At 41.6% G+C, this 71,912-nt stretch overlaps 1 protein-coding gene and 1 non-coding gene across 3 annotated transcripts; one reads left to right on the plus strand and one right to left on the minus strand.

Moving 5' to 3' along the window:
• The first annotated feature begins 416 nt into the window (after window positions 1–416).
• Window positions 417–58,736, plus strand: ACSL3 (acyl-CoA synthetase long chain family member 3). Of its 2 annotated transcripts, none has more exons than XM_024564269.4 (16): window positions 417–662; window positions 15,863–15,923; window positions 31,136–31,553; window positions 39,608–39,785; window positions 41,054–41,163; window positions 41,254–41,392; window positions 43,486–43,636; window positions 44,818–44,941; window positions 45,192–45,263; window positions 46,463–46,602; window positions 47,831–48,003; window positions 49,633–49,707; window positions 50,743–50,934; window positions 52,508–52,622; window positions 53,965–54,122; window positions 58,014–58,736. In XM_024564269.4, exons 3-16 carry the CDS (start codon window positions 31,176–31,178, stop codon window positions 58,169–58,171), a joined length of 2,163 nt encoding a protein of 720 aa, XP_024420037.1. In that variant the 5' UTR covers window positions 417–662; window positions 15,863–15,923; window positions 31,136–31,175; the 3' UTR covers window positions 58,172–58,736. The 2 variants fall into 2 exon arrangements, with proteins under 2 accessions (XP_024420037.1, XP_024420038.1); XM_024564270.4 differs by having other exon boundaries at window positions 417–604.
• On the minus strand, window positions 42,093–42,213 carry LOC112308136 (small nucleolar RNA SNORA68). Its single transcript, XR_002975135.1, has one exon. It is a non-coding gene; the product is annotated as a small nucleolar RNA SNORA68 (small nucleolar RNA).
• Window positions 58,737–71,912: the final 13,176 nt, after the last annotated feature.

Raw genomic sequence — 71,912 nt, forward strand, 5'->3', positions numbered from 1 at the left:
AGGCCCAGCCCCGCACGCGCCACCGCCCGCGGGCCAATGGGCGGCGGCCTCTTTGCATATGCAACGAGCGCCGACCCGGGAAGCGCGTCCCGGGCGGTTCGGCTCAACAGACGCTGGTGTGCCGGCGCCGCGTTGAGGTGCTGCAGTTGTCGCTGCGCCGGCACACCAGCGTCTGTTGAGCCGAACCGCCCGGGACGCGCTTCCCGGGTCGGCGCTCGTTGCATATGCAAAGAGGCCGCCGCCATTGGCCCGCGGGCGGTTCGGCTCAACAGACGCTGGTGTGCCGGCGCAGCGACAACTGCAGCACCTCAACGCGGCGCCGGCACACCAGCGTCTGTTGAGCCGAACCGCCCGGGACGCGCTTCCCGGGTCGGCGCTCGTTGCATATGCAACGAGCGCCGACCCGGGAAGCGCGTCCCGGGCGGTTCGGCTCAACAGACGCTGGTGTGCCGGCGCCGCGTTGAGGTGCTGCAGTTGTCGCTGCGCCCGGGACTGGGACGAGGCGGCGACTGCGGACGGGACAACCGACGGTCGCCCACTCGCTGTGCGGCCGCGGTGGCTGTGCCCCGGTCTCCAGCAGACGGCGCGGGACGTGAGTGCTCTGGTACGCAGCCAGGCCTGTGTGGGCCGGAGGCCGCAGGAACCGGAGCCCCGGCGCCGCGGTGAGTGCGGCGCCCATTGTGGAAACACCAGGGGCCGGTTGGCTGTGCGGCCTCCGTGTGCGACTGGGGTGGGCCCAAGGGCCTCCCCGGCGTAGGGGATGAACGTGGCCTACTTGGGGGCCCCGACTCCCCGGTGGAGCCGCCGAGCCCGGCCCCGGCGGTGTGCGTGCAGGCAGCCGCGGAGTCCCGAGCCGGCCCGCGGCGTGGGGACACGCTGCGGGCAGAGTGGGAGGCGCCGCGGTCGGGGCTGGGAAGTGGGTGACGTGGGGCCTCGGCCGAAGCGCCCACGTGAGCCGGGGAGGGGGGTGGGGGGAAACCGCGGCCGGAGGCGCGCCGCCGTCCCGGGGTGGGAGGATGCACGGGGTCTCCGGGCGCTTTGGGGGCGGGGCGGAGTGGGGTGGGTGCTGGCATCTCGGGTTTGCCGGGCTGTGACCCGGTCCTCGGGAGAAACTGAGTGCTACGGCTGGGAAAACCACGTCGGAGGGTTGGGTGGGGATGTCTTGCTGCGGGGTGCGAGAAGAAATTGGGTGTGTCCGGTGGGTCGACCTTGGTATTTTTTCGGCCGCGGTCTGTGGTGGTGCGACGGGGGTTAAGACTGATCGATGTTTTGGGGCTGAGAGAGAGTTGGTTTACTTTTCCCTAAATGCGTTTTAATTACATACCAGTAATAGAATGTGTAGCACGGAGGGCGTGCTTACTACCAGCAGTCCTGGGGGTAGGTATTATCAGGCCCGTTTCAGAGATGAGGAACCTGAGGCAGTGAGTCATTGAACTGGTTTGCCCAGTCCGGTTTTAAAAAATGTGCTCTCAGCTACCGCATATATGGCTCCTCAAAAAATAGAAAGGTTGGAACAGTGGCTTTAAAATTATATGTAAGCAAATGGTGATGGAAGGAGACTTGACTTGGGGGGTTGAACACAATACATTGTACACATGATGCATTGTGGAACTGTGCACCTGAAACCTGTATAATTTTGTTAACCAGTGTCACCCCAATGAATTCAATAAAAAAAAATTTATATGGAAGCTCGAGAGGGACTAGGCCTGGTGAAAGTGATTGCAACTGAGTAAAATGACAAGTAGTTGACATTTATTGAGCCTTTATTACATGCCAGGCACTGTACTAAGTAAGAGCTGTACGCATGGTGTCTTTATACTGTTAACAACCGTCTAGGGCAGAGAAACTGCAGTCTGGACACGGACACGTTAACTTGTCCCTGATCACGGCGAGTGAGAAGAGAAGGCGGGATTCAGAACATCTGTCTGAAAATCCAGAGCTCTCAGAGTATCTGCTGACTCTCCTTGGTGGCCGGCTGAATGGTTGCCCGAGCGGATTTTCGTGAGGGTGGCCAGCAGACCTGCGGTTGGGTGTGATGCAGCCTTTCGTGATCGCCACAACCTTGCGTTCCGCGCGATCAGTCCCCGGGGTTGAAGGGTGCCGCTGAGTTGCTCCTGCAGTGTTTCAGGTTGTTACTGGAAGAGGTGTTGGGAGTCTGTTGCACAGACTTTATTCTTTTGTTTCTGCATCTTCCTGTGCAGGTCTCACCCTTAGGGATGAGTAAGGCTTCTGTAGTCATTCTGGCCTTTTCTCATCAGACTTGTCCTGGTTTCTCTCTTCTACAAAAAGTTGATTCTATAGGATGGATTGTTAATGGATGTGGGGCAGAGAGGTCGAGGTGACAAGTCACCTAGTGTCTTTTGGTGTCAGTTACTGGATTTATAAGACATTTGGACTGGATAATTTAAAGCTGAGCTGTTCTGTGAGTCTAAAAATACCCTCCTTTCAGGAAAAAAGGATAGAAGAAATGAAGGGTGGACAAATTATGGTGAAAATCATGCTGTGCTGGATTTGGGGGAGTCAGATCTTAAAGCTCTTTCTCATTGCTTATGTGCTTTCCTGCTGTCTGGTTCTGCTTAAATGGTTAGTTCACCCCTCATTCAATTAAGTGCTCGGTTAGAGCCTTTTACCTCCTGTTGTGTGTCAGGCAACATGTAAGGTGCTGGGGTACAGCAGTGAACAGAACTGGTGTGATCCTTGACCTCACTGAAGAAACCACAAAACCAACATGAAGCAAATCATCATAAGAATAAATGTATAATTACAAGTTAGGATGTGCAGTGAAGGAAAAGAGAATGAAGATTATAATGAGGATTGTGATTTAGATGGAAATGTAGTCTAGGCAGTTTTTGAACTGATACGGTGAGATTTTACTAGAATGACAGTCATTTATTCTGAGGCTGTAATGAAATGTACCTAAGGGGTTTGAGAACTTTTGAGCAGTATTTCATTTCACAGTGTCTGTTCCTAATCAGAATATCACTCATATTGCAAGATACGAAAATGAGATAGGGAACTTTTTCAAGTAGTCATTCTGCCTACCTTCAGGGTACTTAAAGCTTAAACATTCCTGTAATGCTTACATTTTCCCCTCTCAAAATGCACCTTTGGGAAGCAAAAATCTTTATGCGATTCGGAATTGAGGCGGGGATTTGGATGTTTTCAGCAAAGCCAGGCCCCAAAAGGTGACAGGATTTTCTGACTTGAAATAAGAAGCATCATAATTATCAAAAGTACCCAGCACAGTTTACAGTTACAGAGTAATTCTCACTTCAAGGAGATAAAAATGATGATATGATTTGGGAAATATAATCTGTTAAATACATGAATATTTCAGTTGAATATGTATTAAACCAGTACAAACGATTCATTGCAATACATTTACTGAAGGCCATTTGCATACAAACAACTGTGCTAGGTGTCCCATGTGGAATAAACAAAAAAATGAACTTGAGGAAGTCCTTACTTACAAGGCTTCTATTTAAAAAATACTAATGCTCAGACTGTTTTTTCCCCTTTTTTCAGAGTACTATCATGTTAGCTTATTTGATACTCTTAATAGCCTTATATAATGAGCAAAAATATTGAGAAGATGGAGATTTGGAGATAAAATCTCAGACGTGGGGATTAATAGTATAGGGAAGGGAGAAGGAGATGTGATTACTACTTTGCCATTTTGGAGCCATCAGTGTGGAGGTGATGGTTGAAACTTGGTGTGGGTGAGATTGTCTATGGAAAGACTAGAAAAAGAACAGGAGGAGGCCTGTGATGGAGCTAGGGAAAGGAGGCTGAGTTTGCGAAGGAGCCCAGAGGAGTGTCCAGGGAAGTGAGCGGACAGCCAGCAGCAGGTGTCCCTGCAGCCAGGGGGGAAGTGGGTAGTACTGTGGAATGCTCCTGTGAGAGGCAAACTGAGTGTAGTCCATTGGATTTAGTGACTGGGAAGGTGTGAGTTGAGTGGGAGAGGTTGAATACAGATGAGAAAATGTTACTTGTTGATACCAAGTTCCTGAGAGGCTGGGAGGGGATGGGATCCAAAGCACAGCCTGGGGGGAGGGACACCTCTTCTGTAGTAACAGGAGACAGGCCTATCATTGAACTGATAGAAACCAGTACTGTTCTCATGGAGCCCTAAGCAGTTTCCAAAAAATTGCCAAGAATTGTTAAATTCTCAAGAAAATCAGCCCACTGTTAGTTCACTGAAGACAGTCTCTTTGAACACCTTTCTACAGAAGCAGTTCTCTTCTTCCTTCCTTTGTTCTTTCTCCTTTCTCTGTCCTTTAACTGATACATTAAAATCTGCACATATTTAATGTGTACAGTTTGATGAGTTTGGGCATGCATACACCTGTGCAGCCATTACTACCATCAAGGTAATAGACAGGGTCATCACCTCCAAGTTACCTTATACCTCTGTTTGTTTTGTTTTTTGTTTGTTTTGTTTTTCTCTGACCATCAGAAGTAGTGTTTTGGTGAGTAGTAAATTCTGAATTTGTTGTGTGAGTAAAGCCATTATATAAATAAAAGCATACATCACTTAAGGGAGACTAAGAAATATTAACCACTTAAGGACAAGTAGTGAAGCTGTGTGAAGATGCATACAAGATGTGTTTAATGTTGAGAGAGCAGTACAGAGGACAGAGTAGCCAGGGAATGGTCAGCTGAGCAAAATGAGACATAGGTTGGATTTCAAGAAAAAGTTGTGTTTGAGGAAGGTAGTCAAATGGGCAATTGGGGAAGAGCAAGATTGATGGGTAAAATTGAGGAATCAGCTGTATGGGGGGACCAGGGAAGCTGTGAGAATAAATCACATCCCAGGAGGGAAGTGGAACTCAAAGCTTGGATTGGAGGACACAGTTAAGTCCTGGTACAAATTCGTCTATTTATTGATTCCTTCAAGTCAGAAAAGTAACTGTTGAATGGATGAAAGGTCCTAGTCTGAGCAGCCAGCAAGTGAAGACAACCATGTAGGCTCTGAGTTGTTACAGAAAGGGCATAGGGGTCTGGCCCAAGTCTTTCTAATCCTGCTGCTGTGACGATCCTGTGGCCCCGCCGAGTGGCACTGTGCACAGCAGGCCTGGCAGTTGGCATTGTTTGGCTATTTAGCCTGTCTGGAGATCAGTTCCCTTGTCTGTAACACTTTTTTGCTCAAAAAAGCTATGGTCTGCTTCTCCATCAGTGTTTTTTTGTCTTTACCTCCCTTTAGCTCTCTCCATTTTACTTGGTTCAGGCTTTTTGTTTTTCTGTGCCACATTTCTGTCTTAGGTTTCTTTGAAATTTTATTTCCCCCTGTGTGTTCATTGATGTGTTTATTACTGGAATTCACTGGGGTACTTGAGTGCATTTTATTGGATACTAACTACCCTGCCACATAGATAGATAGTCTTAACCTTTTTAATATTATTTTAGTTCCAAATTGGTTTTGTAGGTATCTAACTTTTTCTGCATCACTGTTTCTGGGTTTTAAAATATTCACTATCATTTTGGCAAAAATTATAAAAAGTTCCTACTTTAACAACAAAAATTTGTTATTTTTACTTATTTTACTTTTATTGGGATTGCAGTGATTCTCATTGTGGACCTTGACTTTGGTTTTTTTACTGTAAGACTAAAACAACTGGAAACCTTGTCTTCCCCTTGGAGACCGACTTGATCTCTGGGCTTGATAACCTCTTGTTTGGAGGAAGGGTGGGGTAGTTACCTCTTTCTAAGGTGAAGCAAGGACTTTCTTTTAGTTCCATAGAAAACCAGAATGAATTAATCTTAGAACTTTACTTGACAATTTTAATGTAAACAGAATTAACACTAATTGAAACTATACCAGATGAAGCATAATACACGGACTCATTTTTTACATATTCTCAATTACTATTTTCCTAAGTCATTTTCCTTTTGTATTACAATTTTCCGTATTGCTTATGTGTTAGGGTCTAAAAATTTGTATTCATCATTTACTCTGAAACTTGGTTTGACTTGTAGGCTGATGCTTGCTTACACAGCATAGCACCTCCCTTAGAAATTCAAGATATTTAATCTGTATATCATTTTCCTTTTTTTTCCTGTTAATTAAAAAAATTTTTTTTGATTAGAGAAATCGATTTGTTCTTCCACTTACTTATGCATTCATTGATTGATTTTTGTATGCACCCTGACTTGGTATCATCAGGATGATGCCCTAACCAACTGAGCTACCTGGCCAGGGCCTGTATATCACTTTCTGAGGCACAGAAAGAACACCTGTTCTCTCCAACAGCATCCGAAGCTGGGTGGGTTGTGGGAGGCAGTGACTGGCAGGTAGTGAGGTCAGAGAGTCAGTATAAGGAGAGATTGTCGCGGTCCAGAGGAGTGACAGGGTTTGCACTTTGTGACCACACAGTTGCTTGAATCCCCAAATCACCTGGTTCTACCTCGTTCTAGTTTTGTGACCACAGCAAATCACATAACCTTGGAGCTTCAGTCTCTAGGATAAGGATGATGTCTGCTTATGGGGTACCTTTGCTCTGGAGTGTGCATTCAACCCATCCCTGGGTACTGGAAGAAAATGTTAGAACTTTTATTTCTTATTTTTAAAAATTTCTGTATTTTATGCACAGTATAGTAGAACAATAGTACGTATACTCAGTATCGAAGGCACACATGTTTGGAATGCCGACAGTTTTTGCCGACAGTTTTTACCAACAGGGTCTTGTGATCCTTTGCATTTTGAAAAGGTGAGCTAGCACATAAAAGCTAGGCCGGTGCTTGGAGGCTTATTAGTTTGGGGGCAGCTTTAGAGATGAACTGAGTTTGGGATGGGGTTGAAGGGCTTGGGTTACTTGGCTCTGGGAAATCAACTGAAGGGTGTTGGATTTAGGGAGTGTGTCTCTGCAAGTTCATTCGAAAAATGGTGGACCTAACTGGCATGTATAATGATTTGAATTATTTTGTGAAAGTCTTAAACTGTGTAATCTTGCGCTGTGTCATGTGTTGTCACATGGTAGAAGTTTGGATGGGATGTACCCCAGAAACATGAGTCAGTATTAGGGAATTGCTCTTGATGTATGGATAGTTTATCCACAGATAACTGAGAGCTGACTGTATGTATGAGTTAATGATGCTTATTTATATTGTATGATGCCAGAGGACCGGCATGTTAACTGGAGGTGATTAGTTTTGTGTTTCCTGTTGATTCTAAATAGCTTTATAAATTACTAATTGAGTTTGCTATTTTTCTTTTCAGGTAACTCTAAAACATGGCGTGTTTCTTTTGGGCTCGTCTGGGGAGAGTAGCTGGTGTAAGGTATCCCTCCACTGCAAAGGTGGCTCTGTGAGGACAGGGACTTCTGTGCTTTCGTCATGGGTGCCTACCCAGGGCCCAGCGCACAGAAGATGTGAATCAATCGTTGCATCTCTGCCACCTACGCCTAGCAGTGGATGTGAGATACTCAGTAACTGTTTGTTAAATTGAGTTGAAAAATATGTGCCTAATAGCAGAAGAGTTTGGGAAGGCCAACAACCTGATGTTAAAATGACCAGTATGTACTTACTAGTGGGGACTCAGGAATTCTCTCAGGGTGGACTTATGTTGATAAAATATGTATTTGAATAGCTGGCAGGTTGAGTAACATGTACAGATAAATTTAAAAATTATGTGATCACGAATGCAAAAAGAATGATGGATTGTCTCAGGCCAGACCAAATGCTTGTTGTACTTTCATGTCATACCCACTTGTCACCTTCTCTGTAGCCTCTGACACTCTTGACAATGTCGTCATCCACCCTTATGTCTGTCTTTGGCTTCTAGGACACTGCTCTTGGCTTCTTTACTTTTCTTAGCTGGCTTTTGTAGTTTGTCCTTAATCCTTTTATGTTGTGAGTGGGTATACAGTTGACTCTTGAACAACTTGGCAAGAACCCTCCTGCACAGTTGAAAAGCCTCGTAACTTTTGAGTCCCCCAAAACTTAACTATTAATAGCCTACCATTGACAAGAAGTCTTACCAATAACATAAACAGTTGATTAACACATATTTTATGTTATTATATATGGTATTCTTACAATGAGGTAAGCTAGAGAAGAGAAAACGTTATTAAGAAAGTCATAAGAAAGAGAAAATAAGTTTCCAGTACTATATGTATTTATTGAAAAAAATCCATGTGTAAGTGGTCCCACGCAGTTCACATCCTTGTTTTTGTGGGATCCTGTGGTTTTGACTTTAATATGGATAGAATCAGTGATGACTTTAAAATCTACATCTGTGGCTCTGGAGCCCAGTCCTGTATTTCTGGCAGTACCCTAACTACCTCTTCTGGCCATTCCTCACACTTCATAGCCAACCCTCTGCACCTGCTCCCTCATGTGTATCTGCTCTTTCTCCTGTTCCCTCATATCTATGTAAGAAATGTTGACATTAATCTTTGAAGATTACAGTTCACACCTCCCCATATCCTGTTGCTGGTCTTACCTCGGAAAAGTCTCTGCAGTTGGTCCTGCTGCTTCTCTAAGTACTGCCGTAAACTCTGGGCCTTCTCATTCTTCACTTGGGCTCTTGTAATAACTGCATACCCGGACTCCTTTCTGGTTTGTTTTCTGTGGTGACCCAAGTAATGATTCTGAAAAAACAAATTTGGTCAGATACCTTGCTTAAAAGCCTGTCTCATTCTATTTACAACATGTTTCTATATTCCATTTGCATTTCTAACTTCCCCCATATTTCCTGTGTTCCAACTATCTCAAGGTACTTGAGATTTCTCCTTCTGTGCTTTTTCGGTGGCGCTGTGTGTGAGGCAGGAGTGGAGGGAGGTATCAGAGCACACTGGGACCCTTTAGAGCTGTCTGTGGGACCAAGGAGGACTTCACATAGAGGCTTCAGCTGAATGTTGAAGTTTGCATTTACTTTGACAACCTTTGTAGCCTCTGGGCAAGTATGCACTAAGTATTCTCAAATTTTAGCTGATCTTTGGATGTCTTCTTCTAGGTAAACTTTGGGATTAATATATCAGGTAATCATACAAAATAAGTAACCAAATCCTAGTAGGATTTTGTGGTTGGGATTGTATTTGGTTTAGAGGTTAATTTTGGTGGGATTGTAATTATCCTTTCTACCCAGGAACTAGCCTGTCATTTCCATGTAGGCAGATCTTTTAATATCTTTTTGTAGCATTTTTATATGTATGTATTATATATACACATACATAATACATACGTATATGTCTACATATGTATTATATATACATATATAATACATATGTATATGTTTACATGTGTGTAATATATATATAATTTATATTACACATGTTTAAGGTGTATACATTAAGTGTTTTAAAGTTGCTTTCGCTAGTGTGACTAAGATCTTTTCCCTTTTCATATTCAACTGGTTATTATTAGTATATAGGAAAACTACCAATTTTGAATATGTACCTAATATTGAGATATCTTAGTGACTCTCCCTCTGGTTGGATAGTTTCAGGTGGTTCTTTTGGATTTTTCTTGTCAGCTAATTAACTGCCAACAGAGATGATTTTGTGTCTCCTTTTCCAGTATTCATACCCCTCATTTCTCTTTCTCATTGTTGCATTGGCTAGACTGTGGTGCTCTCCAAAAGAAATGCAGTGAGAACCACAAATGTGGGCCACATGTGTAAGTTTAAGTTTTTAGTAGGCATCGACAAGGAGAAAATTTTGAGGGGTCCTAAATTAAATTACAGTAGGCCAGAGGGTAGAAGGAAGAGGCAAGAAGGGGTTAATCAGTTAACAACTCTAAGGCAAACCCAACAAAAGACTGCTCACCTCCTGAGTGTCTGTTGGAATTTTAGATTAACTTCTAGGTGACTGTTTCCACAGTGAACTAAAAAGAGGGAGTAACCAGGCTCCGTGGAACCCCAGGAGCCTCCTGTTTACACCTGAGTGCACTGACTGCTGCATACAGCTAATGCAAACTTCCATATGCGCCCTGCTGCGCCAGAACTAGCCCCCCACCCACTGTTTCCCCCACCTGCTGCACCTGTCTCAGAACTACCCTGTTCCACTGTTTCCCATCTCTTTGTCAGTAGCTAACGTAAATTCTTTCAGAGCAGCCTGCATCTCTCTTCCCCTTCCTTAATGTATACGAAACACTCGCCAGCTCCAGGCGGGAAGACATGCTAGCCTTTCCCACCTAGCTGTGAAGCTGGTGCTTTAGACTTCATGTCCCAGAAACCTGTCTTTTTCTTACTAGCAGTGGCCTAATAAACCCTTCCCTTTTTAAAATTTTTTTTTATACATTTATAAAGATTAATATAGGCCTATATTTAACCAAATGGTTACATATGTAGTCATCATACCTACAGTGCGTTTTTATTGATAAACCCTTCCTTTTGAAAAGACTTTTAGCCATGGTAGTTAATAACAGCCTATTAAATAAAGTAAAAAGAAACAGTAATTTTAATATATTTTATTTAATTCAGTATATCCCAAATGTTATCATTTCAACGTATCAATACAAAAATTATTAATGAGATGTTTTACATTCTTTTTAGTTCATGCAGTCTTTGCAATTCTGTGTATATCTTATCAGGGGTATCCAAACTTTTGGTGTCGCTGGGCCACACTGGAAGAAGAGGAGTTTGCCTTGGGCCACACATTAAATACACAAACACTAATGAAAACAAAAAAATCTCAGTGTTTTAAGTAAATTTACAATTTTGTCCTGGGCCGAATTCATAGCCATCCTGGGCTACAGGTTGGACACCCCTGTTACATTCAGAACACATTGTAATTCGGACAAGCCACGTTAAGAAGTGTTCAGTAGCTACATGTGGCTAGTGGTTATAGGGTTGGAGTTTTCCTTATGGTCATAGCCAAATTGCTTATGTTGTTCCTGACTTTAAAGGAAATTACCTTTGAGTATGACGTTTGCTGTTGGCTTCTGGTAAATATGTATACTTTTATTAAGTTAAAGGTGTTTTTTTTTTCTTAGTAAGAAGATCCTTTTAAGTTGATTAATTTTTACAGTTTTTAAATACTTTAAAAAAAACTGACGTGATCACATTACACCTTTCCTTCCCACTTAAACTATTAAAATATAGAGAATGATAGCAATAGAGTGGATACCACAGGTGGTATTCAAAAATATGTTTTGTCACTGTCCCCATTTTGGAAACAGAGCTCCTAAATCATCTCAATGTCCTGATAGGATTGTCTTTAGTCAGATTGAAGGTGTCACCCCGCTTTCCCTCTGAATGTACCTGCAGGAAAGCGGGGTCTCTGTGGCTGCTGTCTGTGAACTGGACTCCTTAAATCATTCTTTTCTGTTAATACGTTGTCTTTGTGTGAGCTAAACAAACAAACAGAAGAACTCCTTTTGACCACATCTGAGTTTATGCTAATGAAGGAATGTAGGGTTGGGGTTCCTGAACAGCCTCAGGATGGGATGGTCACCTGAAAGACTGAGAGATGAGAGGGTTTGAACTTTTCGTTCCACCCACAGGCCTCTGTAAGGAGTGAAGAGGCTGGAGATGGAGCTCTACACGACTCTTACATGGTGAAAGTCAGTCAGCCACCGGGCTGGCAGGCAGGGCCGGGTGTGGGGAGGTGGGGTATCTGGAGAGGGTTGGAAGCTTAGCCGTGACCCCTCTTCCCTCCATCCCTTGCCTTATGCATCTCTTCCATTTGTGCCTAAGTTGTATTCTTTATAATAATTTGGTTAAAACGCTTAGGCCAAAATTCAAAATGTCAGTGTGAAGTGATCAAAGGTTTATTGATCGGGAAGAGGCAGACAGAGGAGATGGGAGACTTCCTGGTGCTTCAGATCCATCTTAAGAAAGTACAGAGTTCAGGCTTCTTTATGTCAAGGGCAGGGGAAGTGGGAGGGACTAGAGGTGATTGATTAACTGTAGATTATCAGGATGCCTGCATGGGTCCGAGAAAGATTGTACTATATGATGGGAGTTCAGTCCAAAGTTCCTGCAAATCTTTGATAAACAAGACATACTTTGCTTATCTCCTCAAGCTGCAAGCAGAATTCCTCTAACGTTTAGCATGTCTATATGCAGGACTAAGCAGAAGCTACTAACATGAAGGCCATGGGAACAAGAAGGCTTGAACAGGATGCAGAGAGGCCGAGCATTTCATTTCACCCTTTTCAGTAGAGTTGTAGGTTAAAATTCATTTCCGTCAGAACTTTAAAGACATTGTGGCCCTCTGGCTTCCAGTGTTGCTGAGACATCTGATGCCAGTATGGTTCTTATTCCTTCACAGAAAGGGTGACACTGTATCCTGGTTTTTATGGAACACCCCTAAATTAGGTCTTCCAGCATATGCTCTTAAAATGTATCATTATTTGTTGATGAGCTCCAGAATCACCGTATTTGTAGGTGACCTGGTTTTTGTGTTTTGGAAGCTTTTATGATATTCTTACACCTGGTGCTCTGAGAATTCACAGGGCCGGGTCTAGAGGGCAGTTACTGTTTTCTTTTCCCACTTTATCTGCTGGCACTCAGTTGGCCCTTTCATTCTGAAGTCCATCGGCTCTGGGATATTTTAGTGCAGAGTGCTTCAGGAATTTCTGCCTCTTCATTCTCTTGTTCTTTCTGGACCTTCTTTTAGTGGAACTAGGTCTTTTGGATTAATTTGACATCTTATTTTTAAAAATCTTTTTGACTCCTGCTTTCATTTTTTGCTTTCCTTTCTGGGAAAATATCCTCAACATCATTTACTAATACATTTGTTGGCTTTTTAATTTCAAGTGCTATTATTGATTTCCTAGAGCTTTTTCTTATTTTCAATCCTTCAGTATAGCATCCTTGTTTCATCCATATAATAGCCTCTTATATTTTGAGAATATTAATTTTATATATGTATGTTTAAAGTGTTGCTTCTATTTCCTACATTGTCTATTTCCATTGAGTTTTCTCCTTCCCCCTTTTTCTTTAAAATATTTTTTTGTTTAAATGTACTAGAGAGAGAGGAAGGGAGAGAGACATCAATTTGTTTTCCACTTACGCATTTATTGGTTTCTTGTATGTGCTGTGATGGGGGATTGAACCCACAACCTTGGTGAATCAGGACAACGCTCTAACCAACTGAGCTGTCTGGCCAGGACCTTCTCCCCTTTTTGTCTTTGTCATTTGGATGGGTTTTTCCTCAAATATCTGCTGATCTAGAGCTACATTTTCTGTCTGGATTTTTGGTTTGGGTATATCCTCCTGTTTCTAGTGTCTTTTTCCACTAATGAATTCCGGATATTGGCACTAGGTTTAACGTTGTGAAACAGATGGGGTTATGCCGTTCTCCTGTGTAAAAAACCTGAATGGTTCTTCAGAGACCTGGGTGATGTTTGAACCGCTCAGCACTTACTTAGCCTGGCGTGCAGGGCAGTGAGACACTGTGTTCGATTCCTAGAGCTGCTGTAACGCCATAGGTTTGGTGGCTTGAAACAATGGAAATTTACTATCACAATTAATGAAGGCCAAATGTCGAATCAGCATTAGTGGGCTGAAATTGAGGTATTGGCAGGGCTGCGGTCCGTCGAGGGGCTCTGGAGAGGAGCTGTTCTTGCCTCTTCAGCTTCCGTGAGGGCCGCATTGGTGCAGACCCAGTCTTCCATGCCAGCATCTTCAAGTCCCACTGCTCAGTCTTCACATCGCCTTCTCTGTGTGTGTCAGATCTCCCTTTGCCTGCCTCCTAGAAGGACACTGTGATGGCATTTTGGGCCTGCCAGATAATCCAGAATCGCCTACTCATCTCAGAATCATTAACTTAATCACTCCTGCGAAGACCCTTTTCCCAAATAAGGCAACCTTTATAGGTTCCAAGGATTGGGGCACTGATACCTTTGGATTCATTTATCAGCCTACTACAAGGACTTAGTGTTGTCATAAATGCCCTTTTCTTGGATAATATCTCTGTACTTTTACAGACACTGTTGCTACTGCCACTAGTTCTCTTACAAGATCGACTCCTTGGCCAAAATCATATGGATCCAGTCTACTCATCACAGTCACCCTTTTTGACTTTCTCTCCTCCTACACAGAGGACTGTGTTTACCTTTTTTAATACAGTCTATGCACTTCTCCAGTAGCTTTTGACATGTCAAAATCCCATCTGTCTCTACACTGGAGTAGGAACTTTTCGAGTACCCTGAAACGAGAATCATTAGGTATGGAGCCGAGTAGGGTATACATTTAGCAAATATTTGCTCAGGAGATGCAACATTTATTGAGGGCCAGTTAAATACTAGGGTCTCTCATGTTTTGTCACTGCCAAAGTTTCTCCAAGGCGCATTTCTCAGAAGGGATTTACTAGGTCATAGGAACTTACATTTTCAGCTTTTGGTAGATGCTGCCAACTTGCTCTTCAGAGTGGCTGCACTTTCCCAGTGATGGCAATAGCTGTCTTGTTTGAGTTATTTATTTTTTATTTACAGAAATTCTGCAAATGTTATAGATATGAATTTTTATGTATGTTGTCCTTATTTCTGTAATACCCCCCCCCCACCATGGACAAAATGATAGATGAACAAATGAATGAACTTGTGTAGAGTCGTAGCTACTAAGAAACATCAGGGATTAAGGCCTGTTTTTATTTTTTAAGTATATCTGGCTGCCTTCCAGGGAATGAGGAAATTAATTAACTCTGCTTACTAGCTCTGTCAGTTTAGGCTGATGTCAATACATTTTAAAAATAACTGTGTTGACAGCTAACTATTTCCCACCTGACTGAGAAAATCATTGAGATAACGTGTAAAAGTGTTGTGTACACAGCAAAATACTGTTTATAAATATTAGTAATTCTTTTTGACTGTCATCCTAATGAGTGAATAAACTTGATATACTTAAAAAGTTTTGGACATACATTAAAAAAAAAGACTTTTGAGAGCAGTTTCAGGTTCACAGTACAATGGAGAAGATAACAGATTTCCCATAAGCCCCCTGCTCTCACATATGCATGGCCTCCTCCATTATCAATGTCTTCCACCACAGTGTTAGATTTATTATAATCGATGAATCCACATTGAAATGACATAGATGGGTTTTTATCACCCAGAGTCCTTAGTTTACATTAGGGTTGACTCTTGGTATTATATATTCCGTGGATTTTGAGAAACATGTAATAACATATATCTACCATATGGAGTAGTTCCACTACCTTAAAAATCCTCTGTGCTCTACCTGTTTATTTGCTTCTCCTTAACCCATGGCAACCCTGTACTGTCTCCACATTGTCCATATTTCTAGAATGTCATATAGTTGGAATCATACAGTATGTGGCCTTTTCAGACTGACTTCTTTAACTTAGTAAAATGCATTTAAGGCTCTTCCATGTCTTTTCCTGACTTGATCGCTCGTTTCTTTTTGGCGCTGAATAGTATCCCGTCCTCTGTGTGTACTGCAGTGTGTCCAGTCACCCACTGAAGGACGTCCTGGTTAGTTTTATGTTTAGGCACTCATGATAGAGCTGCTGTAAACATTCGTGTGCGGTCTTTTCCGTAGATGTAAATTTTCAGCTCCTTTGGGTAAACATCAAGGAGCTCGATGGCTGGATCCTATGGTAAGGGTATGTTCAGTCTATTAAAGACTGCCAGCCTACTTCCAAAGTGGGTGCACCTTTTCCCATTTCCCCCAGTGATGAATGGGAGTTCCTTGTGCTCTGCCTTCTTGCCAACATTTGACGATGTTAGTGCTTTGTGTTTTGGCCATTCTAATAGGTCTGTATTGGCCCATAGTATGCTTTTTTGGTGAAAATTACACGGTAAAATGTCATTTGCTAGTATGATTTCCAGAAAAACTCAGCAGGAATTCTTCTGTGAGGTTCGGAAGTAGAAATGTCTCCAGGAAAAGGTGAATGTGTGACTCTGATTCACCAGACCACAAGTAGTGATGCTTGTCTCCGTGTGTTTGTTTTCACAGGTGTTGAAACAAAGGCGCCTATAGTGAAGACGCTACCAGTACCTCCTACCATTGTCAACTGGTAAAACGTTTTAATTACAAAATATCTCTGTTAGGCATAAAATAATATTAAGTTCAAGTGTGACTGAATTGAAAGTTAATTATTCCCATTTTGCGATTATAGAATTGTGAAGTTATGAGAAGGTAGCTTTCATACTAATTTTAACTCAGTACAACCCCATTGGAACATTAATCCATGTTATTCAGCAATATTGTTTACCTTCCTTTCCTCAGTTTGTTTCATTATGCATCTGTGTAAGAGTTTGAACTCAGTAGCCTCTTTATTTTGCAAAGTTTAGCACTCATTGGACTGGTATTGCTGATGCAACATATGATGGTCATTTTAAATTTGTGTGAGTGTTATTGTAAGTTTCTAACTGGATGTTTTAACAGAAGCAGGTTCAAGGCCAGGAAAAGTACAGTGGGCTTTTTGTTAATCTATAGCAGATTCTACATGTTAATTGTAGTTGTCATGGGGGTGAACTATAGCAGTTTTATTCTTTCCTTCTGAAGTGAATTAGAGCTTGTGAAATTTTGGGGCAAGAATTTAAGGATCAAGCAGCTTGAAAGATTTTTAGCATTCTGAAAAGCGAAAGTAAAATTGGATAGAACTGTTATAAGGAATAGTCCATGTTGGTAAAGTGCTTTGAAACTGTAAAACAATAAATGTAATTTCACCTACTTTTTATCTAATTTTATCTATTAGAATCAGGATTGTTGACATTTGTCTTGTTTCAGAAAATCTTTGCCCACGTTAGTTGAGTTTATTAATCCTTAAGTTTCTACTGATTCTAAAAAGAAATTACACTAGTATGTTTATTATTAAAAACTATAAACATTATCAGTGTATGTAAGCAAAAGGGAAACTTTCCTTTCCCCATGCTAGGTACTACCCCCTACCAATTTGGAGTGGGTCCTTCCGGTCCTTTTGTGTGCATATCCAAGATTACCATCTTTAAATGAAGCATGTGTAACCCTAACCTTGCCCATTGGTGTGCCATCACTTTCATTTATTTTAGACATTTCTTTCCTATGTCTTCTTGAGTGATATCCTTGGCCAAATGAAGAGTGCTTTGAAGTGACTGAGTAAATACATTGGAACACAGTACTTTCTCTATGAATTTATTTTGTGATTAGTGGGTTATGGGAAATCCCAAACTTTGAATTTCTAGGCCAAGAATGGATCAGCTGAGTTTAGATTTACATGAAACTGATACTGCAGATATAATTTACTGCATATTAAACAGTAGGTATGGCATTTATATAAATGACTACAATTACTATTACTTTATAGAGGGTCAGCTAGATTGGGGTAGATGGTGAAGTGGTTTTGGAGTTTAGTACATCTACTTAGGGGCCGGGAGGCAGTGCCTGGGAATAAAGTGACAGAGGTAACTTTCTCATAATTTTGCCTCTACTTCAGTAGGCAGCCAAAAAGGGAAAAGAAATTTGTGAGTTTTATATAGGTTAACTATATTATGAAGTAAAGTGAATTTCATGGACTGTTTGAGGAGCCCTGTGTTTTGAATTCTAAAATGTAGAACCCCTTCTCTTCACATCTGTGAACTGTCCATATTCCAAAGTCCTGTGACTAAAGAAGCAGTGTCTGCTCAGTTCCAAAAAAATGGAACTGATTCATGTGTGAGCATGTCCTTGGTGTAACTGTTAAAAGGGAGCCATTTAAATTCCTTAAAAATATGGAGAAGGGAATTTTGATACAGTTTGATTTTAATGCTCTTAGTTCATCTAAAAATGAAATGTAGAATTTGAAAGAGGACCTTAACAAATGGAATTGTGTATGAACAAATTTAAACCCAATATCATAGATATTATATAGTGTTTTAAGTCTCTTACAGATTCACAGCAAGTTCAATATTCTTTTTTTTTTTCTTAATTATTTTGACTAAAAAATGTATGTTCTGGTATCTGTTTCCCTGACTGGCTTATTTCCTTTAGCATAATAATCTCTAGGTCCCTCCATGCTGTTGCAAAGGGTAAGAGTTCCAATGCCATATGATCTCACATACATGTGGAATCTAATGAACAAAATAAACTGATGAACAAAATAGTAGACTGACAGCTGTCGGGGGTCGGGGGGGGGGCAGGGACCGAAAGAGATTAGCCAAAGAACGTCTGTGCGTAGCCCTTGGACCTAGACAACAGTGTGGTGAAGATGGTGGTGGGGGCAGGCTGCCTGGAGGAGGGCAAAGGAGGGGAAATTGGGGCCATCTGTAATAGTGCCAACAAGCTTTTAAAAAGTACATTCTGTCCAGGATACTGGTAATTCATATTTAAATATAAAGTTGACAAGATTTGATGGCCTCAGGACTTATATCACTCATCTCGATCCACATGCAGACGGAAGCAGAAAGTGTAACCTGTGCATATGGCCATGCAGTAGAGAGAAATTCTTCAGAGTGTTTTCATTTGTTTGTGAAATGATCTGTATTAGAAGTTTGGGAGGAGAGGGGACAGCAGCCTCTTTTTTTGGTTAACAGAAAAAGGTTTCTTAGAATTACACCAAGTATTCTCTTAACTCTTGAAGAAGGCTTTCTTCCTTTCTTTTTTTCTTTCTTTTTTTTTTTTTTTGTGCCTTATATTTTTAAACACAATCTAGTTTCTGAACACTTAATGGAAAAGCTGCAGAGGCTGGAAAACTGGGCGGCACATCGGAGAATGGAGGACAGGATAGAGAAGACAGCTTTTTATCGTAGTGGCTTTGACTCTGAAACCTCTTGCTTCAAAGAAGCTTTATTATTGGTAAAATAATTGTGAATTTGTGGGAAGAAGAAAATATTTTATGTAAAGAATTTAAATAAAATGAATAAGATTATATGAATAAAATATAGAAGACTAAGTATTGACTAAAGGGAACAATTGCAAGTTTAAACCTTACTCTTTTAACTGTTTAACATTTGGGTAGTACAAATAATATGTTAGTTTTGATGTAGGTGATTTATTTTATAGTGATGTATATTTCCACGATATACTTAAACTTCTAATTAGGTATGTATTTGCTTTTTTAAAGTTTGTTTTAACTGATAGAGCAAGATACAGATAAGATGGGCTTTTGGGGTGAGGTGATGAATAGAGAAAGAGATAAGGAAACATCTAAGGCCTCTTACTGAACAATGTATAAGTCCTTTGAATTGGAAGAAAAGGTATAGCCTTAGATTGGATAGTCTTAGATGGACTTAGACTGCAAAATTATCCTAAGCTCTTGTAGCTCTTGCTCATAAATGGAATAAGCATTTTTGAAGTTATGTTGAAAATTATAAATAAGATAATTTAATCTCTTTACATCCTCAAAAGCTAAATTTACCTGAAGAACTATTTTTTTCTCAAATACATATACGATGCTCTCATAGGCACATTTACTTTTTTTGACAATATTTTATATGTTTAAAACAATTATATTTAGCCTCTGGTTTTTGAATTTTCTTTTACTTTTATTTGAATCTGGGAAAGAAAATGGGTAAATTTGAAAGTAAAATTGTTAATTCAACTAAAACGACCTTCACTTAAAAACAACCTCGCCTAATTTTTAAGGAATAAACATTTTTGAATTCCCGTTCATTCTCCTAGGTATAGGTTCATGCTGTGTTAATTACAGGACTTGGCTGGACTGAGTTGGAATTACTAAGACCCTCAGTACCAACTAGCCAGGAGGATGTCATTGTGTAATCTAATAGTTCAATGTTCTGAAATGTTTATGTAGTTAGCTCTCATTAACCATTTGTAGGGGCTAATTGGAATACATAAATAGTACTAAAGGGGTAAGTAGTCCAGTTCACATTGTCTTAATACAGTCAAGCCATTCAGTGGTTGGCTAGTCAGTACGAACTGATACATATGTCAAACAGCTGCACTAAGTAGGGCTCCTGCTCCACCATTTGGATAACGTAATGGTGACTGAATTTGCCGTTCCTGTTCTCCTTCAGTGAATTAGTCCTGAATAAAAAGCTCAACTCTGTGGCTTGGGAAGGTAAGTAGAAAGCAGAGTAGCATTAGGTTTTTCCATAGATGAGGAAGCTGAGGCACAATGGCTCAGCACCCTGAACTCAGTGCTGGGGTGTGTGGCGGGGGAGCAGTTTGCCTGGGTAGGGGGTGGTTGGGGATATACCACATGACTATGTAGGTGAATGGACTACGGAGCCACCTCTGAGTGCTTCTCTGTGTGGTGCTAGGTCCTGGTGTGGGATTGTTAAGGGTGGACATAAGACTAAAAACGTTGAGGGTTAGGAAGCCTGATGAGGGTCATCTGTTTCACATGTGTGGAGTCTGTAAGTTGAATTGGTTAAATAGACTTGGTTCTGAGTTATGTTCCACACGTGTTCTCTACCTTTGGGACTGGAATGGGATTCGGAAAGTAGGGTTCAACAGTTCTGTGTCATAAACTCCCAGGACATGTAAATTTTACCCTGGGGTACTAGGCATGAGAAACAATATGTTTAGTATATGAATTTTCTTAAGAATAAATTTGGTATCATCTAACTGAAGCTTATGGAGAGATATCCACTAAACTGACTAGTTAAGTAATGATGCTAAATGGAACAGTACCAGTTTCAAATACAAGATGTGTTAAGTATCATTCTTAAATATTTTACTTACTGTTATTTTATGAGGGGCTTCATGGGTAGGTGTGTGATGTCAGCCTCATTTAGCCTCTGAAGTCGTAAATGTATTAGAGGTGAATAAGAATGGTTATGGGGAGGTTTGAGTGTTTATTATTATAAGGCAAGCATTACATTCTGTATTAACTGTTTAATCCTCTTAATATGGATATTATTCTCCACATTTTACAGTAAGGAAATTGATGTTAGAAAGGTAATTTGTCTAAGGTGACATTTAGTAAGCAGTAGAGCTAAGTGTTAAACTCAGTCTGTTTGGCTCTAGAGCCTGAGCTGTCAGTAAGAGTCCAGTTGAATTGACTTTGGTATCTATAAGCAGAATGTAAGAAATAAAAGAAAACAAAATATTAGTACACATAGTTTTGTATATACAACAAAATTTTAAGTACTATTAAAACATACATTGTGTTTATGTAGAGTGCTTTCACCTACTTTCCTTGTTCCTAATGGGAGTTTTATGAGGTACTCACTATTATCACCCCAGTGTTACAGTGAGCCCAAAGCTGGGGTGTTCAGGGACTTGTCCCACGTGACATGATGAGTAAATGGAGGGGGGCAGCGTCAAACCCAGAGCTTATTGCCGTAGTTCTGAAAGGAGCTAGTATACTGAAGATTTTTTTATATGCACTCAAACCAGTGTTGCAAATAAACAGGACCTTCAGTAGATCACATAAAGTACCTAAGTAAAATGAGTACCTTTCGGCTTTGAAACTGTGCATAAAATGGAACTTTACTCATGCCAACTATACTAACTCGCATTTATAATGCTTTTGCAGTTTTCCAAAGTCCTTTATATCAACTGCATTCCATTTTATCCTCACAGCAAATTTTGTTCATTAGATAAATGATGATAGATACATGGAAATAAAGTACAGGAATGCTATTTCAAAGGAAAAGATCAAACTTAACTACTGGTGGGGTGCAGGCTACAGTTTGTTTGCTTACTTCATGAGATTATTGATTGCAGGGTGACCAGGTTGTCCCAGTTTGGGGCTTTCCTGGTTTTTGTAGCGAAAGTTCTGTGTCCTGGGGAAATCTCTCAGTCCCAGGCAAATTGGAGTGGTTGTTCATTCTAATTACTTGCCACATGTGGTGATGGCCTGGGTGTGGGAGTAGGGTAACCATATGTCTAATACCATGCACTCATTTAAATCTGAATCCCAGTCAACATTGAATAATTTTTTGCTATTTGTCCCAAATACTGCTTAGGACATACATACTCTAAAATTTGTTCATTATTAGAAATTTACATTAAACTAAGCATCCTGTATTTTTATTTGTTAAATCTGGCAGCCCTAAGTAAGAGCAAAGGGAAATTCTGGTGTGTAAAAGTCCACCTAGCTGCTTTTTTGGTGAACCTTTTGGTGAACACATTTATCTCTTTAAGGAAGTCCACCTGCGGTTTACTTCTGTGGGGTGCGACTCTTGTCCTTTCAGCTGTGTGGGCAGGATAGATGTCTGAGGTCAGGATGAATATATGAAGCCAGATTTTGCCTAGTACATCAAAACTGATCTCTGAGTATATTGGTTTGAAGCTGTTCTCCTTTACTTGTCAGAAACTGAACCCAGATCTGAGCCCATTTCATCTTTGTTGGATCAGTCTGTCAAAAACCATCACATTCTCACAGACTACCCATCTGTCTTTAGATTGCATGTTAAAAAGTAATTTTGTTGTTGTTAAGAAAGTGCATTGGTGTGATTCAAAGTGAAAAGGAAGTAAAGGCTTTACCCATCCCGTTCTTGCACCCATTATTCATTTATCTTCTACGGAGACTATTTGGTCTGATTGGAAAAAGTTTCAATTTTTGAAATGGACCTTAGGAGTCTTCTCTTTGAATGCTTCCCCCCCCCCCCCACAAAAAAAGCAGGGGAACTTTTCCTACCTCCCTACCCCCTAAAAGTGATAGTGCGCGCGTGCGCGCGCGCGCGCGCGTGTGTGTGTGTGTGTGTGTGTGTGTGTGTGTGAGGGGAAAGTACCTTATATAGAAGAAAGAAGTGGGTTCTTTGGGTTATTTAAATCCTTATTCTTTGATGATTGTCACTACTCCTAAACTGATCTGGGAGTCCTAAGCGTTAGTAGAATAGATTTAGTTGAATTGCATCAACATTAATGGAGAGCAAATTAAAATGTAGTGACTTGGACAAGGTCTCATAGTAACTAGTGACGCAGCAGAGACTAATGTCTCTGTGTGCATGTGTTTCTGCATGTACATGTTAAATTTTTTTGTGTGTCAAGCTGAAAAGGATATAAATTTCGTTGTTTAATTTTCTGTTTGCTATTTGATTTTATGTCAAGACCTAGCATTTTTTGTGTGTGTGCTTTGTTTTGTCGTTTTAAGAACATCTGGCTTGGAAGTAGGCTTAAAAAAAAAATGTGTCTGGATCTGGGGAGTCTGGGAACCTTTTTCGTCGTTCAAGGAGAATACTCAAGAGTTCTTCTGTTACTTCAGCTATTATAATAAAAGGACTAAAAAAGGTTTAAAAATTACAATAGACAATTGAAGATTATAGAAAGTTATTTAGCTCTATTCAGTTGATTTTCAGTTTTTAATTGAAATATATTCATTTCAAGAACTTTCTGGCTTTTCTTCCTTTCTCCTCCATTTCTCTGTACCAATATATGTCCTTATAGCCCAAATTTTATTTTCTGAGGTTAGAATAAATACAAGCTTAATAGTTTCCTTAAAAAAAAAAAGACCAAACTTATTTTTCCTTCAGATTTTCTAGTAAAGTGAAAATTTATCTAATCCAGATGGTGCTATGACTCAATCCTCTAATAATGTCTTTAATAGATGTTCTGGTCCAGCATATCTGGACCTTTTTTATTTGTTGTATGAAGGAAGTACTTACATGGATTAATGGTCTTGATTTTCAGCTGTACACTCTAATTTTTATTCATAGAGAATTGACAGCTGTGCGATCATTGAAATCTTCAAGATTGTTATAGATTGTGTTAGTACTTAGGGTTTTAGAAAGGACCCTAAATTCTTTTTTTCTTTTTTTCAGTAAAAGGGAGCATGAGAACCACTGTATTACACAGTACTGAGTTCTTACTAAACTCAGGCAAATTGTAATGAAAATAAGAATATTCACTGAGAGTTTTCAAATTCTGGAGGGCTCAAGTGGGGAGAAAAAAGATAAGTGTTTCAATTGTGCTTACAAAGATTTATCAATAATTTACCAGATTGCTCTAAGTCATATATAGCTTAAGAGAAAATGTTTCCTAATATCTGGAAAATAAAAGATTAAAGAATGAATACTATTTCAAATAAAAAGTCATAAAATTATAATCATCCTTAAATTCAGTCTCGTTAAGTCTTATGATCTTAATCTTTTTGTTAGAAGTTTCATGAATCCAATTTCTTCTCAGAGTTCTGCAAATCCTCACCCAGTTTGAAGGTATGATCTTAAAATTTATTAGAAACCTGTTTTTAGCATATCAGAGAGAGTCCTTTTCATGACTCTGAAGATGAAACATATTTGCAAAAAAGTATGAGTAATATGATGACTCTCTGTAAGTGACAGGCTTAAAATGACATGGTTAAAGATCTCTGATTGTATTACTATTGACAAAAGAAATTTGCTTTTCCCTGCAACATGGCATTTGCAGATAACAACTAGAATTACAACTGAAAACATTATGTCAAGATATTGTAGAGTCTTAGAAATTTTATATAATTTCTGGAACACTCATTTTTAACAACAGTATATTCATACAAATAGTATATATATATTAGAGAGAGAGGGAGAGAAACATCAATGTGCCAGAGAAACATTGATGGGTTGCCTCTGGCACACCTCCTACTGGGGACCTGTCCTGCAACCCAGGCATGTGCCCTGATTGGGAATTGAACCAGCCACCCTTTGGTTTGCTGGCTGGCACTCGATCTACTGAGCCACACCAGCCAGGGCTAATTATTATTTGACAAAAATTTCCATGTAATTTTAGCATATCAAATAGGCCTAATTAATTTTATTTCCTCCTTTTATAAAAACAGAGATGTCCTTTGAAATTTATCAGGGATGTTTAAAAAATATTTTTATTTATTGATTTTAGAGAAGGGGAGAAGGTGGGGGAAACATTGACTGGTTGTTCCACCCATTTATGCGTTCATTGGTTGCTGCTTCTATGTGCCATGATGGGGTGATGGGGGAGTGAACCCAAAGTTTCCTGATGACGCTCTAACCGGCTGAGCTGCCTGGCCAGGGCCAGGGATCTTTCTGAAAATTTTCAGTTATTTTCAGGTTAAAAACAATTTATTTTTTTTATGGGAAGTTTGTCAAATATATCAGAAGTTTTAAAACGGTCAAATAGGATTGTAGGTCACTCACTGTGAGTATTTAGTTCTTAATCGTGGTGACAAAGACTTCACAATCAAACACAGAAAGTTAAATAGTTGTAAGTAAAATTTAGCTGTTTTAATATTAAGATGACTTGGTTGACCAAAGTAATCAAAGACCTGGTGATATATACAGCACAGGAAATCATTTTAATAAAAGACAAAATCTTTACTTTTCTTTATGATGTCTTAGTAAGAGCAAGCCAAACGGTAACTCAGCTTCTCTGCTGGACTCTCTCTGAAAAGGACAACCATTCAGCACTTGGCTGCTCGCCACAAGTCACCTGACCCAGCTCCAGTACTTCCGCTTGCTCTAAATGAGGAAAGTAACCCAAGACAGATAGGGCTGTGAATACCATCAGTATGCTGAGAATCCCCCAAATTACCTTTCACAAAGTTGAACTATTCTTTCCCCAAACCCGCTTCTCCTGCAGTCTTCCCTTTCTCTGTAAATGACAACTCTTTTTTTTTTTTCTTTCAATTTCTGAAGCCAGAAACCTCAGCTACTTTGACTCTTCTTTCTCTCTCACTGCACGTGAGGCTGCACTTTCAAAAAAGTCAGAATTGGGTCATTTCTCACTACTTCCTTCATACTTTCTCTGGTCTGAGCTGCTGTCACCTCCCTTCCAATTCCCTGCACAGGCTCCCAAACTGGTCTTGCTTCCTTAGCACCCAGAGGCACCCTTTTCATGGTAGGTCAGATGATTTCATCCCTGTCAGCACAGTTCTCATGGTGGTCTGCGGGGCCCTTCAGCATCTGGCCCCCTCTTCCCGTACACTCTCGGACCTCATCTCCTTTCTCTGTCCCGCATCCTCCCTGGGCTCCGCTAGAACGCTCTTACCCTAGGTGTCCATTCGGGCCTCTCACTGTCTGCTCCTAACGTCCAAGATGCCTTTGCCTAACCACCTGACAAAGCAGCAGCCCTCTCCTTCCCTGGTATTCATTCTCTTTAGCCTGCTTTGTTAGTGCGCATTACCTCAGGATATTTAGCTATTTGTTCGTGGTCTGGTTACCTCTCATGTTTGGGTCTCAGCTGTGACTCAGCTCTCTGGAAGAGTGCTTGGTGTGAAGTCTGTGTTCAGTGTTTGGGGAGTAAATGAATAGTTGAATCCTAGTTCATATGTGCTTAGTCCGTGCTTGCTTTTCTGCAGACTAGGATTCCGAACGTGGGATTGCAGAGTGTGTGTATTTTAAATACTGCCAGGGTGCTTCAGTGGACTCTGGGTATTGCAGTCTTTTACACGTCTGTGAAACTGTTGTATGGAAGTTGGCGTGGCTTCGGTTTAATCTAGATTGCAAGTTAAGGAGAACATATTGTCAGTATGTAGTAACCATCTGCATTTCATCTTTTTTGGCTTCTCTGTACACAATTCTTTTCCCAGTTTTCTGTTACTTTATTTTTTAATTTTTAGGAGCTTTTGTATATTTTGTTATGTTTTTTCCTGAATATTGTTTTCCTTTTGATATTTTAATTGTTTAATCACAGAAATGTTAAAGCTTCAAAATTAATGTGGAAGAATAAATCTTTAAGGATTGATAGGGAAATTTTGAAAAGTAAAGACAGTGAGGGTCTTACCAGATATTTAAGCAGTAAGTTCTTAAGCATTAGTGTACATATCACATGCATGCCGTTTAACAGCGAGCCTGCCACTTGAGTTTTCAATTTATAGGTATTGGGGAGGTGAGGAAGGGGATAAGACATGTCTGAGGGATCATCATTTTAAAGATTCTCTAATATAATTCTGATGCGATTGGTTCACAGTCACAGTTGAGAAACACTGCTGCAAATCTGCTGCATTTGGAATAGTGCGGTATTATTAGCACAACAGGAAACAAATAGATCCAAGAACCGAATAGCATCCAGAAAACGGATCCAAATGTGAGTGAGAACTTACTGGAGGTGACATTTTGGTTGAGAAAAGGGACACTTATTTAATAAACGGTTTTAGGCAGTTCCTCTGAAAGATGAACTTACACTATGTAGATAAATAAACTCTATATTGGTTAAAGATCTAAATTAAAAAATATGCAAAGCCTATGAAAAATATAGGTGACCATTAGTATAGCTTTTGATGGATGAGGCCTTCTTCACTGTGGGAACCTAGAAGCTCTGAGGGAAAAGATTAACAGATTTAATTGTCCGCCTTTACTTTTTGAAAGGTGATACTCATTCTCAGGAGTGGCAACATCATAAAGTGCCTATGACTGGTTTCCTCCTTCTCTAGATTTTCCATACTCACTCCAGCAAGTAGGATGCAAAGATTTATTTTACTTAGTTTATCTAAGACATTTTAGATGCACAGATGTCTTATGTGCGTGTGGCTGGTGCATCTAGGTTGCATTTGATGCCACTGAACACTTACTCCTTGGCTCTCCTCTCCTGTGGCTTTTGGAACACTTTCCTCTCCAGCTTCTTACTGTATTGTCTTTTCAGTGGGATTTGCCTCCTCTCAGTCTTGGCAGTGATTTCCCTTTAAAGTTTTCTTCTTTTTTTTTTTTGTCTTTTAATCAGTGTGGTAAGACTATTCACATTTATTTATCTATTTATTATTTTTATTCCTCACCCCAAAATATGTTTATTGATTTGAGAGAGGGAGGGAGATCAATCCGTTATCTTGTATACACGCCCTTACTGGGGATCAAACCGCAACCTACCTAGGTATGTGCCCTGACCAGGAATCAAACCCACAACTTTTTGGTGTACGAATCTATGCTCCAGTGAACTGAACCACCTAGCCAGGGCACCTTTAAAGTTTTCTGCCCTTGAACTTGATCTTGGAGATGTCCTACAGGTTCTCACTGGGCATTCTCATTTTCTATCTCATTGTGACTCCAATATGTGTGCTGCTAGCTCTGACCCTTTTTAAATTTCAATCTTTATGCATTTGAATGACTCACTGGCATCTTAAACCCATTATTTTCAAGGGTTATATTCATCTCCTTTCTACCAACCATCCAACCACTGACCAACCGTTCTGTTTTGGTTGAAGGCACCATAGTATTTTCCTGTCTTTCACTGCCACTGAGGTCATTCATGACTGGATTCCATTCAGGACTCTGATACATACAGAAGGCCCTCACTGTATTATGCAGGAAGATTCTAGTCATTGGGAAGGGCTGGAGGAACAGCTGACGCCGGTGTCCTGCTCTGGGCCATCAGGCACCGGGAGTCTCAGCTGCTGGCTCTGGGAGTCCCAGTTTCTGGCTCCATGCCTCACCACCCCAGCCTTCTAACTGCTCTAGGAGTAAAAGGTTATTTCAGTTTTTTAAAAATCGAATTTCCTTGCCTCCAGTTTCTGCTGCCTTCAGGTTAGTTATCCTCCATATACACTTATTTTCTAAAACTATGCATCTTTATATATTAGAATACAAATTAAGTTCCTTCCCTAGCCTTAGAGCCAAAGCAATTGGACCCTTTCAGTTTGGTACCTTAAACACTTGCCCTCATCTCCTCACCCCCACCCTGCTCTGCTGGGGTGGCTGAGGACTTCCTGAGCCCCTCCTGCTTCTGGTCTGGTTCAGACTGTGTGGTGTCATCTATTCAAAACCTCCGTTCTTCTCTCCTCCCTCCCCTCAGCCTTGAAGATCCTAAGTTGCCATTTGGTCTAAGAAGACTCAGAAAATTGTAGAACTAGGCTCCACCTTTCACTATACTCTTCCTCAAGTGCTGTTTACACTCAGTGATCAGTACCTAGTTTTATTAGTTTTATAGTTTTAGCTCTTACATGGTCCACTTTGAGTTAATTTTTTTGTGTGATATGAGAAAGGGGTCTGTTTTTGTTGTTTTACATCTGGATATCCAGTGTTCCAGTGCCATCTGTTGAAAATGCAAAGACCGTTCTTTGTTGAATTCTCGTGTCATGTTGCCGTAGACCCGGTGTCCGTAAGGCAAGGGCTTGCCTCTGGGCCCTCAGCTCCGTGGCACCGATCTGTACAAGTGCTGCCTGTTCTTTCGCCAGTGCCACACTGTCCTGAGTGCCACTGCTTTGTAGTACGTTTGCAATTCACCTTTGCTGCTTTTCAAGATGAAATTTTTAGCTGTTCTGGCTACTTAGAATTGTCATATGAATTTTAGGATTAGCTTACAGATTTCTATACAAAGGCCAGCAAAAATTTTGATAGGAATTGTGTTGAGTTTGTATATCAATTTGGGGAATGTTACCATTTTAACAGTATTGTCTTACAAGCCATAAACAGGATGCTTTTCTGTTTATTTACTACATCTTAGTATCTTTAAACAACTTTTTGTGGTTTTCACAATACAAATTTTGTACTTATTATTTTAGCTAATCTTAAGTGTGGTAAATGTTCTTTTCCTAACTTCATATTCTGAATATTCTTTGCTAGTGCACAGAAAAACTATTTTTGTACGCTCAGCTAACATCCTGCAGCCTTTGTTGAATTCTTTGTTGTATTAGTTTTTAGAGGGTTACTTAGGATTTTCTTTCTTTCTTTTTTTTAACGGGCATTTTAAAACCTTTTTTATCCTGAGGAAAATTAACCATACAGAAAAGTAGAGACAATAATACAATGAATCTGCACATACTTGCTCCAGAGGTTGAACAATTACTAATATTTTGCCATGGTTGATTTACATATTTTAACTGAAGTGTTGTGATATAAAATTATAGACATCATGATGTTTTACCCTGAAGTAGTTAAGTATGTATCTCTACTCTGCCATCTTGACCGGAGGGCCCCTGCAGTTTTCTATTTGTATAATCATACCACCTGTAGGTAAAGGTATGGTTTTTCTTTTTTAATCACAGTGTTGTTTTAAGATTCAGAACGCAACCACATGAAATTAAATTTCAGTGGGAGTACTTCGTGAGACGACATCATTCTCCTGGGTCATGAAGGTGCATCTGTTCTTGCAGCTCCGACTTCCTCGAGGTGGCAGGGCCTTTGTTTTCATTGTGCCCTTTTCCTCTACAGAGACCTTCAGTGGCTCCCCATGCCCTTCATGGCAGAAACCCAGATTCTCTAGACTCATTCTCCAGAGCACTACTCAACACACTGTCAGAAAGCAGCCTGGTGGAGAACAGAGCCCTGGGATCAGTTGGGAGTCTTGGCTTGTCACCAGCCGTGCATGGGCAGATTGGCAGGTGTTTTTATCTCATGAAACTACAGAGCTGGGCTTTTAATTTTTTAAAGCATTATTTTCTTTAGTTCTTTGAACATATTATAATAGCTGTTCTGATGTTTTGTCTGCTAACTTTGACAGTTGGGCCCTCTGCAGGATGATTTCTATTGCCTTCTTTCCCCAGGTATATATGGGTCAAACTTTCCTGTTTATTTGCCTGCCTGGTAATTATTTGGTTTAAGCTGGATATTTAGATGTTTTATAGCAATTTGGAATTCTGATTCTGAATTCTCATTCTCTCCTCCCCTTTTCCACAGCCTCCTGTCTTGCTGGTGTTTGCTTGTTTATTTGTTTAATAATTGTTGGCTGGCCTGTTGCCGTGAAGTTTATCTTTTCTGCTGCAGTGTGCATCCTCTGTTGCTCTGCAGAGGGCACAGCCTAGTCCGCATGCTATATACAGTGGATTTGTCTACCTCTCCCAATGACTGTAGGTTCATGAGGGAAAGGACTTAGACTTTTGTTCACTGTTAAATTCCTTGTGCTTCCAATTGTATCTGACACATAGTAGACTCTCAGAAAATCTGATAAATGCAGAGTATAAGATGACCAAAGTTTATTGCCTTCTTGCTTCACAGTTTAACGCCTTAAATTGAAGAATATCTAGAACCACTATGGGAAGTGAATTTCACATTGCCCACTCCAGTTGGCTTGTTGCTGCCTACAGTGAGGGAGTGGGGGCTTACTGGGGAAGAACGCAGAGATGAGCAGTAGCTGCTCCGGGCCACGAGAGAGGAGAGTGTGGTGGATATGCCCAGTGCTTGCCGTCCTTAATGTAAAGAGACTGAAGAACGGGAAATGGATACATTTTTGGTCTCCATTCTTTTGTAGGTCTTCCGGCTTGTTCCCTCGTCACCATAGGGAAGTGTTTGTGGATACTTGGGGTTAGTTTGGAAAAGCTATGTGTTTATAGAATTATGTGGAAACTTTTTTGTGGTAACTCCATTGTTAATAGGTATGGTACAAACGAGTGTCTTAAAAATATTAGGCATGGACAGACTTCACTGGCTGCTGTTTGATGGAAAAAAAGAAACTTCATTTGCCTATCTAATATGAAGAATTTTTCTTTAAAACTATTTAAAAGTGATTTTGAACTAATATCTTTTTTTCTCTTCCTTCTAGATTCTCATGGAAATCAGTTAATCCTACTTTTTGGGCACTTATGAATAACCACGTATCTTCAGCACCATCTGCCATGAAGCTAAAACAGACCATCAATCCCATTCTTTTATATTTCATACGTTTTATAATATTACTTTATACTATTATAACATACATTCCATATTATTTTTTGTCTGAGTCAAGACAAGAAAAATCAAACCAAATTAAAGCAAAGCCTGTAAATTCAAAACCTGGATCTGCATACAGATCTGTTAACAGTTTGAATGGCTTGGCCTCAGTATTATACCCTGGATGTGATACACTAGATAAAGTTTTTATGTATGCAAAAAACAAATTTAAGGACAAAAGACTCTTGGGAACCCGTGAAGTTTTAAATGAGGAAGATGAAGTACAACCAAATGGAAAAATTTTTAAAAAGGTAAGGTGATGTTTTGTTGCCTTGAATTGTCTCTGTATAAAACGTACTTTTAGAAGTGGTGGCAAGGGACAGGCCTGGCCTGCTTCTGTTGGACTGTGCTGGCGTGGCAGGAGAAACAGGGTGGGAAGGGGTTGACTGTGTTCTTAACCTCTTTTTGTACTTTCTGGCACTGGGTTGTCCTGAATTTTCACAAAGACATTGAGAACACCCCCTGGTGTGGAGCACTTCTGGCATGTCTCCCAGGGCTTGAACTAGAACTTCTAGGGCAGTTTTGGGTAAAACCCAAAACTCCTGGTAGTTCCAAGAGCACCTGTGTGTGCTGAGGTTGCTCTGGCTGTTAGGGTGGGTGGGAACCACTATTTCTGATTGTAAGTCTGATTGACTTACAATGTCTTGGTCCTTTGGTTGTGGCAGTTGAATGGGTTTTAAGAATGTCTTTTCACACACACAGAAGAACCTGCCCTTGTTGATCTGAAATCCGGTAAGACATCCTCAGAGGCACTGTGACACGGCGGGTAAGAGCCTGGACTCCACGGCCAGACTGCATATGAGTTTGCATTTCAGCTGGTTCACTTACTAGCTGTGTGACATAGTTAGATTGGCCTCAGTTTCTTGTAATATGGGGATAGTGATCATGGCTGATGTTGATTAGCATTTCTTCGCACCAGGCTGTTGTAAGAGCTTTGCATATATCAACTTAGTTAAGACTTACAAAAGCTAAATGAGTTAGTGGTATCATCCGTACTTTACAGATGACCACAGGGAGGCACAGGTAGGTTGGGTGACCTACCTAAGGTCATTACAGCTAGCAGGTGGCGAAGCTGGAAGTGGAACCCAGGCTGTCTCCCTCCATCCCCTTTAAACCAATCCCCGCTCTCACAGTGGTGGAGAGGATTAAGTGAATGTGTCACACATACTCACAGACACAGCATGCTTAGAACAGTTGGTGGCCTCTAGTGTTTATTACTATAGCTGGGATTTGGAAAAATTATGAGCGAATACAGATTAACATGATGGGGTAGTGCAGCACTATGAAGGGTAAGCATAGAAATGGCATGAAAATGCTGTTTTTGAACTTGGATACGTGACTTTGTTATAAGCAGTTCTTAAAGTCCCTGTAGGTAAAAACTGAAGATAAAACTTTTTTAGAGGCAGTAAGGTGATCTGTAGTTGGTTGATGATTTGGTCAGGTTATAGGTTTAATACCTGTTTGGCCAAGTTACCTTGTACCCTTTCCCGGAACTACATCCTGACTCCCGCTGCTATTTTAAGTCAGTCATGAAGGAGCTCTCAGGTCATGGAGGAAAGTCCAAGTAATCACACTAGGGAATAAAATACTCAGAGCTCTTCCTGTTACTGCAGGACCAAGGGGACATTGTTTAACCTAATTAATTAATGGTCCTTTAATTTTAGCATTTATCATATGAATTCCATAGTCCTTCTAAACATAAGAGGCGACAAGCAAGTCAACGTCAGTAACTCCTAGAAATTGCAAACATTAGTTTTAACTCTAGGCTGGAATCTGTAAATATTCCTCACCTTTAAATAGAATGTGATCTTTTTTCTTGCTCTGCTTGGAGCAGCCCTGGTTCCTGCTTGTTGTTCTGATGTTATTAGTTCCGCCTTACAGTCTCTGAAGTGGTTCGGATAATTTTGCGGTCAATCCACCTTTAAGGCATATTCCCTGTTTCTTTTACTGACTTAATTTTGACTCAGGTGAATTTATTCTACTAAATTAACCTAAGATCTAGCTGGAGTTTATAGCATATTTCTAGAAATTGAAGTCATGTGGTTAAGAATGTTTGATTATTCTGTAGCCTATAGGTTATAATTTGTAAAATATATTTTATCATGATGTTTGGTTTTTGTCATATTTAGTTACCCCTTTTTATGGTATATCAGCCTTGATTCTGTCTCTGAGAGATCTGGAAGTTATAAATGCTATTTGAATTCAAAGATTGGGTTCTTTATTTTTAGTCTAAGCATATTATAACAGAGGTCACATGAAGTAGGAAGCTTATTCCATACATTATAGGCATTTTATGAAGCTAGAACTATTTTTTAGTCATCATTCAATACTCAAAGCAACAAACTATTTTCCAAATTTGTAAAAAGGAGAAAAATAGAGTGAATATGAAATTTCTTCGTAGTTCAGGTATCAGTATCATTAGGACAAAATAAAATCCCAGTGCTGTCATAGTTGTTCTGTACAGGTGGACAGATAACACAGTGGACACAGAAAAGTCCTCTCCCCCATGTGGGTTTTGTTCGTCTTTGTGCCTGTGCACGTGACTCATTCCTGCTCCTGGTCCGGTGTCTTTGTAATCATCGTTTATTCGATGAAAAAGTATTTGAACTCAAGTAGGAAAGTTAAAAGGTGAGGAAAACTTTCTAGTCAGCAACATTTTCTGTCTGTACTGCATTACTCTCAGGTCTGGCTACCTACTGTTGACATTCGCCATCAGGTTCAGAAGTCAATATAAACTGATGTAGAAAACATAGTATGTTTTCCATGTTTGAAATTAGGCTCATCGGACGAGATCAGGCTGATTCAGAGTTATATGGCTATAGATGTGCATCGTTAGAGAGTAAATTAACGTTTAGGGTTCATGTGTTCAATGAGGTGGGTATTTTCTGTTAGCCTTCCTCAGTGAGAAAGGGTGCAGTCACCGGTCCACTGAGGCTGGTGTCCGTTGGTCTGCGTGGCAGCTGTGGGCAGGTCTGCAGACTGGACCATGGTATGTGTCTCTACTGTGTTAAACAGCTAGGCTTTTGTCTCCCTCTTGCTTTCTTATTTCCACCCATTGCGTTGCAGCCGTAACAGCCTCTGCTCCGACAGGCTAATGGAGAGGGGACCATTCACAGCTGATGTAAAAGGGGGGTCGCCTAGGTGGTGTGGCTTCTTCTGCCAGGGGTGCTTGCCATTGTGGAGCTCAGACGTATTTTTGACAAAATGTCTTCATTTCATAGCTTCTGTATTTGAAGACAGTCCTTAATTGGGAAAGAAAGCTAATGATGTAGCAATATCTCAGAGTTTCCACCCTGTTTTGAGGGGCTGAGCTTTGGGAATTAATCCTAGAATGTATCTGATATGGTTGAAGCAAAGTTACTCAAACCTTTATTTCCAATTAATAGAACTCTGAAGCTTTCTGTCCATCTTATTTTACAAGTCTATTTTGAGCTACCAGGGGAAGGAAAGCGGAAGAAAAAAGGCAGTGTGAGGATTCTTATCTTACCCATGTTAAAATGGCCACCAGCTTCACCAAGACGGGTCTCTCTCCAGGGGGCACAGATAAAAAGAAGGCAGAGAAGCAGCTGCTGCAGCGTTCTCAAGGCTCAGCAAGCTTTTTCAGGTCTATTGTCACATTATTTTGAGTGTCATCTGGTTTTGTAAGACAGTGCCAGGTGTGGCAACACCTGGACTGTGTGTCACTGCCTCCTGACTGCAGCGCCCCCAGCGGCAATTGCACTGTCCAGCGTTGGAATGAAGAGCAGGGACGTTGGCTTCCAGAGCAGCTCTCACTTACCTGTGCCCGAAATAGAAGAGAGTGGCAAAGAGTAAAATAACTTTACAGTGGAACAGAAAAGAGCACGAGGCTGGTTCAAACATTGTGTTCTAACTGCCAGCAGCACTGTACATTTTTTTCTTATATCTTACACATTAGATAGGAGAAAATAAGCAATTATGTAATCAGAGTGCTTAAAAAGAGATTTCACCCTGACATTCCTTCCAAATTGATCCAAAAAGGTAACAGAAATCCTTAATTCTTTGCTCCTTTCCTCCTTCTAAATGTCTGCTTTTGTGTCATTTCTTACTGCAGCATCACATTTCTTATCCTATTTGCATGTGTTTATTATGTTTATGTTCTGACTTATTAGGACACTGACATCATAATTAACGTATACAGTGGTAGGTCTCTTGGCTGGGGTTTGTGCAGTTATTACATTACTCTCCCCTCATTCTCCCCAGCTGGAACTGTGGGATTGTCTTTCCCTCCTTGTTCCTCTCTGTCAGCCCTCCTTGTTAGAGGCTCCATCTGTGCCAAATGGCTCAAATCAGATAATCAGGAGTCTGGTTTTTTTCCCCCTCTATAGCCACCCTCTCCCCCCACCTTTTAAAACAGGTCTTGTGCTTCCACTTTTGCCCTGTATTCCAACCTACACACACCAAGCAGCTAAAGCAGTCTGATATAGCCAGGCCACCGTCCCCCACTCAGTGACCTCCTAGCTCCTTTCCCTAGTGCAGGCAGAGCAGTGTGACTTAGTCCTTAGTTCCTGGAATGAGTCTGCCTGGGCTGTATTCTCAATGTGTCACTTGTAATAACTGTGTGATTTCAAGAAGTTTTCATACTTTTTCTGTGCCTTAGTATTCTCGTATGTAAAATAGGCATAATGATAGCGGCTGTCTCTTAGAGTTACTGTGAGAGTTGAGTGAGCCGATGCCTGCAGCACACGTAGCCCACAGCAAACGCTAGTACAGGCCACCTGCCTTCACTGTTGCCGTCACCTGACAATTACTAACCATCCAGGTTTCTTGAATATTTGCACTTCCTCTGCCTTCCTCACAATAATTTCATTGTAATGATCTTTATTTGCAGAGAGAAAGGTTAAATGAAGCCAGCTGTATTTTGCCGAAGAAGGCAGCAAAGTGTAGAATTTTGAACGATTTCTCAGGTTAGGCTCTCAGTTATTCAAAACTTGATCTTAATGGACTGTCTCATTCTTCAGGGTCCTGAATCGTTAACTTATTTGTGTGCTTTTATAGAATGTTCTGTACGTTATCTTTATCTATTTTTATAGTTTTCTTTTGAGATAACAGACTCATTATCAGCGTTATCAGATGTGTAATTTCACACATTCTCGAACAAAGTAAACTAAGTTCTCGTGTCCCAGGCAGTGATAGTCTGAGTGCTAACATCGGTGTTACACATGTGTGTGTTGCACCTGTCATGGAATGAAAATCCAGCCAGTTAAACATGAGAGAGGAAAGTGACCCCCCCTTAAGTTTACAGACAAGGAAACAGCTCAGAGACTCCGCACCTGGCATTCATTTTCCTGACTCTCAGGAAAATCCAACATACTTATGTCTTACATAGGTCATGGGTGAGAATATTTGAGAGGTCGTAGGCAAAGGAAGTGTGTGACTGAATGGTGTTAGAATAAAAGTAGCTAAACAATCAGATGGATATGGTTTGCTTTTAAAACATTTTAAAAAAAAATGTGGCTGCTGGAGGAGAGAGCAGTCGAAGACTCCCTCAAGGCCCGAAGTGAACTGAAGTTGTTTTGACTATACCACCCATTCCACATGCTTAGCAGATAATTGCTGAGCGCCTGTTGTGTGCCAGGTACTACTGTGGGCACCGGGGAGACGGTGGTGAACCAGACACACAGTCTACTCTTTGTGGGTCTTATTTGTATGGGGGGAAGAGAGGCAATTAATCATGCATTTATAGATCTACTGGGTAACTGTGAAGAAGTGAAGCTGACTGGAGATTGGATGTAGCCGCTCTGTGTAGGCCAGGGCTACGAGGAGGCCTGGATAACGAGGAGGGTCTGGGCAATGACCCTTGTGTGCAGTGGGACAGGGTAGTGCAGTGGCTCTAAAGCAGGGATGGGCCCAGCTGGCTGTGGTGCTTGGCGGGTGGAGTCTAAGGAGGCATTCGGACATGGGGAGCAGGTGTGCTCCAGTTCTGTGCCCTGGGCACCTTTCTTGTCTCCTCCTAGTCTTGCCCTGCCCATCCAGTTTGAAGGACAGAAAGGACAAAGCTGCATTCACAGGAAGTAAGTCAGGGCGGAGGGCTTGAGATGAGCACAGGGACACCTGCAGCGCTGGGTCCCCCAGGTCCTTGTAGGCCAGGGTGAGGTTTGTGGACTCCATGCCGATGGACGGGGAAAGCACTGCAGAGTATTAAGCAGAGCAGTAAGTTGACATGTATATATTTTTAAAGAAACCACTTGCTACTTCAGTGACAATGGGATGTAAGGGAATAAGAATGAAAGCAGGTTGGCTAGTCACATTCATTAGTTCAGGGGAGAGATGGCCTAGGATGGCCAGGACTGGAGACGGAAATTTGGGATGCTCTTCAAGGCACAGTCCTTGTGAGTTTGGCCATTGTCAGGGACACCTCAGCTGTTGTAACACCGGAGGGATTCTGCTAAGAGTGAGGTACAGACATGTGTAAGTTATTGAACTTAGTGTTGGAAGTTAAGGGACTCTCTGTTTAATTTCTAATTTCCTGGCGAAGTATGAAACATGATCATCATCTGAAAGTAGAGAAGGGAGGCTGAGGGTAGAGGATGTTTGAGGAGAGAGCAGGTTCCAAAATAGCATTTCAGAGGGTGAGAAAATGAGTATGCCAGGAAGTGTGGCAATCAAAAGGTTGCTTGGTGGTGGGTCTGTGATTCTGGGTTTGAGGAGGTCAGTGTTCTTTAGCAGTGCTCAGGGGTACAGGGCAGGGAGTAAGTGGGTTTAACCTCAGGCTCGGCTCACCATAGGGACAAAATTGGGGTTAGAAACCTTTACAGCACAAGTCAGATAAAATTGTGGGGATCCTCTAACTGTAATATGTATGGGAAAGATCCCTACTAGGAGATTCAGTGTTTTAAGGAATTAAAGTCAGATTTTGGTGATACTTGAATTAAACTCATGATTTTATTTCTTAGTCACAAGGTGGCACCATCATATGACTTTACATATTTGGACAGTGTATCTAATGCCTTTTCGGAGCATGTATATTCTCAGAAACTTATAAAGCCAGTCATTTAGATTCTAGAATCTAAGAGGGAGCTCATGCTTACCTTTGGAGTATAAAATTCTTAATAATTATAATCCAGTGCCTGCACGCTTCAGCCAAGTTCTCATCTGTCTTCCCACCCTCACAGAGCTCCTTTTGAAGTCATTGGGGCTCCCTGTGCTGAGCATTTCGTGGGGGTGCAGAGCAAGGTGAGAGTTTGGGACCACTAAGTTAAATATAAGTATTTTAAATACAGTGGCATTATCCATCAAGTAAGTATTTCTTAAGTTTGTTACGGAATAGAACACTAGAGGGCAGCATTTACCCTTTTTTTTCCATTTTTATCTTCATCCAAGCTCTGGAAATCTCTTCAATGTTGTATGTGTTTTTGAAAATGAATATGGTTAGATGGTTTTAAGGCATGGGACATACATTGATGACAAAGCCATGTTTGAGAACTGTCTATATTTTTTCAGTGAGAGGGTCTTTTAATTCAGTTTGTATATAGCTGGGGACTTATAGTCTGATCTTAGTTGGAGAAAGTTCCTAAAGACAAGAATATGTTAACCAGCTTTAAAAGGAGATTGTTACAATGTAGAGTTGATGTTACCTGAACTTCTTCTGATAAGCACAAATAAAATGCTGAAAGTCTAGCAGTGCCAGTGAGTATTTAAATTTAAGGCTTTGACAGAGGGACTTAGGAATAGACAACTGGTCCCCTCCTGGTCACAGAAATAGACTTGTTTACTTCGCTTCTCCAGCATCAGATGCAGCAATTCAAATCGAAGACTTACAAACATTTCTATTGGCCTGGGTCTGGCCAGTTCTCTGTTTGTGAATCATATTTTACTATTGGATATTGAAATCCAGGAATTGATAAGTAAAGGGAAAGTAAAATTTTGTATCAGTAGTACTTGATACTAGGCTAAACTTTCAGCTAACATACAAATCCTTTAAGTAAATAAAATCTGTAAGTGAATTATTAGCATCTGACCCTGGGGCTAGAACGGTGACCTTTATGATCTTATGCAAACCTGAGTATTTTTTAAAACAAAAAAAATCCAAAACCCCCTCAAAAAACTATGGTTGAAGATTTAGCATAAAATTTGAATTGTTATAGAAGATATCATCCAAGATAGCTAATTTTCAAAATAGAATTTTCGCTTGAAAGCCACTTTCTGGCTTTTTGTTAAAAATAGTTTAATTACTTGCAAAAATAACTTCCGGATTTGTCAAAATTGGGAACACATCCTGACTTTCTAGAAATTAGTATTTTGGTTATACTGAAAGCTATTTGTATGTTTTTGTTTGTTTTATCAGGTTATTCTTGGACACTACAATTGGCTCTCCTATGAAGACGTCTTCATTAGTGCTTTCAATTTTGGAAATGGCTTACAGATGCTGGGTCAGAAGCCCAAGACCAACATTGCCATCTTCTGTGAGACCAGGGCCGAGTGGATGATCGCTGCGCAGGCGTGCTTCATGTACAACTTCCAGCGTATGTGCACTCGCTCCCCCGGGCTCCCCCGGGCTCCCCCGGGCTCCCTTTCTGGAGGAGTGGACCCATGCTGTGGTGGAATAGATGATGCTGACTTTTGTTACAAATATTTCACTCTTACCAAATCAAAATTCCCATGTTCTTTTTCACCTTGCATTCAGTCAGTGGAGAACTTGTTATAACGTAGAGTTACTGATCTATTTTGGAAAAGGAGCCAGTTGAGGAATAAGTGGTGCAGTCACTGCGGTAAGGGGAGTTCCTGGGAATAGGGAGCCATGCCTACACATTGCTGCCATCTCCTAGGGTTTCCCCTCTGAAGGTAGTGTCATTTTGTTATGCCACCTCTGTCGGGGATAACAGTTGGCCTCTGAAACACTTCCGTACTTGGAGCCAGGTGCTCCACTAAGCGGTGGAGAATTTTTGTATTGTCACTATGTGAGTGGTATGCATGATGCCTTAGTGTGTGAGGTGGTCCTGGAAGCGTCGCTGACTACCACACAGGCTAAGGCATCACATTTGGTCTTGGTGCGAAAATGTGATGCCAAGTATAGACGGTGTCTTATCCTTTAGATGAAACAGGAAGGACAGTTACCAGATTTCATACTGTAAATGCCTTCACCGTGTTTTTTTTAATTGGCATACCTTTTCATTTTCATAGGTTTAGGTTTACACAATTTTTTTTTTGAGAAACTTTAAAATAATTATCTCAAAGCCACTTTAAGTCTTAACTCTTGAGTTAGGCAGAAAGCCAAACAAACAAACCAACCCACCGATTTAATTTCAACCTTTCTAAGAATGTTTTTCTTTAGATTTTCTGCTTTAGAATAAGCGCATGACACTTGTACATGCTGTTTCTATAATTGTAATACCTTAAATGTGATCTCCAACGTGTTACCTTACTGGTTTATGTTTTTTTCGTATTTTAGTACCAAGTAGTTAACAACTAAGATTTAACATTTTAGAAGTTGGATATTATTACTTCTAATATGACAGTCCCACAGAAACATCTGTAGGTGAAATGAAATTAAACATTTTTTTATTTTAAAATGTTGGGAATCTTGGGGGAAATTAGGGAAGGGCAAGTAGGCATAATGTTAATTAGCATATTAAAATAATTTGGGAAAACATAGCACAGTTAGATCATAAACTGTGGACCTAATGATGTAGGATTCAGTAAGCTCTATTCATGTCCGCTTTCAAAGGCTTTACTTACATCTAGCACACACGTGTAATGTTTGAGTATTTGACTTGCCCTTCTTTCCCTACAGTTGTTACTTTGTATGCGACTCTAGGAGGTCCGGCAATTGTCCACGGATTAAATGAAACAGAGGTGACAAACATCATCACTAGTAAAGAACTCTTGCAAACAAAGTTGAAGGTGAGGACTGCAGGTTGTTTTGTAACTGTCCCATACTTTAAGCTGTGTCATGAAGACTAACGACTGTGATGGACACTCGTGTTTTTCCAGGATATAGTCTCTCTAGTCCCTCGCCTGCGGCACATCATCACAGTCGATGGCAAGCCGCCCACCTGGACCGAGTTCCCCAAGGGCGTCATCGTGCACACCATGGCCGCAGTGCAGGCTCTGGGAGCCAAGGCGAGCACGGGTAGGTCGCAGCGCCTGGGCCCGGTGTGTTCTGCAGCAACCCTGTTCTCCAGAATCGTTTCTCTACCTTTGCATCGGGAAGTTTTTAAGAGAGGTTTAGGAAACATGCACACATTAATTTATGAATGTTCTAACAGTAGTATTTATTTGAAATTACTTTAAAACGCGTTTTACTTTATACAGTTTTTCCGTTTACTTTTTCTGATAATTTTGGATGGTTTAAAGTTAGTTTTACAAATAATGGCATGAAAATTGTCCTGTGAATTATCTGAGAGTATTAAAAGATAGCTGAACCGTTTACTCCCTGTTCCAACTGCACATCTTCTGGAAGGTGCATCTTTTTACCCCCCAGCGAGCACACCTGGGCACTGTGACTGGAAGTTCCTCCTCTCACATCGGCATCAGAAAATGTTAGTGAGCACACTGGTGTTCGGGGATATCTCAGAGAGCTACTTGGGTGCTGGGGTTGTATTTCCTTTCTAGTTGGAAATTAGTGATTAATTCATTATAAGCATTGGCTTGGCTCTGGAGTTGGGGTTATGCTGACGTTCATTCTGGGTAGATTGAGGTTTAGGTGCTGGTGGGACATTCAGAGGTGGTGCCTAGTGGGAAGTGGTCTGTACAAGTCTAGTACTCTGGACTTAAGTTTTGGAGTTGAGATTTAGAAGCCGGAAGCAGTTTTTTTTTCTTTTTTTCACCAAGGGTGCAGAAGCTCCCAATTTTCTTCGAGGTGCATAGCCACAGCCCCCAGAGGTGACAAGATCCACTTGTTGTCAGCACCTCTGTTTAAACTGCTGCTGCAACTAACAGCTTAGGGGCTTGGCAGTTAGGTTTTCATTACAGCTGTGGAGTAGGCGAGGTCACCCACAGAGAATGGTGCATTCAGATGCCACCCAGGACTGGGCGGAGGGGAAGGAAGAAAATGTGTGTCAGTGAGGCAGGACCAGGTGCGCTGGAAGAGTCAGATGACACAGGGATTGCAGGTCCATCTGACTTAGCATATCTCACCTCCGAGAGAGCCATGTCCAAGAAGTGGGGGGGATGGAGGAGTGAGCGCACGTTAGGAAGGGAGGGCTTGAATGAGGACCACTGTGAGGAAGTGTGTCTGGGCAGGTTGGAGAGAAAGGGCTCACCCGGGAACATCTGCCCCCACTTATGTAAGAAGTCTGCATTTGGGTAGATCCAGGATTACTTCGGGCAGATCATCGGTGCCGTCCACGACCCACTTCTCGGGGTCTCCTGTGTCTGCTCTATAGGACGTGGGCTGCCAGCCGCAGGCTTGTGCATATGGAGGGCGTTGTCTTTAATCCAGGGTTCAGAGTGTAGCCAGGCTGACTTGACCACTGAAGCAGAGAACATTTTTAGCGAATGTCTAGGTACCCTTCTTTGTCCAGCCGTGCTCATTTTTAGTTGAATTGCTGGAATAGCTTTTTGTCCTTGTGCCTCTTTTCTTCCCTTTTTTAAGTTAGGTAGCCACACATAGCCAAAGCGATCCTGTCCAGGATGATGACGATTCCCTGTTGAAAACAGCATTGCTTTCCACTGCAAAGTATAGTCCTAAGCCCTTGGTGTGGCCCTGGAGGCTCTGTGTGACGTGGGCCTGGCCGCTGCTCCACCCTCGTTTCCTGCCGCCTTCCCCGTGCTCACTCATCCCCACCGCACTTCTGCTGCTGCTCACTCTGCCAAGCACATTCCTCCTTAGGGCCTTGGCACATGCCTATTTTCTGCTTGAAACAGTCTCCCTGTCTCAGGGTTTTCCTGGCTTCCTTTCACACTTTCTTCAGATCTTTACTAAAATATCAACTCCACAGAAAGGCCTCTCCTGACTGTTCCATCTACACAGCTTCTACTATATCATCTTTGCACCTTGTCTTGCTTTATTTTTCCTCATAGCTCTTATTGTATTATAGATTTATGTGTTTGTCCCAATGGACTAAATGTTCCTTATGTGCAGGGACTTGATCTGTCTGGTTGACCTCTGTATGGTTACAAGGAATAATTGTTGAATTGAGTCAATAAACAAGTGATTATGAAAAAATTGGTGCTTTGGCTAAACTTCTCAGAAGTGTGTGTGTGTTTTTCCCTCCCATACAGAAAACAAACCTGAGAGCACCCCAGCACCCTCGGACATCGCAGTCATCATGTACACGAGTGGGTCCACGGGGCTGCCCAAGGGGGTCATGATCTCCCACAGCAACATCATTGCCGGGATCACGGGCATGGCGGAGAGGATCCCACGCCTGGGGTATGTCGTAGTGAATACGTAGCAGTGCTTGCCACGTTTAGGCACGAATGGTTAAATTAGTCCTGCGGAGTCTGTTTATAGTAGGCATTTCCTTAAAAAAAAAAGGACATTAAAATTAGAAAATAGTCACAGTCGTGAAGTTTTACAATTAATAGCTTATAGATATTATTGACAGTTAACTTTTTACTTTAAAAGTGTAAATTTTAACTGTGGTCATTTTTATACCTAAGTATGTTATAGTTTGGGTGAGCAAATAGTTTACTATATCCAGTAAGTGTTTATTGAGGTTCTGAAGACAAATTCCCATAATAGCAGGGTGGGGCGGGGGGTGGGGAGGTGCACTGCAGTGGGAAGAGATGGGTGGAGGAGCCAGATGGGGTTTTGAGGGACTCACTGACTGGGAAGGAGTCGTTCCCAGAGATGGGATCAATGTGCTGACAACTGATCTGGGCAGTGGTAGGATATTTTTGGAGCCCTGTGCACAGAAATTACACACACACACATGCACATACGCTAGTTTCTGTTAGGCCTGCATCATTTTCAGAAAAGAATTAAGAGCAACACTTTCCTTCATGTTTGCCTCAGTTGTCCTTCCTAGTTTGGAGAGGGGGCAGTTCTTGAAATTTCGAATATATATTCTCAGACAGATACCCATATATATTGTCTTATGTAAGGCATAATTTATTATATATAATTTAATTTAGCTCTCAGAACAGGAATCTCTTCTTTAAGAGTCCTGGCAGACTGGATTCTGTTTGAACTCTGTGTGGTAGCCCACTAGCTTTAGAGAACATTTTCTCCTGGGATTTCTTCTGTCCTTCTAAAGAACGCTTTCATTTTCTTACCCGTATCTTTATTTCTTCTGCCTAGGGCTTTGCTTCTGTAGCACTTAGAATTGATCAGTGAGTGCCCTCAAGTAGGGCTGGACACAGAGCAACTTACCTAGAGCGTCTACGTCCTCGGTTTTAGGTTGAGCTGGACTTTTTTCCCTGACACCCCCAGTGTTTGTCTGTCCCTGTGTCTCTCTGTCACTCTCCTCTCACACACACTACCCCCTCAAGCAGAGTCATATGAATGCCCTGAGGACCCTTCCTGTGCCTTCTGGGGCTTGGTCCCACTGTTACCACTTTCAGCAGAGAGAGCTCTTGACAGTTTCTTCTGCTCTTCCCCTTTTCTTTCAGAGAGGAAGACGTTTACATTGGATACTTGCCTCTGGCCCACGTTTTAGAATTAAGTGCTGAGCTGGTTTGTCTTTCTCATGGATGTCGCATAGGCTACTCTTCACCACAGACTTTAGCAGATCAGGTAAATGAAGTGTCTATGACTTGAAATACTAAAAACCATAATCATTTTTAACACGTTTTCCCCATCAGATTGACAATATAGTTTGAAGATGACAGTCAATTATCTTAAAATAATCACTTGCCTTTTAATTGCTTTATAGAATATAAGTAAATTAAAATGGTGAATTTATAATATGCTTTTTTGATCTAAGAATTCCACTGAATTTTTAAAATAAGAATCACTTTATATAGATCACTTTTTCTCTCCATAGTCTTCAAAAATAAAAAAAGGAAGCAGAGGGGACACATCCACACTGAAGCCGACACTCATGGCAGCGGTTCCGGTAAGAACTGACCACTAATTACTACTGAGTTCTAGAGAGGGGTCATCTGCAGAACATAAGTGCTGCTGGGAAGGATGCTGTTGTCAAGGTAGTTTACGTAGGGTTTGGTTTTTACTGATTGCTTTAAGCTGTCCGGATTTATTCAGTATTGTTTTACCTTGTTAAAAATTTTCAGCCCCTCTCTGTATTATATTATCAACTCTTTTCTCTAAATAGCTTTTTGTTCAAATTACTTTCATGCAGTTTGTTTGTTATTCGGAGAAACCTGAAGCTCAGCAAGAGATAGGAGAGAAGGTTTAAGGGCAGCACCTCCTTCTAAGCAAGTAGTATAATTACCCCTGAGTCCTCAGGAAAAGAAAGTCTGGCCTAGACACCAAAAAGAGTGAAGAGAAGCCAGTGCCACTTTGATGACCTGTGCATCCTAGTGTAACACCAGGTGCGGGGAGGGACCTGAGAGTGAGAGCAAAGGAAATGAGCCACAGGGACTTTCGCTTCTAGTGTGAGTCCTCCGGCTTTCCGATTCTGTTTGAAAGTGCTGGGAGTCGTGATTGGATACCGGAGTGTGCACGTCTGAGCGTAATCACATGGTTTTTCCAAAATCAGTGTGAATGACCAATAGTTTTGGAATTTCTCTAGTATATAGTTTCCTTAGTAGTACCTTATTTTAAATTTTCAGTTCATGTAGAGTTTATTATTTAAAATTGTGGAGGAAAAACTATTTGAAGTCATCAAAATATACTTCATAGTAGTCACAGACCAAGCAAACAAAATGCAGCTCAAAGAAAATTTTTCCTGGGTGCAGCACTGAAAGACTAACACCGACCTAAATAACCCCAAAGCATGTCGTTCTCTGTTGTCGTTTGTTTGTTTATTTAGTGAGTTTAGTTTTTAGTTCAGAGTAAACAAGATAAAGCAGAAAAGCAGTATAAAACCTATATTGTAATGACACATTACTGCCCCGTTTTTTAAATTTATTTTTTACTACTCAAGAGCATCTAGATACATTTTTGCTATTAAACATTTTTATAGAACCTTCATTTTTAAACTAATTTGTGGCTATTTTAAAAATGTGTTCCTGATAAAATTATCTTTTAAAATGTCTCAGTATTGGTAGAAATATTAATCTGATGTGAAGCTTTTAATAGGTATAAGGTAGCTGCTAGCATTATTAACTGCATTTAACTCATTTTTATACATAGGAAATCATGGATCGAATATACAAAAATGTCATGAATAAAGTGAGTGAAATGAGTAGTTTTCAACGTAACCTGTTTATTCTAGCCTATAATTATAAAATGGAACAGATTTCAAGAGGACGAAGTACTCCGCTATGTGACAGGTAAGTCAGGGCTGTCCCTCTTGGTCATTTAGTCATTTTGTTCACATTAAGAGCCCTGTTAATTGAGGTAGTTGTAGGAAATACATTTATTTTAAAAAGCTAGAGGGACTCTTTAAAAAACCCATCTTGCATAAGAATATGAGCAATTTAAAAATATTGCCATTTTAGTTGAAAAAAATTTGCACTTACAATTTTACTTGATTTAATAGTGTGCTTCTATTTTATATAGACACGCATGTGATTTTAATTATTTTGAGAAATAATTTCTCTTTGCTTTTTAGACTTATTTCATAGGGCTATAAAGTGGCAATCAAGTATGATTAAATGTCTTCTGTTTAAACAAACCTATTAATTTTTTGTTTTTGTAGTACTAATAGACTAAGTAGATTTGATTATAAAATAGGTTAGCATTAAGAAAATGAAAATATGGCATCAGGTTATTTTTCTGGGAATATTAATAGATGGTAGTTTTCAAATGCTTCCCTTATATATAAAACTTTATAAGTTTTCTCCCACCTTTCAGTTATCTCGTCAGTGAGATATGTAACCTACCTTGTAACACTTTTTAATACGTATTTTTTTAGTGATTGCCATTTGGTCTTTGCCTTTTTCAAAGTTACTAACAAAAAACCCCCTTCCTTCTTTTGATCAAGGTAGTGAGTAAAATTTTTTTATTAGTATATTTTCAGAAACATTTCAATTCGATATTTGAATTTTTTTAATTCACCAGATAATTTGTAAACAATAAACACATTGGAACTTGAATTAGTAAAATTTTTTCAAAAGTTAGATTGCTGTATATAAATTTGTACACACTTCTAATGAAGTAGGCTAAAGCAAAAAATTAACTTTTAATACTCAGTTTTATAAATGCTTAATAGGGTTACTCAGTATTAATATAATATGTATTGTAATGATGTAAAAGAAATTGCTGTGCCCATTAGTAAGGGTTTTCTATTATTATGCAATAATAATCCAGACAATTTTGAATTCAACTATTAGTTGAAAAATTTTTAAGAGATCATATATTCTTTACTCGGTTGAACTTTGAAAAATTAAGACTTAAGTAGTGGGTCAAGAGAATCTCTTGAATTGGGTTTATGGCCTTGGATAAGGAACTAAATATCAAAACTAGAAGATTAGTCTAAATGATTTGGGAAATCCCATTCAGCTTTACAATCTTGTGATTCTATGATTAATTTTTTTTTTTTTTTTTTTTTTTTTTTAGATTTGTTTTCCGGAAAGTTCGAAGCTTGCTAGGTGGGAATATTCGGCTTCTGTTGTGTGGAGGTGCTCCACTTTCTGCAGCCACACAGCGCTTCATGAATATCTGTTTTTGCTGTTCCGTTGGTCAGGGCTATGGGCTCACTGAATCTGCTGGGGCTGGAACAATTACAGAAGGTAAGGGTCACCTGGAGTGGAGCGTCCAACTGAGGCTGGGTGCAACTTCTTGCACTTTTTGGTATGGGTGGTTTCCTACAAATATATAGGAGAACGGGGGTTAAGATACTTGTCTGGCACAATAAAGGCAAATTCCATATTCTGTGATTACTTATATATGGTTTTGGAATGTATTAAGTAATTAGGTATGTCTATTATTAATTCATCTAGAGGAGTGTTTCATATTAAATTAGGTAATATTAAAAACTAATTAGCATTCTGGAAAAGAAATTTTAGTTAAAAGTGTTGGCTGTATTGTATACATTATATCAGTTATTAAGTTCTGTTTAGGAAGAAAATATGTTTTGTCTAGTTTGTATATTACATCTCAAATTCAGAAATGCTTCTTGGGGAAGGGGGTGTTTGCAGAAGTACGGAGCAAGAGAGTATAGAGAGGTCTGGACGATACCATTTTCAGAGTTTAACGTGATGACATGGTTGGGGATGTGATCTGCTCTACGGGTGGTTCCCAGATGAATCGCATGGCACCTCATGTCCCTCTTCTGTGGGACAAAGTTACTTTGCTTCCTAGTCCTAGGAAAAGCTATGTTTCTACTTTGTGTCTTCTATGCTGACAGATATTAAACCCCTTCACAGCTGATTTTTTCTTATTTGCCATGAGTGTCTATGTGTACTATTTATCTCTGTGTACGTTCTTAGGCATTACTCCTGTATTTTTCTGTTTTCATTTATGTTCTCTGTATTTTACATATTTTTGGAAGCTACTTCTAAGTTTTGTTTTGTAGGAAATAAACAAGTAGTCTTGCATATATGGTTCCTTTTATCCTGAGGATCTTAATTTCTTCTGCTTTTAAGATTCACTTTGAAAGTGTGATTAATCACTTACAGTTTGTTGTAAATAGAACTCTAAAGTGTTAAATAGTGGCGGTGTATATCTGATACTTCAACGACCTGTGAAGAGGAAACCATGCAGTACTAATTTATAATGCTGGGTTCTTTTCCCAGGTTCTTGGATGTTAGCGATCTTAATCTCCAGCCTGGTCTTTGAGCCCTCACAGCCGGAATTTAAATAGGGCATGATAGCATAACTGATGTGAGGGGGGCTTCTGAGGAAATAATGTCACCGGGGGAAAACTGGAGAGCCCATTTCTCCTGCAGAGTTGTCGCATCTGATAGACAGTGGAATTAGGTATAAACCATTCTGCTCCGTCGCTTTGTAAGACAGGGGCAACAAACTCATGAGCCAGGCAGGTACTTAAATGAGAGGAGCAGGCCCTGATGCAAGGACATGTGGTGGGCAAGGAACCTGGGCAACTGCAGCAGCAGGCCTGTCCTGTCGAACGAGCACTCCAGTTGTTGCTGAGCTGGGAAGGGGCTTCCTGGAGATTCCACCCTTGTGTGCAAAATGGCTTGATGTTCACAGTGTCAGTAATCAATTCAGATTAAAAACAAACAAAAGAAAAACTCAGTGTGGGCCACGTAGCCTGCGGTTCACCAGTTTGTGACTTCTGCTTTTAAGGATTCTCTGGAGATATCTAGGATTTAGGGTACATTACTGTTTTGGGTAATTTAGAAAAGTGAAGTGGTTTGTTACCTGCTGTAATCAGAGACTTTTCTGTTGCATTTTAGTGTGGGACTACAACACTGGCAGAGTCGGGGCACCGTTGGTTTGCTGTGAAATCAAATTAAAGAACTGGGAGGAAGGTAATGACATTTTAACCGTGGCCTTAATGTGTCTAGTATTAAATTACAAGATTAGCATTGTCCTTCATCTTCTTTATTTTAGAACATAAAATACAACCGCTCATTCTGGTCCCTTATAATACATATATTTTATCTAGAGCCGTATGAATGCATTTACTTTGCTTGTTTCAAAGATGATTGTGAAGAATTAGTTGTTTTTATTTTGTTTATTATTTTACTAAAAAATACAAGTAAGTAAATTATGTCAGTTAATTAGGAATTATAACTTTTATTTTGTAGAAGCTAATTTTTAAAATTTATTCTATGAAACCAAAGATTTTTACTTTTTTCTTTTTTGTCTTTTCCCTGAGGGCTTCAACCAAGAATTAACAGAAGGAAATTTTTACTGTAATTTCATAAAAATCTATTGTTGTATACCACTTAAATACTAATTACTCTTAAATTTTATTTTATCTTGTTAACATGCATATTATCAATGATTTGTTTGGATGCTCTTTTCTTTCATACATAGTAAAGATAAAGATTCTAAGCCTCATATAATTTTTCACCTATTAGCAGAATTAGTGAAAATGTTTAATAAATTTAAACTTAGACTATTCTGAAATTATCTATAAAGAATAAATCTTTTAAATATACAGTAATCTGATTTTTATACTTATTCATTAAATATATGATTTAGTACTTTTATTAGTTCTATTAGTATAATATTTAAGAATCTCTACAGAATTCTTAAAGGAGTTTACTTGTGAAGTATGTGTAATTATTTTATACAATAGATGTTGGATTTTTGAGTGGAGTTTATTTTTTAAATGGTAGTTTAAAAGCATAAATTCTGTGGTTAAATAACTGAAGTTTTGTACCTAGTTTTATGTTGATGAGTTTTGTTAATTTATAGGATCTGCTTTATTTCTTTGGGAAACTAGAATCAGATTGAAATTAGGTGTCCCTGTTTAGAAACTAACAGTTTCAAATTTTCACATGATGTATTTAGGGATAAAAATACTGGATTAACTCTTAAGTTATTCTGTTTATTAGGTGGATACTTTAATACGGATAAACCACATCCCAGGGGTGAGATCCTTATTGGTGGCCAGAATGTGACGATGGGATACTACAAGAATGAAGCAAAAACGAAAGCTGACTTCTTTGAAGACGAAAATGGGCAGAGGTGGCTCTGTACGGGAGACATTGGAGAGTTTGACCCTGATGGTTGTTTAAAGATTGTTGGTGAGCCAGCTAATGTTTTCTTTTGAATGTGGGCGTTTCTGAAATCGTTTCACAGAAGAGATGCTGTGTATTTAGAGAGGCTGTTTAACAATGTCAGAGTCTCTCTTCGTGTGATGTTGGTGTGGTCTGTTGCATCATCCCTGGAATATAAAAGTTTACACTAGGGACTGTGTAGAATTATTGGCGCAACAGATTTATGAGGTCTCAAAATCTGTTCAACAGCAGTGGTATTTGTACTTAATATTGGGTAACTTTACAGAGTCAAATTCTTTTTTTTTTTTAGGTTTTATTTATTTATTTTTAGAAGGGAGGGAGAAAGAGAGGGAGAGAAACATCAGTGTGTGGTTGTCTCTCACGCCCCCTACTGGGGACCTGGCCCACAGCCCGGGCATGTGCCCTGACTGGGTATTAAACTGGCGATTCTTTGGTTTGCAGGCTGGCACTCAATCCACTGAGCCACACCAGCCAGGGCAAGAGTCATATTCTTAATAAGGAACATTCATTTTTGTGAATTCTTTGATGTCTAGAGGTTATTAGACAGGGCGCTCTCTGTCGGAGCTGTGTCCTTGCCTCGCCTGTGAGAACTAAGGCCTGGCGCTCTATGGGGTGACGGGCACCTTCCCCTGCTCCTCCTTGAGGTTCACTTTCTCAGTTAGTGGCATTTCTGTCCCAGTCATGACAGAGACCTGGGAAGAGATGCCTCTGTCAGCTCCCCATACCTACCCCACAGCCTGTAATTCACTGTATGAAGTAGGCCTTGAGGTCCTGCTCTCCTCTCTCTCTGTCCCTCTTACCATGGCTGTAGGTTAGGCTGCACCTTCCATCCACCTTGTCGCAGGAAATCCCTCTTGGTTGCCACAGCTGTTTCCCTTACGCCCATCTTCATGCTGCCACTGTGTGCTTCTAAACACTGATCCCACGGGGCCACTTTCCTGCTGAGACCTGTTAGTAGCTCTTGGAGGCTCAGTTCAGGGCTCCTCTGTTATGTGGCCTGATTCACCTTCATCCTTACATCTGGTTGTTGCTTTCTTCTCTGCTGCTGTAGTTTGCTAGTTTGAGCTGGCCCATGTCTGTGGCTCTGTTCTCTGCCAGCGCTGGTCCACTTGACTATCGCTCAGTCTTCCCTCAAGACTAGGCTCAGGCCTCGCTTGCAGGAATTCTTTCCAAAACAGCAGGTTCAGAGTCTTACCACTTAGCACTACCATAATGTATTGAAGCCATATGGTTTTGCATCACGCATCTCTCCAGGTAGAATTTAATCTCTCTGGTGGCACTGAGTATATTCTTTACCTTCCTGGATAACGTATACCAGGAACGTACCTGTTGGGAAGAACATAACTGAAGCTCTGATGAGGGGGGAGTTCCCTTAATCAGAAGCTAATTAAAAAAATGTATTTAATACTATCAAAATTAGGGCTTAATTGTATTATGTACTTGTAATGTTAGCGTAACTATTACAGTGATCTCAGTTGATAGCAGATTGCTTAGAGAATGGCCAACATTTCTGTGTATTAAAGGTGTTGTTAACCTTAATCCTCTAATGTAGTTCCTTCCCGGCCTTTGTCTTGCACAGATCGTAAAAAGGACCTTGTAAAACTTCAGGCAGGAGAATATGTTTCTCTTGGGAAAGTAGAGGCAGCTTTGAAGAATCTTCCATTAATAGACAACATTTGTGCATATGCAAACAGGTAAGAAAGTAGAATTCATGCAACTTTTACTTAAACCATTTAGTGTGCTATTATTAACATTTCTATCCTATATGGGTCTTTGGGAAATTATACCAAGAATCCTTCCTTCTTATCTGTTGTCTCATTATAGCCACGAACTGATTCTTTCCTTGTCATGCCTCCCCCGCATCCCCATCTTCCTGGTGTCCACTTTCTGCTTTCTGTCTCACTGCATTGCCCTCTGCGGTGGGGAAGTAAAGACAGGAAAGCCCTCCTCCCTGCTACCTTGGTAGCCCTAGCTGCTGCCCTCTGTCTGGGGAGGCTTCCCTGAACCAGTCCAGAGGAAGCTCAAGTCAAGAAAGAAGTTGGGTGGGGGGAAGGGTCCCTGCCCTAAAAGGGAGCCTGTTTGGGACCCCGGCCGGGGCCAAGGGCTTCTTCCTTAAGCTATTAAGCCCATGATGACTTAGAGGCAGCTGGGAAGGAGAGTTTAAAGTTAAAATCCCAGAAATGCATTCTTGAGAAGTGAGTTAGAATTTTAGATTGGCGCTCTGATACACTTTTCCCAACAGTACTGTGTGGGATAGCGCTGTTCTCCAGGGTTGCTGGTCAGACGTGTTGTGGCCAGTCAGGAACCTCACTGCAGCAGTTGACGTGATAACGATTCGGGAAAAATAGTCCCTGCTTTCAGAGGAACCAATTTAGAAACAGGCTTTGAGGTGCAGCCTCAGTTAAAGATTGATTACATTTATGTGTATAAATGATTCAGCCCTTTAATGACATATTTTTTTAGTGATGCCACCCATGGTTCTGGGTTTTACAAAGTGATGTTAACTAGAACGGCCCTTCCCTTCCTGCTGTTGCTGCTGCTGCGTCTGGAGGCTCCTGCCTTCAGCGGCATCACAGCTCTTCTTTTGACACATTTTCTCATGAGAACAAAAGAAAATCAATATAGTCCCATTGCTTTGGTTTGCTGCCAGATTTCTTTAGATACAGTTTTTTATTTAGCTTTTATTTCTGTTTAAATCTGTTGAAATGAATTAATTTTTTTAGAGATGAGTTTTCTAGTATTTGTGATTTTTTAAAAAATGTGTGCATGACACTATTCCTGTGTATATTAGAAATTGATCATGAAATGTCAGATTAAGGTTATTTAGCAATGAACTCTGCCAAAGCATCAGGATGTGCTGTGAATCAGACAGCGAAGTGGCTGCTGCGTGAACTCAGTAGGCCAGCACCCAGTCTGCCTCCCGAATTCTCTGTAAAATGGTACAGGGCTGGCTGCTAAGATGTCCGTGCGAGTAGAACTGCAGCTAACCAGCGTGTCTTCCAGTTCCCTCGCTACGTTGCCCTTTGTCTGTTTCAGCTACCATTCTTACGTCATTGGGTTTGTTGTGCCAAACCAAAAGGAACTAACGGAACTAGCTCGAAAGAAAGGACTTAAAGGGACGTGGGAGGAGCTGTGCAACAGCTGTGAGGTGGAAAACGAGGTCCTCAAAGTGCTGTCTGAAGCTGCTATTTCAGGTGAGTGATTCTTACACTGACTCTGAGAACTGCGATGGGAAGAGAGTACGTAACTGTGTTTGTCCTATCATGTTACAGGGCTTAGGTTACATGGTTTCCCTCTCAGAAACCAATTGTGTTTTCCTACCATTAGTAAAAGAACATTCCAGCCCCCTACTGAGCCTTGCCACAGGACACGCGTGTCATCAGGGTGCTCTCATCTCTGCAGCCGCCCTTCTCTGGGCTGGCCCTTTCTCTGCGCTTCTCAGCTGTTTCCAAGGCCCTGCTCGGTGTGCCCGTCACCCAGCCCTCAGATCGTCCGCGATTCATTTCTGCACTTTCTATACTGCTGGTGTACTGGGAGTTGGTTGTACTAATACGTCCTGTAGCCGCTTTGTGTGTCAGGGAAGGGAGACAAGGAGACTAGATTAACGTGGTTGGTTTAGTAAAAACTTTCTGAGTCACCAGCATTAAGTATAATACATGTATGAACTTTTATTCTCCTTGCGCATGTTATTCGAGTGTGTGAAAAATGTTAACTGCACTTAACCTGATGGAGTCATTGTTCTGACCTTTATTTCAACAGTAATGTTTGTTAGTGTGTCCGCTTGCGGATCGTTTCCAGCAGTTTGAGGAACTTAAATCTTTCGACCGATGCTAAATTGAGTTAATAGATATTCGTTAGAAACCAACATAATTTCTAAGTAAGAGAATACTGAAACGATAATCAAGCATAATTTTAGATTTATAAACTTTTTTGCTTATTATTAATTTTATTTATATATTAACAGCTTTATTGAGATGTATTCATATACCAAACAACTCACTTAACATGTACTATTTAAACAGTTTGTCATACATTCACGGAACTGTGCGACCATCACTCACCACAGTCAGTTTTCGAACCTTTGTCGTCACCCCCAAACGAAATTCTGTGTCCATTAGCCTTCACTCCCCATCACACCCCAGAGCCTAGGCCTAGCCCTTGGCAGCCACTGATTTACCTTGTTTCTGTGGATTTGCCTATTGGGGCAATTTTGTATAAGTAGAATCATACAATATATGATTTCTGTGACTTGTTTCTTTCATTTAGCATAATGCTCATCCATGTTCATCCCTGTGTCAACACTTCATTCCCTTTTATTGCCAAATAATGTTTCACCATATGAATATATGGTGAAACATATATCACATTTTGTTTATCCGTTCATCCTTTGATAGACATTTGGGATGTTTCACTTTTGGCTGTTACTGAGTAATGAACACTTCTATGAACATTCATATACAAGTTTTTTGTGGATATATTTATTTCTCTTGGATAAATACCTAGGAGTAGAATTGCTGACTGAACCTGTGTTAACTTTATATTGGACCTTTTGAGGAACCACCAGACTATTTTCTAGAATATTTTTTTCCAAATTATTTTCTAAAATGGTAACACTGTTTTACCATCCCACTAGTGTTGTGTGAGGCTTCAGTTTTCCCGCATTCTTGCCAGCTTCTGTCATTGTCCGTCCTTTTGCTTCTAGCCATCCTAGTGGGTGTGAAGTGGCACCTCATTGTGGTTTTGATTTGTAATTTTCTGGTGCTAATGATACTGAGCATCTTTTCATATACTTATTGCCCATTGTATAGCTTCTGTGGAGAAATGTGTATTCAGGTCCTTTGCCCATTTTTTAAAAATGAGGTTGTCTTTTTATTACTGAGTTTTATTAGTTCCACATATATTCTAGATACAAGTCCATTATCAGATATGTGATTTGTAAATATTTTCTCCTATTCTAGTTTTTACTTTTTTGATGAAGTCCTTTAAGGCACAGCAGTTTTAATTTTGATAAGATACAGTTTATTTGAAATATTTTTCTTTTGTTGCTCATACTTTTGGTGTTGCACCTGAGAAACTATTGCCCAACCCAAGTCACAAAGATGTCACCCCTGTGTTTTCTAGTTTTCACTCTTACCTGTGGATCTTTGGTCCATTTGGAGTTCACTTTTCTATGTGATGTGAAGAAGGCTTTCAAGTTCATTCTTAACCCAGATCTCCATCAGTCAGGTTCACAGCACAGAGAGAACCAGTAGGTTATGTAGATGAATGAAGAGACTTACTGCATGGAGCTGGTGTGCGTGATTCTTGGGACTGGCTGGGCGGGGCTGGGGATCTGTGGGGCGGGCTGCTGGAGGGGCGGGCCTCTCAGGCGCCAGCTGAAGCTCCTGTCTGCGGTAGAACTATTTTGGGGGGGATGCCTCAGCTCTGCTCTTAAGAGCTTTCACTGACTGAATCAGATCCACTAAGATGATCTAGGAAATTTTCTTCATGTAAAAATAAACTGATTTTAGACTTAATTACTTCTACAAAACACCTTCAAAGCTACACCTAGATAAGTGTTTAATTGAGTAACTGGGAACTCTAGCCTAGCCCAGGTAACACATAAAGCTGACCAGCACAGTCCACCCCTTACCACCTTGGCATCCTTGTCCACCTCCTGAAGCCACAGTTAATTTCCAAGTGAAGGCAGTGGTCATGCCAGACATCTGCCTGACGGGATACAGCTGTCCTGCCTGCGACCGGGAAGAGTGATCTGTACTCTCCCCTTTGGTATCCTGTGAGTTAAATACTGTGATACAAAGTTAACTTACTAATACATACTGTGATGAAGGGGGAAGAGAACAAAATGAGGAAGAAATAGTTATTACAGCCCTCGTTCCTGTGTTTATTTTTCTAAAACACTGGTTTAGATCATGTCACTGAGTAAGGCCATAGAGTCCAGGGCCAAGCAGTTGGAAGTCTAAAACTTACCTGGTCTCCCCGCCCTGGCTTTTCCATCTCCCCCACATCTCAGGGATGTCAGACCGCTCACCCCTTAAGTCCTGTGGTCCCAGCCTTGCCTCTTGGCTCGTGGTGGTTTCTTCTTGGACGCTGCTCCTGGATTCTCTGTCACTGAATAAATCCTTGCTTGTTATCTCTGCTTATTTTTTAACGTATTAATAAATCTCTTGTTTCTAAGACACTTGAACCTTTCATTTAGCACATTATACATATGTACTTTATTATGGTTAGGTGTTTACCTATTTTCTCTTGTTAGATCGTGTGCAGCTTGAGAGTAGAAACTCTCCATTTTTGTAATTTTTAAAGACTGTTTAGTCAAGTGCTTTACACAGTATGTTTCATTAAATACTTGTTTAATGAATGCTGTAAAAGTCAGTCAGTCTCACTAAGGAAGTGTGTTTCTGCAAAGCTCAGCCTCCCTGTTCTCCCTCCTCCTTTCTGCTGGCGAGGTTCTTCCCGGTGTCTGTGTCGGGGACACCGCAGTGGGCAAGCATCCTGTCCTGTGTTCTGGTTCAGTGACAAGATTCTCTTTAAACTAGACGTGTTTTAGTTTCTGACGTGATTATGCCCTTTACAGTGAATTTAGAGAAAGCAAATAGGTGTAAAGTAAAAAGTGACCATTCCTCTCTTCTTCATTCTGGATCCCAGCCCCTAGTGCTGTATACAGTTTGTAGTTTGCTGTGCATCCTTCTCGTCCCCCACATCTAGCTGCATTTAAGTTTATCTAACATTTAAAAGAAAAAACAACTTGCCTTTTTTTTAACCTAGCAATATGTTGCAAAAACTTCGCACATCTATACCATGTAGATGTAACTCACTCTTGATGACTGAATTGCATTCTTTCTTATGCCTATAGCATAATTTATCTAACTCCTTCTACCGATGGACCTGAATTTAAAATTTTTCGCTGTTCTTATTCATATGTATTTAACTTATACAGCAGTTCTGAGGGTAGATTGCTTGGAAATGAGAGTCTCGGGCGGTGGGCTGTGCATTTTGATGGGTGCTCAAAGACTGTTTGCTGAGAACCTCACTCACACGTTTTTCGTGACTTTGCGTTTATATTTTTTCCCACACCATCTCAGCAAGCCTGGAAAAGTTTGAAATTCCAGTGAAAATTCGTTTGAGTCCTGAACCGTGGACCCCGGAAACTGGTCTGGTTACAGATGCCTTCAAGCTGAAGCGCAAAGAGCTTAAAACCCATTACCAGGCGGACATTGAGCGAATGTACGGAAGAAAATAAATGATTCTCTTCAGCATCAGTTTGCTGCAGGGAGCTCGGATCACATAGGAAAATACTTGAAATGCATGTCTCAAACTGTGAGGCGAACTCCATTCCTCATATTAAACCCAAACTGTTGTTCTCGTGACGTCACCACTTCTAACTGACAGGATGAGTAAAATACTAAGACAGCAAACCCGTGTCTGTCTCTTCTTTCCCTCCTGCAGTTCACGTGCCCGCCAGGACTGCGCCTGTCAGCATGAGGACTCCTGAACCGCACTGGGGGCAGTGATTTTAAAACCTCAAGTTTTTAAACATGATTTGTATGTTCTGTATAATGTTCAGTTTGTAACTTTTTAAAGTTTGGATGTATAGAGGGATAAATAGGAAATATAAGAATTGGTTATTCGGGGGGCTTTTTTACTCACAGTATTTAAAAATGTAAGGTTATGTATGATGTGAAATTATGTAAATTTCAAATGCTTATGAATCAAATCATTGTTGAACAAAAGCTTTGTTGCTGTGTAATTACTGTCCTGTATGCATTTGGGAGAAATAAATATACCCATACTTATGTTTTAAGAAATTGAGACTTTGTGAATATATGCCTGATAGCGTCGTCTTTCATACATTTATTTTTTATTATGTAAAAATGAAGTTTGGTTGGTGCTGCATGGAACAAAGTCGCAGTAGAAGGTTGTGATTTGACAGTAAAGAAGAAAACACAGCAGATGTAGTGCCAGTGGGTCATTAGCCTCTGGTAGCTCACCATTGAGATAGTCAGTCTTATAGTTAGCTGTTGAAACCAGGAAAACACGCAAACTTTTAGAATTGAAAGCAATTGTAAAAGTTAGATGGGGTAGAACTTAAAAAACAAAGGGTAGAAAGTTAGTTATTCTTTATTTCATTGATCGTATGCACATTGAGTTGCTGTATTTATGACACATTAATTATGGAAATGTGTTCTATCCCACTCTCCTACTTTTCATCTACATGTTTAACCTATTTCTCTTCCAAGTTAGGATTTTTCTTTTGATGGTTCACACTAGTGTGTGTGTGTGTGTATGTATGTGTGTGTATTTGTAGCTTATTGAAAAAGCACCTTACCCTTTCCATCCTAAGCTTCCTACACTAGAAAATTAAATAACTTGGAATGCTTCAGATAATAATATTCTTACTGATTTCCATGAGAACTTAATTTAATGAGATAAGTTTTAATTTGTGGATTTTCATGTCCATGTGCAACTTACTTGTGATTCTAAAAGCATTGCTTGTATGATACACAGTCTTTTCACATGTGTTTCTTGGCTATTATTTGAGCATTAAAAGTGATTTTGTACCAATTAAGATGTGTTCAAATCAAGACTTTAAGAAAACACAGGCACCATGTTTTTATGTCATGTTGGTTATTTTCGTGATTCTCACTTTCTTTAGGCATCAAGAGGCAAGCACAAAGCTGAAACAATGCGAATGTGGATGTCTGCGGGGTGGTGGGGGTGGTGAGGCCCCGGGGGTGGCTTTTGGTCGTGTCACAAACGTCTTATTTGGAGACATTGCAAATGGTGTTTTGTTTGGTTTTGAACTTTCCTTGTATTCTTTTATATTTGTATTATGTTTTGAATACTTTTCATAGTTTATCATAAAGTTTGGAAAAACTGCAAAGAATTAAAAATATGAAAGAAACTAAATGGAAAGTCTATCAGGATGTTGTGATCCAAAAATTAAAGCAGGGTGGGTGGTGTTTCTGATGCTTTATCTTCAGAATAATTGTTGGCGTTCAAACGATTTTTTCAAAGTTGTACTTAGAGAAAGAAGGTTCATTTCTTCAAAGGAGAGATGTTGGTGATGTCACTGAATCAGAATCAAAGTTGTTTCTTTTCAGAAACATCTCATAAGGCTGTATCTAAGGCTAAATTAATTTGTATCTAATTCCAGTTTAATTGTTTTTTTTATAATTCCTTTCAGTCCTAAAATATCAGATGCCAGGTGTCACAGCAGAATATGAAATTAAGTAGAATCCCTTTTCTAACACATTACTTTCTAAACCAAACCACCTATAATGACTTGAAAAACAGTATCTTTTAATATTACCCTTTCAAAAAGAAAAAGTTGGTTGATGGGGGGAAAAAAAAAACATCCAACAACTGTAATTCTCTTATAAGAAATACTGCCTTAACCAGAAGGTACTTGAGGAAAACTAGGAACTTTAGAGTAAATTGTGATGTCTAATGCACATCTGTATGCGGATTGTAGATTCTGAAAGAATGGTCCTTGAGAACTATTCCTGGAAACGAGCCGAGGAATTCTTTAACCTTTCCTACGCCGGTGAGCTCAGCAGTGCACAGCACAGCTTGGTGACTACCCTCACCTCACTTGCCCACATCTCCACTCCCCGCTAGTAGGTTTTAGCTTCAACTTCATCAAAAAGTTTAACTTTCTAAGCACTACCTTGTTTTTAATGAATGGATTTGATATCCACAATTTCTTTCAAGTTTGCAATTTTTGCAACAGTGTTTAAAAACTAACTTGGCATATAACCTTGCGGCTAAAAGTCATAAGATTTTGTAGTTTCAAACAATGTGTCCCTGTGTTACGACTTTGAAGCTTAAAACACTGATGTGTGGGTTCTTTTGTAAAGAAATTCTGTGCATCTGCAGTGTGTTAAAGGGGGGTCCACTTAAGCTGTCCTGCCGGCCCACTGAAATGTGGCCCACTCTGTACACTTAGTGGTTATTTACCATGAGCTCCTTCCCAGCGTTTTCTTGGTGATTGCTGTTTTCTGCCTGCGGAAGTGTAGAAGCTACATGATGTACACTATTTGTAATTTGACATGAAATTTGAAGAATAAAGATATGTAAAAACAATTCTGATATTGAAACTCAATGTTTTGTCCTAAAAAAAGAACAGCTCCCTCAAAAAAAATTTCAGCCCTCAATGGACACTGCTGAAATCCTTGTTGAAAGGGGAGTTTGGGGGAATTTTCTTTCTTGGCCTAGCCATCCACTTGAAGGGACACTTTTTTTTATTCCGGAAATTCTGTTCTTACGCTTCATTTCTCAGTCGTCTTCTTAATGTGGCATGTTTTGTGCCAATCTTTAATCATTTGTGGGAGGAAGAGTTCTATGTGATGTCTCAGAAACCAACTGTAGTAAGAGTTTTAAGATCTAGCAGCTTCAGCATGGGTCTTTTTGTTTTGTTTTTTAAATATCCTCACCTGAGATCATGCTTTTTGATTTTAGAGACACTGGAAGGGCAAGAAAGAAACATCAATCGGTTTCCTCTTTTACGCCCCCTGCTGGGGACTGAACTTGCAACTTAGGCCTGTGCCCTGGCCTGAATCAAACCTGTGTTACAGGATGACCCTCCAGCTGAGCCACACTGGCCGGGGCAGTGTGGTTTTTCCTGTTACTTGTGCCTCATTTCTCTAACTTTCCTCAGTTATTCTAAACATTGGTAGCTTTCCCGACTATACCAAGTACATCTGTTACTTGGGGGTGAGGCAGGTGTGTGTTGTCACGGGCCCCCAACTTCCCATCGGGGAAAACATGGAGCTGGCAGAAGAAAACAGCTTTGGAAGACAGAGTCTTTTGATACTGCAAAGTTCCATATTCTTCATGAAAACGAATGAAAAACCTGCCCAGCTTTGCAAATTTTATTCATAAACTGTGGTGCCAATGCCCTTCCTTACCATTAGGGTTAATCAACCCCTGTGGCCCTCCCTACTCTGGAACTTGTCACCTCTCCCACCCCCAGAAATACTCTGCAGTCTGATAACGGGGCTGTTGCTAAACCCCTGGGTGAGAGTGGAGAATGGCTTTAACGGGAGGCCTGGGTGGCAGCAGGCTCCCACGGGCTTCCAAGGAGGGCTGGGGTGGGAAGTGTTCACAGGTGAAATGCCCAGCTCTGACCTCAGCAGTGTGCTGTCCTGGACGCCTGCATATCTGGTGCTGAGGAGTGGGCCTCGTGACCCCTCAGCTGCCCAGCCTTGCTGTGGGGCTGCTGTCCCCAGCCGGCTGGCCCAGGGCCCTCTGCTGGGCGCTTCACCCACGCTGTGCAGGCCCCTTCCGCTCAGCTCTGGTGCTGCCACCATCATCACCAGCAGCTCTGGGTTCGGATGGTTTCTGCCTCAAGAGGAATGGAGCAAGACTTCTGAGAGTAAAAAGAGAAGTTTCCACTAAAGTCAGGAGACTTCGCTGTTTTACAGCTATGTCACAGGTAGCCACCAGAATATCTCTGGAACCTTTCCAAGTGATCAGCAGCTCACCTCATTTGAGAAAGCAAGATGTATCAGGCTGAAGAAGCGTTTCTATGGTTTTGCCCATTAATTCCACTTCTGGGAGTCTAGGAAATCCCCGACAGATGTGGACTGAGATTTCTTGCACAAAGACCATTGTGAAGTTTTTAGTAACCATCTGTTGGGAACAACCTAAGAGCCCTAATATCTAAACAGTTAAACACCCCACTCGGTTGATATGTGGGCAACAAATGTATTTATACAACTGTTCATGTCATGAGAATGATTTAACATGAATTATTTGGGGGACAATGGGAATCAGAATCGAGTAGGCGCTTCAGGTCATGGAGTGCGTACATGTGTGTGCTGCATGTATCTTACAGAGAAAAGCCTGGAAGGGAGGGAATGTGCCGATGTGGTGGTTATGGAATTGGGGCTGACTTTATAAATTTCATGCTTTCCATATAAATTATTTTAATAATGACATCACTGCCATTATAAAAATCCAAACTTAGGAGAGTAAATTGTTTAAAGGTTTATTTTCTTACCCTGCCAAAATTAATAACTTTTTAAGAAAAAATTAGCTTCATATTTTCTCAAGTTTTGGTAAAGAAAAAACCAGAAAGCCTTTCATTTTCTAATCATATTGCATTTATATTGGCTTCCCAACATAATGCCACAAATTGGGAGACTTCAAGAAACAGGAACCTATTCTCTCACGGTCCTTGGGGCCAGAATTCCAAAATCCTGCAGTCAGTACGACCGCGCTCCTCTGAAACCTGCAGGGGAATCCTCCTTGCCTCTTCGGTTCGGTGGTTTGCCAGGATTTTTGACTTTGCTTGGTGTGAAGAGGTATCCTTCCAAGCCTGCCTCTGTCTCCACATGGCATTGCCCCCCTGTCTTCACATCACCTTCCCTCTGGACGCATCCATGTCCAAGTTTCCCTTTTTTATAAGGACACAGTTGTCTTGGGTTAGAATCCACCCTAATGACCTGTTCTGAACCCACCCATCTACCCTGTCTGCAAGTCAGGTCACATTCTGAGGTTCTAGGAGTTAGGATTTCAACATCATTTTTGGGAGGCCACAATTCAACCCCAAATTGTATGTGTATATTTTGGAGGCATTTTTCCTTTGTTAGTATACATGAGTTAATCTAATTAATTAATAAAGTGACCTTAATGGCTACATGGTATTCCGTAACATGGGTGTATCACCATGTATTTAATCATTCTTTCATTGCCGGGCATTTAGGTTATTCCAATTTTTGCTGCCAGAATCCGTGTGACGACAAACAGCCCTTGCGAACATTTTTTGTGCATAAGATGTTCAAAAATGCTTTGTGTGCAAGGTGCTTCCTGCTTTTTCGAGTGTCTATAGGACATTTCCCTGATAGCGGCCTAGCTAGAACACACCTTAAACATTGTTCAGGCTATGCAATTGATACTTTCTTTTGAATGTACATATCTTGACTCCTTGGGTAAGTTTAAATTCCTGAGGTGTGGGTGCTTTAGCGATTCTTTGTATCCCCCAGTATATGTCTTTCTCCAAAGAGATTCTGAGTGTTTGCTACAGTATCATTTTCACCCGTCATCAGTCATTTCATCCTCTAATCCAAGCTCAAGTGCGAGAACAAGGGGCAAGAAGGTGTGCAGTGTGACCGAGGCAGGCCCCGTCCTGGGAGCTTCTGTGGATTCTGTGTCAGGTGAGGGTTTTGTTTATCATTATTTTTTGTTGTGTATTTCCCCAGCTACCTCCATCCTCCCTTCCTCCTTTCCTTTTCTTTCTCATTATAAAGAATAATTCCGTATGCTTTTAAGTCATCTGTGGAATGGTTCTGTCGTACCCTTTCCCAGGTATACACAGAGATGAATGAAAATGAACACAGTACCATCCCTCAAACAGAGGCTTCTGCGGGCGCTTGACGCAGAACCTGGAGACAGCGTGCCTTTGTGGGTCTTCGTGTGTTTCCTCCTCCACAGCCTTTAGAAGTGGCAGGGACAGGGCATAATTGATATTGTCTGCCACCGTCTGCCACCCACCCCCTTTGGGTGACTCACCAGCCCCCTGATGCTGCCCACCATGCACGCTGAGTTCACCACTGCGTCTTCCCAAAGCAGCCCAGACACAGAGCCTTTCTCGTACAGCGTCGTGACAGGCTGGCGTAGCAGGGACACTGCTTCCACAGGCAGAGAGGAGGAGGAACACACTCACCACAGCCACACACCTGCGATCACGCGCCACCTCCACGCGCTTCATGTTGAAACGGATTTGGATCATGAAAAAAGGACGGTTTTTGCCTCGCAGTACTGGTAACAAGACCTGCTTTGGGAGTTTTATGACGGGTTTCTCCCTGTTTTTCTCTTGAGTCCTTCCTGCTTTTTCTTTTGCTTCAAAGATACAGAAAAATGACCTCAGTTTCATTGGAAAAACCGCCTGAGCAGCCCTGTTCTGTAAAGACACTAACAATTCCCACGCTTGTGACTTATGGGATAATAATAATTATAGGAGTTAACACAGAATTTTCCAAGTATTTGGTGCATGTTACCCACTAACGCCCATGTCAGTGCCATGAAAACGGGCGTCCATATTCACCCTTCTTTGCAGACAAGGAAACTGAGGCCTGCGGAGGTTAAATGAGTACGTGACCGAGCCGGGAGGGGCCCAGGCAGTGGCAGCACATGGCGGACCAAACGGTGGACTAGCATCTCTTAGACTCCAGGCCTTCCAGCGCCGCCCTGCCAGTCCTGATGTGTGGACTGGCTGTGAGACCTCCAGGCCTCTCCTCCCCGCTGCGCTGCCTGGCTGACCCGATGCTCACCGCACTCTGATGCTCGCTGCATCCTCGCTCCCCTGGGCCTGCCCAGCGTCCTACCTGGCCCCGACCACCTGGCCTGAACAATCCGGGAAGCACCACTCAGGCGAGGTGTGCCCAGCACGGTGCCAGGTGCTTTAAATACGGCCGGGGATGAAGACTGAGTGCACACAGGACGATCGCTAAATTCTTAGAACAGAGTTTTGTTAACTTTGGCTTCGGGCGGGCAACCTAGTTAGTTATCGGCTCCTGGCCTGTGAGTCATGGTGGCAATTTCTATTTTCGTTTGCAGACGGCAGTGACGCCACAGTTTCCATTTGAGTTTTCCATCCGGTGGTTTCCCTTTTCTTTTTGTAAACAGCTTTATTGAGGTGTAATTTATATACCATAGAATTCCCCCGTGTTAAGTGTGTAATTCAATGATATTTAATAAATTTACAGAGTTGGCCAGCCATCACCACAGTCCAGTTTTAGAACATTTTCCTGGCTTCCAAAAGTTGACTCCAGCCCATTTGCAGTCACTCTGGGGGCTTCTTTGGCTCCTCCTGCCCCCCCGCCCTGGACCATTTCATACTTTCTCAGGGAGGGGGTGGGGTGGGATTGCCACTGTGGGCTCCCTGGGTCTTCCTTCCCCCTCATTAACTCCAGCCGTGGTGTCGGGCACCAGTGCTAACAGCGTGGCTGTTGGTTCTCTGCACCTGGGTGGCTCTCAACACTGGCTCCATCAGGGAACCCCAGATACCTGCAGTCTCTCTCCTGGTGACTTCACCCAGAGCCACCTATTTGGGACGCCTGTGGGGACACAGACACCCTCTGTAGCCCCAGTAGGGTTCCCCTCAGCCTTTCTATGGGGTCTTTTCACCTCAGTGGGGGAGATTGTGGGGAGGAACAGAGAGGTGGCATGTCCTCAGTTTCCACCGGCAGCTTCTTGGGCCCCGAGGTTAGCCCAGACCTCCCCACCAAGTCCCCCATCTGCTGGGGGAGAGGGTGGTGGTGGGTGGGGCTGCTTCCACGGATTCTCCTGACTCACGAGGCTGTGTTATTATCTTCCCAAGGCCCTCTTCAGGTTTCGATGACACGGGAGCAGCTCGCCAGTCCTGCTGTTGAGCAGAGATGCTGACGAGATAAGCACACCCCCACCTCAACTCAGGGGACAGTCCAGCGACAGCCTGCCATGCTCCTATGCCCCGACGTCCTTTCCCTCTGTCCCACTTTATGTCTCTGCTTGTTTGCAAGAGATGAACTGTAGTGTGGGCTGAGATCCTCCCACCAGGGACTGGGCTCCTAGAACTGAGCTCCATAGAACACAGAGTCCTTGCTGTCGCTGAGCACTTCGTCCACAGGGGGCCTTCCCCTTTTGTTTGGGTACTTCATACACCAGTGTCGCATGTCCATGTACAACCCTAAGGTGAGGAAGTTGAGGCTCAGAGACATTAAGTAAACTCGACGTAGTCACACAGCACAGACATACATGGACTAGGTCTGACCCCAGATTGGGCAGCAACAGGGTGCAAGGAAGAAACCCGGTATCTAACCCCAGGGTGAGAATCAGATTTCAGTGGTGGTACCGTCCTGTCTGTCTTTCTCCTTTTCCTTTCCCTTCCTTTCCTTTCCCTCCCTCCCTCCCTCCCTCCCTCCCTCCCTCCCTCCCTCCCTTCCTTCCTTCCTTCCTTCCTTCCTTCCTTCCTTCCTTCCTTCCTTCCTTCCTTCTTTCCTTCTTCCTCCATTCATCTCTCTCTCTCTCCCCTTCCCCTATACAGCCATGCATCCATCTATCCATCTCTGATTGGTTTTTCTTGGAGCATTTTAATCAATCACGTGCACTTGCATTCTTGTCCCAGAGTCTGCTTCTGGGGACCTAATCCAAGACACTTGATCTCCATTTCCATCCCTCTTATTCACTTGTTTGTGTTTCAGCCCATGACCAGCTCTGGCTGTATCACTCCAACGAGCCGCTGTTACCCTACAGCCCCGATACCACTCTGTTGCTAAACTCAACGCACACAGACTGGTTCTCATCTTCCTTGACATCACAGCGTCATCTGACACCATGGACTCGTCTTGAAAAAAACGACTCCTCTCTGGCACCATTCCCCTGGCTTTCCCCGTACATTTCTAGATCTTTCTTTGGCTCCCTTGGTGTGGGGGTATCCACCTCTAGTCAAGCTATTAAAACAGAGCCTTCTTTTCTCCTTAGGTGATCTCCCTTCATTTCCGCAACACGCTGGTAACCCACACATCACCCTCCTCAGCTTTGTCTCCTCTGATGCTCCTCCAGTGTCTCTGCTGAACCTCTTTATGGAGTGTCTCAAAAGCGCCTGAAAACTAGACCCATGATGACCCTGCCCGTACAAGCAAGCTTGGTTCTACTTCATCGTGCTCTCTCTCTCTGACTACATGTAGCCATCTAGCCATGACCTGGATGCCACCCTGGACTCCCCTGCCCCCGCCCTTATTCCTGGTAGCCAACCAGGCTCCAAATCCTGTGTATCATGCCTTTGAAATCTCTCTTATATGGCCCGCTTTCCTCTGTCTCCACCACGACCACTGAGCCCACTCTGTCACCAGCACCCGCCTGGCCTGTGAAGGTGGCCTCCTCTCTGAGCTCATCTCTCACACTCCTTTAACTTTCCCACGCCGCTACCAGACTGATTTTTCCAAGGCACAAATCTAATTATAGCTAAGAAAGCCTTCCTGACATACAATTCACACACTACAGAACTTACCCATGGAAAGTGTGAAATTCATCCTTTTAGATGTATTCACAGAGTTGTGCAAACATCCTCACAATCTAATTTTAAGACTATTTCCTTTACCCCCTAAAGAAACCCCAAACTCATTAGCAGTCACCTCCCATCACCCCATTTTCCCACCCTTAGGCAATGCTAATCTTTCTGTCTCTATGGATTGGCCTATTCTGGATTTTCTATAAATATAATCATATAGTATGTGGTCTTTGGGACTAGCTTCTTTTTCCTAGCATGATGTTTTCAAGAGTCATCCATTTCATAGCCTGTATCAGTACCTCATTCCCTTCTGGGGGTACTGAGCAATGTCCCGTTGTGTGGGTATGCCACTCACCACTTGCCGACCCCCTTGCTGAACGCCGGGGCCGTCTGCACTTTCTCACTGTATGAATGATGCTTCAATGGCTGTTGGTGCGCACACGCTTGTGCCGGCAAATGTTTTCATTGCGCTTGGATGTATATCCAGGAATGCACTGGGTTCCTTCACAAACTTCTCAGTGACTTGCTGTGGCTCTTAGATGAATCCCCTTTTCTTAGATGGGTCCCCTTTCCTGGGTGCCCCAGCCCTCACCTGTCTGGCTAGTCTCTCTGTGCTCCAGGACTTGGTCACAGTGGGCTCTTATTTTTGGTCTAGTGTCTTCCCTCTGCTGTAGGTCTGGAAACCTCTATGGACCTCTGTCCATTCCTCCTTCACTTGGTCACCTTTACGCAGCTTCAGATCCCAGTTGAATTGGAGTTTTCTCGAGGGAAGCTGTTCCTGAGCTCCCCAGTGAGATCACGCTTCCCTTTCTGCACCGTGTGTTTATTCCTCCTTTGTAGCTCTTGTCACAGCCAATTTTTGTCTCTCTCTTCTAACGGCTTCATGATCGATCACGGCCAATCTTTGTATCTCCAGCATCCACACGGCCCCTGGCTCGTGTTTGTTGAATGAATGGTTGGTTACATGACTGAAAATGACATCACTCGCCCCTTCAAGTGTGCCGGGAGAATTTTTAAGCCACGCAATACCTGATTGTGTAGTCAGGGGTGCTGACTTCTTTTCCTTTAGAGTATCCCCAAAATGACAGCATCCAGTACAACAATAGCCACCTCATGTGAATGGATCAAAACTACACCTATTTTTCTTGTCAGATTGACAGAAAGTATATTTTTCAGTGTGCCACAGAAATTTAGTGATTAGTCTATGTGTGCCATGAGATGAAAAGGTTGAAAATGGCCGATGTGTCTGACGAAGGGTTTTCTGAGCTTTATGTTGTGAAAATCGTATAAATCAGCCCAGTGACTGTTCGCACTGTTCCAGCTGAATATGCATAAATATTAGCAGTGAAACGGGGCAGTCTTCTCAAGGGCCACCCCAGAAGCCACGTGGAATCTCCTTGGTGGGAAGGAACTTCTCAACAAGCTTTTTGGAAAAAACTCACCAGGGATGAGAACATTGTTTCCCATAGAGCAAGGGGCCCCCAAACCTACCAGTCCACTGCCTGTCTCTAGGCTCACAGCACACGGTATGGGGGGGAGACACACACCCTCACTGACTTTCTGTCTGAGACCCACGTGGGCTCAGGCCAATCCGACCTTGTAAGGTGAGAATGTGAGCAGAGCCCTCCACCCCTCCCGGTGGGCCAGTTCATCGTTTTCAGGAGAGCTCTCTGGTGGTCCGCCTGGGGAGACGGGTGAGTGGGGAGAGGGCAGTGGGGAGAGGGCAGTGGGGCCAGGGCAGTGGGGCAGGGCCGCTGTCTCCTGCCCCCACCTGAGCCTCACTCCCTCCGTCGTTCCTGCAGAGCCTCCACTCGGGACTTCATGGGGCTGGGCGGAGCAGACGAGCCTTTCCTCTGGAACGATGTTCCCTCCCACGCAGACTGCAGGCTGTGATTCCCTCTGAGCTTCCTTTTGACCGGCCTTCATCCGTCCTCAGCCTTCCAGGTGGTTGTTGAACTTTCCTCCTTTTGTTTTCCTTACTGCTGTGGGTTTCTGTCCTTAAGGTTTTCTTACTGCCGTTTAATGGAACTCAGCAGGGGGAAGGTGAAACACACTTCCACGAGGACTGAATTCCCGCTTCCTATCTGTTTATTTAATAAACAGTTCAAATCGGGACGGTTTTCTGTTTATGGAACTAGATGTTAAGCATGATCTAGAATGGGGAAGGAGTCACGTCTTGTTCTGTATTTCTGGGAGCCTCGCCCCCTCCCTGGTATACGGTGGGTACTCCCGTAATGTCTGCCAATGGAGTCGGCTTTGACGCCTAAGCGTCTCTACTTTTGTTCCTGCTTCTCATTCTTACCTGCCTTCACAAGTACAATTCCTCATAGCAAGGACTCAGCTTCGGCAGAGCCATTGAGATCTCCATTTTATAGCCTCTTCTATTGCAGCCTTGACTGTGCACTTCTGCAGGATTAGAAAGAGATGAGAAAATATGGTAAGTGCCTAGGTGGGCAGGTTTATACTCTATAACTCATCTTCAAAGTTACAGTTCCCTTGGCTTACTTTTCTTCCAGGTAAAAGCGCAACATGGGTATTTTATAATCCCTTGCTTTTTTGGGATCACTAAGAAGAGAAGGTCATTTCCTCTTGTAAGTTCCAGAGGTCCCTGAGTTAGGGGGACCCTTCCCTCCTCCTGCTGCCGTGTGGGGACGTGTGCCCCTGCATGTCAACTCCCACCCTAATACTCCCTGAACACTTTTCCCCTCAAAAGAAAAGTGAATTAGTGATTCACTAATTTCATCCAAATAAAAACCATCAAGTGGGGCAGCACGACAGAGTCCTTAAATCCCATCGGTCACATTTTTGGCAAATAGCTGTGTCCCGTGACTATTGTTCCCATGATGTCCGGCTTACTCACCATCTGATGCATGACATTTTCTTGGTCTTGGAATGTTCCATCTCAATTAAATTTGGAGGGGAAAAGTCATGCACATTGTATATGGAAAAAAGAAAAAAACTACATCAGGGAGCCTTTTCTCATCAAACTATACAAGAAGGGGGATCGCCTGCCCTGCTGGGTTCTCCCTGGGGAGAGAGGTGGTCCAGGGAGGAATCTGCGCAGGCGGGAGCTGGAAGATCCCTTTCTACTTTGAATTTTGTACTTGGAAAAATTTATTGTCATGGTTTTCCTTTTTGTGCTTTAGTAACTAAAGCTAGCCCAATTAATTCACAGCATTATTAGCCCACTTTTTGCATGTAGTAAAGTTTAACAAAGCCATAATTCAACACTCTTGGAATTAGACAATGTGGTAGAAAGACATAACTCTGAGTAACTGAGCACCGATCTGTCATCTATTTATCTATTAATTATTGCAGTAAAATATATGGAGGGCTGTCCAGAAAGTATCCAGCCAGGTACTATGGAAAGTAGTGACGTTTATTGAAGAAGATACAAGATACAAGAAACATTGTACACAGGACAATGACGCCTCAGTCCCCTTCAAAGTAGGCCCCTTGGGACCTCACACAGTTATCCCAGCATCTCTTCCACTGTTCAAAACACTCCATAAAATCCTTTGTTGGAATCACCATCAACTGCCCCGTTGTATTTTCCTGAATCTCATTGGCAGTCTGAAATCTCTTCCCTTTCAAGGGAAGTTTCGGGAAAAGCCAGAAGTAGCAGGGAGCCAAATCTAGGCTGTAGGGGGGCTGAGTCACCGGGGTGATTTGATATTTTACCAAAAAACTACATGAGACGTGATGTGTGAGTGGATGCACTGCCATGATGAAGCTGCCAACCACCAGTTGCCCACAGCTGCAACCTTCTGAATCATCCGAATAGTTTCTGCAGAAGAATGTTCAAGCTGAATGCAAAATCTGATGCAGCTCCATTGCTCTACTTGCTCATTCATTTTGAATGCATGGGCCACACAGTACACATGCTCACTCAACAGTGTCTACTGTCCCCACTGATTAGTACAGTGAAGTTGTCATTATTCACGCATGTGCATTCCAGTCCACTCTCCTTGGCTGCCACGTTAAGTGA

Source organism: Desmodus rotundus, chromosome 2 (genome assembly GCF_022682495.2).
Source record: "Desmodus rotundus isolate HL8 chromosome 2, HLdesRot8A.1, whole genome shotgun sequence".
Classification (NCBI taxonomy): Eukaryota; Metazoa; Chordata; class Mammalia; order Chiroptera; family Phyllostomidae; genus Desmodus; species Desmodus rotundus.

What these genes read in the sequence shown, in the direction of transcription:
- ACSL3 (XM_024564269.4), top strand. Translation starts at nt 31,176, where the DNA reads ATGAATAACCACGTATCTTCAGCACCATCTGCCATGAAGCTAAAACAG. An exon ending in GGGAGCCAAGGCGAGCACGG is followed by an intron (nt 41,393 to 43,485) that starts GTAGGTCGCAGC and finishes CCTCCCATACAG; the next exon opens with AAAACAAACCTGAGAGCACC. An exon ending in GGCTGGAACAATTACAGAAG is followed by an intron (nt 48,004 to 49,632) that starts GTAAGGGTCACC and finishes GTTGCATTTTAG; the next exon opens with TGTGGGACTACAACACTGGC.